The following is a 72089-nucleotide window of genomic DNA, read 5'->3' as shown; positions in this document are numbered from 1 at the left end:
GCAATAGCAAAGGCAGAGTTTGATCTTATGTTGAAGGAGAGAATTATTCGCCCATTATCCAGTCCGTGGACGTCAGCATTACACCTAGTACCTAAAACAGGTAGAGCCTGGCGTCCATGCGGGGATTATCGAGCGTTGGATGCCAGGACTATTCCCGACCGCTACCCAGTACCATTATCACGTAACTGCAATCGCGCTCTTCATAGTTCAACAATATTTAGCGTCATTGAGTGTGCGAAAGCCTACATGAAGATCCAGGTCGCTCTAGAGGACATTCCCAAGACGGCTATAATTACACAATTCGACACACTCGTGCTCTAGTTCTTTACCACTACCACCCTACTCGTTCACCAAAAACTTGATGCTCCGCTCGCCTTCGTGGTTGACACTAGCCAGTTTTACCATTGGCTCGGCTTTACAACAATGGGTAGACGGTGGATGGCAGCCGCTGGCATATTTTTCACATAAACTGACGCCTTCACAGCAGTGCTGGAGCACGTATGATAGGGAGCTGTTGGCCATCTACCAATAGATCAAGGACTTCAGACCACAGGTCAGGGCACGGGATTTCGCAGTTTATACCTATCGCAAACCGTTGGTGTACGAATTCAGTAAGAACAGTGACAAGTGCTCACCACGTCAGTACCCTCAACTCGAGTTAATAAGCCAATGCACTACGGACTTGCGACACATTTCCGGATTGACCAACGTGGTGGCCGACTGCTTATCCAGAGTATCTGGTGTCTGATAACTATTGAACATGACATAGCCAGAAGTTGCGCAGCAAGAAGACTCTGAACTATAAGAAATATTACTCGACGACAAAACATCGCTAAAATTGCAACTGGTCGACATTCCGGGTGAACCTGGCAAGGTCTACTGCGACATACTGCACGGCAGATCACGACCATAGGTACCGACCGCATTCCGCCGGACAATGTACGATAACATCCACAACCTGTGTCACCCCGCGGTCCTCGCAGGAAATAGGGGACGGTAGCGAGTTTTATTTGTTGGGGAGTAGGAAGTGGTACATCACATTTGCGCATGGTAAACCTGCAATGAAAATGTCCTGTGTATTGGAAAAAAGTCCGAAGGAGGTGTAAGTGTCAATCTTATCCTCCCCCGCCCCCTTCTTCCTAACAGGGAGCCCGATGAAAAAACATTTTTGAAACTCATTATAAATCACGATCAAACTATGATCCACAGCCCAGCCGTCGAGAATCGAACCCTGAATCTGTTGGTCCATACGTTAGGCACCTAAACGAATTCTATAATTTTTCTCTTCATGAGGATACCAAATGGAATTTGTAATTGGACTCTTATTGTAATAAACAGTTTATCTCTTCCTAACCTATTCGCTACATTTGGTTCCACAAGACCTTTTCTCCTATCTCTCGATCGCGAAAGATAATTAGGCAAAACTATATCGTTATACGTTAGAATATTATTATACAAAGCTGTAGAAAAGAATTATTTTTTGGCGAAAAAAAGGGAATGTTACTATTCAAATGGTCTGAGATCAGTGAAGGTCATGTTTAGAAATGAACTTAAGATTCTGCAAAAACATGCTATTTACTGCGTTGTTTTATTTAACTTCCCTATGATCCTCGTACGATCGCCGTCACTAGTTCGGCTGGACAAGGAAGAAAACTGTCGCTGCCTTCTTATCCAATGGTATTGTAACACGCCCGGGAAACCACGTAAACTCGAAAACGTGAGCACTAGTCGAGGATTTGCAACCCGCATACAATTTCAGCGTCTTATCTTCAGTCCTAAGGGCACAGATGTGATGACTACTAGTTAGATATATCCACATATATATTTTGGAGTCCACCACGAAGTGCATGGCAGAGAGAGCTTCCTAACGTACCATGTACTAGTTTCTTCCCGTTCCATCTGCATATGAAGCGCGGAAAGAATCATTGCTTACATGCTTCTATGTACGCAGTAATTTGTCTGATCTCGTCTTCACAATCCCTACACGAGGGATATTTAGAGAGTTGTAGTATATTAGTAGATTAGCTTTGCGCCTACTGCTTCGCTCGCGTAGACTGTATGGTCTACACAGATCTTTTTTTTCTTCAATCGCGCTTGCATGTTGTTACGCCCATTACTCATGAGTAAATCTACTGTCCAAACAGTGTACCTATTCTACGCTAACTAAGCTGCAGACAGGGTATTAAAATTTAATAGTTATTAACACCAATCCTACACCCGGTACACAATTCTCTCATTTCAAACAGATATTCCTCTACATGGAATCGCAGTTAAACGTGGTATACAATTTGTCGTTAGTAATGATTAGTTTGCATATTAATTACAACAACAAAAATTTATAAACATATATTATGCCTGCTACAAAATTAATATATTAAAGATCATCGCTATGTCGTGGTGAATGTTAAATAGATTTATTTGATTTAGTACACAAATTGCAACACCTATACTTTTCACGCTAACTAAGTCCACAGAAGCATTGTCTTTTTTAATATACTTCCGAGTGATTCTGGTAGCTCGAATCAGAGGTTTTGGTTAATCCTACCTTTTGAGTTCTTGTGGTGAAACTTCTGTAGAAACTTCCAACCCCTAACATATGTTTGTTTATTTCTAACCTAGAAACAAAAAAAAAAAAAGTTCAAATGTGTGTGAAATCTTATGGGACTTAATTGCTAAGGTCATCAGTCCCTAAGCTTACACACAACTTAACCTAAATTATCCTAAGGACAAACACACACACCCATGCCCGAGGGAGGACTCGAACCTCCGCCGGGACCAGCAGCACAGTCCATGACTGAAGCGCTTAAGACAGCTCGGCCAATCCCGCGCGGCAACCTAGAAACTAAATATAAATTTTCACAGATTTAGCTTTAAAATTGCTCCCATAATGAAATATTTTCATAAAACTTTTCATCCTCCACTTAGGGGCCCCCTTAGGGGCTTAATTTAAAAAAAAATCAGAACACGTATTTTTATTTCTAACCGAGAAGTCAAAAACCAATTTTCATAATGTAGTTTTAAAAATACCATAATAGCTTTTTAATAATAATTTATTTTTTAAAAAATCTTTCTTCCACAATTTCACACCATTAGAAGATGAATCCCCAAAAACTCTGAAACACTCATCTTTTTTAAATTTCTGACCGAGAAACCAAATACGATTTTATGTAGTTCTACCTTCAAAGTTGTCTTAAGGGGAGACAGTCGCGAACAGGCTCAAAAAAAAAAAAAAAAAAAGAAATTTTTTTTTAGTCTTAATCTATGCTCCAATTATTTGGCTACAAAATGCCGTTTGTTTCATACAAATCTGATTACCAGATTCGGAGTTATTAATTTGTTCGTGAAGTATGGTAACTAGCGCCACGTCCATTTTTGCTGTGTCTTGCGCAGTAGTCAGCATTGACTATAGTACAACAATCATTTATGTTCCACGGATATAAATACTCTTTATTTGGGTTGCAAGAGAGAATTGTTATTCTGATGTTTGCCAGCCTGTCTGCATTGTCGACTATCGTTTGTCAGTTTCTTCATCCTAGTTGTTTACGTTTTGGTGATACAAATGTAATGGTTTTGTGAAACTTTATAACACAATGGGTAGAATAAGGAAGTCTGGATATAGGCCTAAGTTTCGTGGAAATAAATATGTAAAAATAAACCGCGAAACTGCTAGTTTTGAACAGAGGGCAGAAAATAATATTGAAAGTGAAATCAGTACGAGTGTCAGTTCTTCAAGTAAGAAGCTTCTAGGTGCTGCCGGTTTTCCAAGTGCCTCTCAAATGCGTGACAATGCAATACGTGGTGTGAACAGTGTTTCTGTTGTTACTGACACAACCATTCTGATCTCCATGAGGTTATTACGTGTACTTATCGAAAAACACACAAATTGTAAAAACTGTGGTGGAAACGTTACTTTGCACGAAAATGTGGTTAAAACCAAGGGAACTGTTTGTAATTTAGTTTTGACATGTTTGGAATGTAGCTATACTGCCAATACAATGTCTTCCCATGTAACAAGAAGCAGATTGTATGAAAACAATATAAGATTAGTGTATGCACTTATATCTATTGGAAAAGGGCGAAGTGCAGGTGTTGTTCTTTGTGCAGTGATGAACATTCCTCCACCTCCAAGAAAGTTTGATGTTTACAACAAGACTATTGGTGCAGTTGTAGCTGAGGTAAGTGAATCTACAATGTTGAAAGCAGCCAAAGAAGCAGTTCAGTTGAATGATACGAAATCTGACCCGAGGCAAATTTCTGCTGGTTTTGATGGCAGTTGGCAGAAACGTGGGCATACAAACCTAAATGGCATTGTGCCGGAACTGCTTTTGATACTGGGAAGGTTCTGGATATTGAAATTATTACTAAGTTCTGTGACATCTGTAGCAAAAATCCCACTATACAACATGTGTGCAAAAAGGACAATGATGGTTCTAGTGGAGGCATGGAATGGCTGGTGTTGCTAACGTTTTCAAAAGGTCTGTGCAGTCAAGACGTATCCTCTATACAGACTATCTTGGGGACGGAGACAGTAAGGCTTATCAGAAAGTGGTAGAAGATAAACCTTATGGGCCTAGAGTCAAAATTAATAAACTGGAATGTATAGGACATGTACTGAAAAGAATGGGATCACTTCTAAAGATATGTAAGGAAATAAAGGTACGTGGTAAAGGGGGCCTGACAAAGGCTGAAATAGACAGGATCCAGACTTATTATGGTATGGCCATTATAAATACCTGCAACAATGTAGAAGCAATGAGGAGAGCCATCTGGGCTCTATTCTTTCATAAAATTTCAACAGATGAGGAACCACAACATAACCTTTGCCCACAGGGACCTGACGGCTGGTGCAAATTCAACAACCCAACTACATCTTCCAGCTATAAGCACAAACATTCAATTCCAGAAAAAATCCTGCTAGCTGTGAAACCCATTTTCAGAGACTTTAGCCAACAAGAGCTTTTGAAAAAGTGTCTCCATGGAAAAACTCAAAACCCAAATGAAAGTTTGAATTCTGTCATTTGGACAAGGCTACCAAAAACTGTTTTCGTTAGAAAAGAAACACTAAAATTTGGTGTTCATGATGCAGTGATGTGCTTCAATGCTGGTGTGTCAAAGAAGACGTATTAAGACTCTTGGGAACAAAGGATGGTATCAATACTGAAAGGGGACTGAAAAAGATTGACATGGACCGTATTCGTTATGCTGATATTTCTGCAGGAAATGCTACCAAGGAGGCCAGGATAGCCAGAAGATCAAAGAAAAGAAGATAAAGATCAAGAAGCTGAGCCACAGTATAGCCCTGGAATGTTTTAAAAGTGTGTCTGTATGACATTGTACATTACTTTCTTGGATGTAAAACTTTAATACCATTTTTCTCAAAACCACATTTTTTGACCTTCTGGTACACTTTTATCAAAACCTATGACTGCTACAGACATCAGACTTACAGTATCTCTTGTTAATACAACGATGATTAATTAGATAAAAAATAGACCAGTAGTGATAAAAAGAACAGATTAACAAGCTCCAAAGTGTTTAGAGAAGTTTTAATTTTTTGTCTTATAGAACAAAAAAATGATTACTCATGAAATATATAAAATACATTAACCATTTTTATGTGATTTGAGAATGATGTTTCAGTTGTACACTGTAAAAGTTTCAGGTCTTTATCTCCATTAGTTACTTCAGAAAGTGTACCTGCCGTTTGCTCGTTTTAGCATTGATTCCTTATGGGAGTTCCCTCGCGACTGTGTCCCCTTAATAGAGGCATACTTTCAAAAAATGTTTCGTCTCCTATTTCATTGCCTTTGGGGTGGAATTTTGAAAAATTCCTTCTTAGACGATGCCAACAGTGTAAGATAAACACATTCTTCAAATTTCCAGATTCTATCCTTAGCGGTTTCGACTGGGCGATGATGAGTCACTCAGTCAATCAGGACATTGTCTTTCTTATATACAGGGGATATGCAAAATAATGTGAACAGCTGCACTTACTTAGGAATGGTTTATTAATAAGGGGTTGGATCCCCATTTGCCCGTAATACAGCTACGATTCTTCTTGGAATACTTGCATATAATTATTGTAGAGCCTCCAGTGGAATGTTATGCCACTCTTCGATCAGAACCTCATCCAACTCCTGTAGTGACGAGGGAGGCGGAAATCTACTTTGGAGTCTGCTCTCCAATACCGCCCACAAGGGTTCGATAACGTTCAAGTCCGGGTACTGTGCTGGCTCCTCATACCACGATTGTACTATCCTGGCTATTTTTATGGGTGCATTACCGTCCTGCATTATGGCATCATTTTTAGGAAACAACATTTGAATCATGAGGTGCACCTGATCACCTAAAATGTTCACAAAGTCGTTGGCTGTAACACGGCCTTTGAGAGTAAAGATGGGACAAGCAGAACACCATGATATGGCTGCCCACACCATCCACCTTCATGCTTAACCGTTGGAATCAGGCAATCAGGATTGTAGGCTTCTTTTGGCGTTCTCTAGACGTAAACCAAGCCCGATGTTGGAAATAAGGAAAACATAGACTCGTCGGAACATGTGACGTGCTTCCACTGATCAGCCGTTCAGGATTTGTACTCCTGACACCATATTTTACGCGTTTTTGAGTTGGTTATCTTCGCCAATGGTGTCGGTATAGCAGCTCGTCCATGAATATTCGGTTTATCGAGTTGTCGGCGGATAGTGTCGATACGTACGTGGTTTTGAAGATGGTTACTGAGCTCTGCAGTCACTGTAGCCGTCGCAGTTTTGTGTTGTTTTTGACACAATTCGTGTTAGCGTACGACGATCTCTGTCATTTTGTTTTGATTTGCTCCCACTATTACGTTTACACGATGATTTCTTTCCGTGTTTTGTGTAGGCTGTCATGACTGAAACAGTTGCTCTTGAAACATTCAATAAGCTGGCTGTCCTAATTTCTGATGCTCCAGCTATTCGGTTCCCTACAATCTGCTATCTTTGGAACTCTGTTAGGTCTTTCATTGCACGTCGTCCTCTGCCTCCGAATGCAAATACTGCACTACTCTTAACAACCTGCACTGATGCCTAGTCCGTATTGAACATGCACAGTCCAGCGCGACACGTGTTTTAACTGCGTTGTTGACCGTCAAACATAACCATCCCGTTACTGCCACTGTTCACATTATTTTACCTATCCCCTGCAGAGATTACTCACTTCATACTGTCTCTTGAAACTCTGTAACCAGTTTATCGCGGAATAGCTGGCGTCTATCTTCAAGCCAGTTTAGGGTTTTCAGCGTCGTATGTTTCTCTTCCATGAATGAAACAAACCTGCGACCATTTCTGCTGGCATTCTTGTAGACTTTCAATATCGCCTGTTAGTCCTGTTTAGAACGGTTATCATGTACTTCAGCAATATTGTAGGACATTTGGCATAAGTGTTTTACAAGCAGTAGACTACAGAGTGCACCAAAAAGAATCAACAGATTTTAAAAATCATAACTATTATGTTATTTGAGATAAGTGCGTGAACAACGTACTGTTGTAAAGAGCAAACCCTCGAGTTTTACATGGTTCCCGCTAGGTAGCAGCAGTGTGCGCCAACTTCAGTTCTAGTGAAAATGGTTTCGGCACAACAGAAAGCATTTTGTGTTCTACGTCTTGTGCAGTGCAGGTCAGTAATAACCGTTCAGCGTGATTTTCGTACTAGTTATGGTGTGGATCCTTCTACAGCACAGAGCATTAGACGATGGTGTGGTGTCACCGCCAGACACCACACTTGCTAGGTGGTAGCCTTTAAATCGGCCGCGGTCCGTTAGTATACGGCGGACCCACGTGTCGCCACTGTCAGTGATAGCAGACCGAGCGCCACCACACGGCAGGTCTAGAGAGACGTCCTGGCACTCGCCCCAGTTGTACAGCCGACTTTGCTAGCGAAGCTACACTGACCGATACGCTCTCATTTGCCGAGACGATAGTTAGCATAGCCTTCAGCTACGTCATTTGCTACGACCTAGCAAGGCGCCATAGCAGTTGATAATTAATATTATGAAGCATGTACCGTAACGAGAGATGTTCTACAATTGTGGATTAAAGTTAAGTATTACATCATCTACGTACTTTATTTGCAATTCTCAAGATATTGTCCTGTTCCAGACCTCACGCCAGTCATCGTGTAATTAAACGCGTGCATTTCGGCCTCCTCTGGAAAAACAGTGTTGGCTCTTCTGCCAACACTACAGATGGCATGAACAATTCCGAGAAACAGTTTGTTTGTCGTGCAGCTCGACAGCTCAACATGCCCCCTATGTCCGTCTGGCGTGTGTTGCGTCGGCGTTTACACATGAAACCATACAAAATTTAGCTACTGCAAGCTCGTCGTGAAAACAACAACGTCTGGAGTTCTGTAATTTTGTTCTTGGCAAGATGGAGGATGCTTAGTGTTCAGTGTTTAGTGACGAGGCAACATTCCTTTTAAATGGAAAGATGAACTGTCATAATGTCAGAATATGGGGTACGGAACAACCACATGAAGTAGTACAACATGAGAGGGACTCTCCAAAGTTTAATGTGTTTTGCGCAGTTTCACAGGAAAAGGTGTATGATCCATTGTTCTTTGCCGAGAACTCTGTTACAGGAAGCACATATCTCGATATGCTTGAGAACTTTCTTTTCCCACAGTTGGAGACTAATTCGAACGACTTCATTTACCAACAGGAGGGGGCACCGCCACACTGTCATCTGGGAGTGCAGGAATATTTAAATCAAAGCACTACTGAACGATGGACGGTGGCACTCGATCCAATGATTCAACCTTACATTACTGGCCTCCAAGATCACCGGATTTGACTGTATATGATTATTTCTTGTGGGGGTTTATGAAAGACTCTGTTTATGTGCCTCCGTTACCAACAACAATGAAGGAACTGAGCAGCTATGGAAACTGTAACTCAAGACATGCTCGCGGCAGTATGGGAACAGTTTCAATACCTCACTGACATATTCCATGTATCTCAAGGGGGGCATATTGAAAACCAATGAAAAGGTATAAAAAAAACTTTTTGAGCTTTCCGTTCACCAAAAAACAAAATTCATTGTATATGTTTATTACTTTCAGAAATATAGACGTGCCAAATCGGATGACTCTTTTTTAATACCCACTATAAATCTTGCAGACTGATTGCATTTTCGTCCGCAGCTCGTGGTCGTGCGGTAGCGTTCTCGCTTCCTGCGCCCGGGTTCCCAGGTTCGATTTCCGGCAGGGTCAGGGATTTTCTCTGCCTCGTGATGACTGGATGTTGTGTGCTGTCCTTAGGTTAGCTAGGTTTAAGTACTTCTAAGTTCTAGGGGACTGATGACCATAGATGTTAAGTCCCATAGTCCTCAGAGCCATTTGAACCATTTTTTTAATTGCATTTTCCCACTATCATACCAACGAACCAAAGTTTACCAGCTACTTTACCTACGACGGAGCCTATGTGATAATTCAATTTCATATCGGTACAAATTATTACGATCAGGTATTTGCATGAGTTGCTTGATACCAGTTGTTACTCATTGATATTGTAGTCACAGGATCGTACTTCTTTGCCTTTCAGAAAGTCTACAATTTTGTATTTCTAAATGTTTAAGCAAGTTGCCAGTCTTCTAAATGAATATTTATGCAGACATTTTGAGACAGCACTTCGTTACATGATCTCCAAAATGTCGAGGCTACGTTCTGTTTAGTTATGTGCACATAAAAAGCAATGAAACATGAGTTACGGATTCAAGTGAGATGTACACAGTCTCTCTATTCTTTTTTTTTCGTTCATTGCACGACCCGTCAAATAAAGTACTAATGAAGAAATCTTGGAGTAATGTTTTGGCTGTTGTGTTCAGTTTCTTTTTATTCTAAACTGTCTGCGTCTATTTATACAATACAAGTAATTAGCTTACCCACGCATCATACAGGAAAAACATGTCAAAAATGCTTTGATAAGAAACAGTATGAGGCTATCACATCGAGAGGCCACCTTGAACTGAGGTCCTTGATCACGAGGGTCGCTGCTGACAATGTGTGGTTGTAGTAAACAGAAGATCTGCTACGTGGCCTCCATGAGCGCCTTATAAATAGTCGTATTAGCAAATTGTATTATGCCGTTTGTTTGTGGTGAAATTACTGAGCAGCCATTTTAGGTTTTGCAGTCATAGACAATTAATAAATGAAGTTGTAAGCGATAGTCGAAAAGAGAGGTTGCCTTAATCAAATAGCCAAGCTGACGATAGAATTGAAAAGAAAAGAGCTACTAGTCATAATTTAGCCCCTCACCTGTTTATACTGCCATTTCCAGTTCACCGCCCCAAATCACGCTACAATTCGGAGCCCTCTTGCGGCAGATGGTTGCATCAGCGAAGCGGGAAAATCGACCGAGTATTACGCATGACATGTAATACCTCAACCAATACTGAGAACAGATTTAAAAAAATCGGAAGCATTGCTTTTCAGCACACCCTCGTAAGTTGTGTAATTGCTCCCAGCGTCTTTTGAAATATGATTTTGGGCTCAAGTCGGCCAAGAAACCTTATGTTAGGCCCTATAGGGAGTATTTGATAATATATGTTATGAAATACCAAATGTACGTGTGTAGAGTATGGAAGAAGGTAAAACAACTTAATCAGATATATTTTGGAAACAAACACCGTACTCACCAAGTGTCGGAATACGTGATCCTACCATTTACTTATTTCTGGCCACTGTATTGTTCTGGTCACTGTTATTAGTCTCGTAGTGCAAGACTCTGATACTGCCTCTGTCCTTGAGGGCTAACGTACCAGCAAGACTTGGCAAGGAGTCTCGCGAGATGTCAGGGCGCGTATGAAAGGTTCGTGTTCTCTGTTGTGCAAGTGGCGGCACTCGTCCAAGACTTCAGCAGTTGGCGTAAATTAATCACGTTGACCGGCGCCAATGGAGCCGACTGCGTTCTGAAATTAGCGCTCGTTGGCCGTTATCAGATCTCTCACGTATTTGCTTTCGTTTCTCTGCCAATGTCATCAGTGTCATCTTTGCTGACAGCTCAAATACTGAGGCATTTCTCGTCGTCTTTAAGGTCTCTGTTACATAAGACTGCTACGCATTATTTTCCCATTTCTTTTAGCATCTTCGGGAAAACTCTTGGAGCTAGCGACCTGCCGCTAAGCAGCTAGATAACAAATAGCAAAAACATATTTTACGTTAGTAGTTGAATTCCATTTTAAAGGACATTCGTCACTTTCTCCGTTTCCTTCCCCTCCAATAATCACCCACATGCTCAAACACACACTTATTTACGCGTATCCAAAATCAGCTCATGGACAAATCGCAAAAATTCCACCTAAATGTCCAAAATTTAAGCTAATTAAGGAATATTTCTTCAATAGGGTCTCGCAAAGATTACGCAGCAAAGTAAATTTTGAAAGTTGCTCGTCACAAACGTTAGCTCCCAGCATTTATTATTTTCCTCATTCGATAACTCGAGAGCACACTGTTAACATATTCCGTGCCCAGTAATAGATGTCTGACGTGAGGAAAGTCTTTGGGCAGTTGTAAAGGGTAGTCTGGGGCTGACCATTGTGGCCGAGCGGTTCTAGGTGCTTCAGTCTCGAACCGCGCGACGGCTACGGTCGCAGGTTCGAATCCTGGCTCGGGCATGGATGTGTGTGATGTCCTTAGGTTAGTTAGGTTTAAGTAGTTCTAAGTTATAGGGGACTGATGAATTCAGATGTTAAGTCCCATAGTGCTCAGAGCCATTTGAACCGTTAGGCAGTCTGGGAGACGTTCTTTGAAGAACAGTGTCTCGGTTAGCCAGATCTAAGTGCGACCACGTGCCGATGACGCTTTGACAACGTTCGAATGGGACAATGGAAGACATAGATGAGAGGAGATAGTTGTTGCGGGTATGCTTACTGTTCGGAGCTGGATGCATATGTCTTTGTGTACAGCCCTGCACTGACGTTCTTAGTGGAGAAGATAGATGTGCAAACTTGCCGTGAAATCGCTTTCTGTATATTCCTGTTGCGAGCTACGATTCACGGTGAGGTAAAGCCTAGCGCTACGCAGCTTAATTGGAAAGTACACGAACCCGTAGCAAGCTACGTAGAATTTTTATGTTTCGACTATCAATTTAATAGTCGCAAGAAAATATAAATAAATTCGAAGAGATTAGCATACTAATTCAGTGCAAGGATTTCAGGTCTGTGACGAGTCATTATGAATGTTAGAATTTAATATGATTTGTAAATCTGAGATACTCATTATCGGTTCAGGTAGGACTAAAATCGGTTTCTCAATAGTACATCCGAATCGTAGGTGAACTAAATAAACCTCATTCTCATTCATCTAACGACCAGCGGAAGAAAAGCGAATATGTTTCTCTTTAAGAGAACCTGACAGTAAATTGGGGAATCACCTGCCTCAGTCACTCCGCATTCCTCACCAAAACTTTTGGCGACCATATTCGCGCTCTTTTAGTATGGAAACTGGAAAAGAAGTCCCATGCTTCATGAGAGAACGTAGGGGAACGATGTGGGAGAACCGCACCGCCGTACTAAGTGAAGTCCTAAAGGAAGTTGGATGCTGTTACCTTCCTCCTACCATAATGGGGATGAATGATAATGATGAAGACGACACAACAACACAAAGTCATCTTGGGTCAGGTGAAAATCCGTGACCCCGCCGGGAACCGAACCCAGGACTCCCTGCTCGGAAAGCAGGAATATTACCGCGAGACCACGAGCGGCGGACTCTTTTAGTATAGAACATTTTAAATCGTTTTACCCAGTCTCTCTCTGTAGCTAAACCTTCGTTCTCAACATCTCCTGTTCATTGCTACAGTCTATACAGGGTGGTTAGAACCAGTTTAAAAAACTTGTAAGGATGTTGCACGGTAGCAAAGAAATAAGTGTTAAGAAAAAATTGGATATGTTGCACCGTTTCCGAGTTAATCAGGCCGTTGAGCGCACAGATTTAAGCAGCTCGACATATACAATTAGTGTCAGTTGTTCTCATAGCGTAGATGATAGCGAGCGGCTGGAACTTTACTACCGTCCCACGACCATTTTCTGTATCCTTCTCTTGTTCGGTTTTAGGAAACCAAACGAAGAACACTTTTGGTGAGATCGTCTCTAGAGAGCCGCTTGAATTTGAGCGCGCAACGGCCTCACTGACTAACTTCAATGCTAATTAACAGGGAATCGGAGTAATGTATCTACTTTTTTCTTAACAGTTAATTCTCAGCACAGCCTTCCCTGGAACACCCTTACAAGTTATCGGATTGTTTCTGACCGCACTGTATATGTCATTCTGCAACGGTCTCCTTTTTCTCCCCTTGATTTACAATACATAGCACTGCTACTGTCTCCTCTCTCACTCCATCTCCATTTTTTTTCTTTATTTCCCACTACCACTGGCTTCACCATAACCTGACAGCTCAGAAATTCCGGGGTGCCAATTTATATTTTCCCCTGTACCTATGAGTTTCAAATTTCGTTCCAAATTACGTCCTCTCATACATATACATATTAAAGTTCGCTGCTCTGTGAATGTCTGGACCCCCCCAAGCGTACGTAAGGTATCTACTCATCTCTATTTTTCATTTCCACTGTTTCTTCTCTTTCGCTCCCACTGGTTCTATCTCTACCCATCTCTGTTTCTCTTCTACTGACACTTTCTCTCACTGACCATCGATATATCCTCTTTCTTTGGCTCCCAATGCTATCGTCTCCATCCATCTCGTTTTCTCTTTGACTACCTTTCTCTCTCTCTCCCCCTCTCTCTCTCCCTATCCGTCCCCTCTCTCTCTTTCACCATCACGGTCTCCTCTTTCTTTCTCTCCCACTGGCACTTTGTCCTCTCTATTCCACCGTCACCGTCTCCCTGCTACTCTCTAAGCACAAAAAGCACGAATATGTTCGCATGTCAACATTTTTGGTGAGAAAGGTGGTATGAAGATTGAGGCAGCTGATTTTTCCGTTTTTCTGTCAATTGCTTTTAAAGAGGAATATGTTTGCCTTTTTTGTGCTCTGACAAGAGCATTTTTTCGTTAGTTCCCTTCTTTTCCTTGTTGCAACAGGCTTTGCTGCTTATACGAAACGAATTCTATACGTCAGTAAAGTTTTGTCAATTTATTTATATACTTCGACACATATAAACAACAAATAATCACGCAGAATATGAGATCAACACAAAATCGTTTGCTTTAGTTTTTTTATGGGTACTTTGCTCATCAATCGCAATTGATCAGAAGGATCCGGCTTATGATTTGTTTCTTGAAACAGTAAAAATCTTATTAGAATTTTTTTACTGAATTTTCAGTTTTTCCATTTTAACATAATTTTGACAGTAATTTTAAATTCTTTTCAGTCATGTTAAGACCCTTGTTAGCTCATTTTTTATCACTACAATGCCACTCTGGGCATACTGAACAGCCGTGCAGTGTCTTTTATACAGACAGTCCGTCATAGAGAAATAATGCTGACTAAAAACATAGTTTGGCAACCTCAGAGCTCTTACGATGACCCTAAAACCCTTGCGATGACCCTATAACCCTTGCCATGCGTTAACTACGTCAGTTAAAACTACATTCACGCCTCAGACTGAATATTACGTGCATACTTTCAGTTCATAAGTATAGTAACGTGGAATTGCTGGATCTCTGTGACGGATAATAATATCGAAAAACAATGTTTCAAGCTTCTCCAAGAACAACGTCTTAAACACACGTTGTAAAAATTTCGATGATTTACTATGAATAGAGATTACAAAAGTGGCCGTCCCCTCCAACAGGTACTTTTGATAGTGAAAAGTATGATTTTCCGGGTGTACCTTGATAACAGATACAGATTTTCGAGAAAGGGAAAAGGCGCTTCTACAAGACTGTCTAAATAATGTTCATATAAAACTGCTAAAAACCAGTTTTGCGGTTTTCTGCATAAATACTGTAACTTTGAACCTGTGGATCTCGGTAACGGATAATGATTTCGCAAAAATTTTCGAAGTTCTTAAGAACATATGGTAAATATTTCGACGACATGTTTTGAGTAGGAATTATAGAAGTGGCCATCAACATATTTGACATTTTTCGTACCTAAAAATCGTGGTTTTTCGAAGTTTTCTCAGGAATCGCCCATGAACAAAAGGCACTTTTATAAATCGCCTAACGTCCACCCTTGACCACCCTTACTGCAAAAGAGCCAACCGATTTGCTCAAGCTGTCTGGGCTGAAGGCAATACGTAATGTTGATATTTTGAGGCTGTAGTGTAAGATAGCTACAGTACGCCTTCTTCTAATATGTACATAAATGGTCGTTAGACCAAGAGCTATACAAAACACTTGACCCCTTATCTCCGTGATCTACAGAACCCGAGATATGACCGCGTGAAAATAACATTTTCGCCGCGCTACTCTTTTGGAACGTGTTGCTACTAAATACTGACGTGCAAGGACCAACTACCGATATTTTGATAGGATCCTTGAACTATTTGTGGGTTGATTTTTTTATCATGCGATGCCGTAATAGTCCAAACGGTACATGTACGAATAATTGTATTCTTTCTTGTTAGTCTAACTCAAAACACAAATTTCAATAAGATCTGCTCGAATTTTATTTTTTTTTATTATTATTTACAGCTCCTTGTCACGGTTAAACTGATAATTGAAACATAACAGTTCTATGTAACTTGTCACGGGGTCTTGTACTTTGCAACTAACTGTTACAGAAGTCCTGCTATGATCGTTTCCCTTGAGCAAACGTGTTTACTGATACGAATTGTTTTCACAGTTAGCATTTATTTTTCAGCAGCATGATTGATTATAGCTTCTCTGCATGATCTCTCAGGAATTTGAAGGTAAGATATATCAAGAACTTCGTAGCAGCCACAGACATGTCTTGCTCCATTCAGTGTTTATTCTAGTAAGCTCTAGCGAGTTCAGGCTTTCTATGAAAAAATGTTAAGAAAGGAACCCGAGCCATGTATCCTCATTCCACATAATCTTTAGTATGAGACGAGGCATTTACACATTTCGAAAGTGTGCTGACAGCACAATTGATCATTAAAGCTCATTCACATGTTCCCAGAGTAAATTTATTTTTCGTATATAGTCATATAGCCTTTAATAAAATTTTATGTGTGAAAACTTTCACGTTCTGTTAGAGAAATTCAAGCAAGGCAATATTCTGTAGACATCGTACATGCTCTCAGAATTTAACATACAAGATGTAGCTTACAAGGTATGTATCATAGAAAAATGATTCAAATATTTAATAAGTAAACCAATATCCACTTAAAACAAAGCTGCTTCATTCTTGACTATCTTAGTCCAGTATTTCATAACGTTTAGCTAGTTACGTATTAGATGTCACTTACAACATGCTTATAGCAATGAATGTTATGTAAAATGTGTAGTAATTGGTAAGGTGTAAGAGAGTTTCTTACGGCCTTAATCTTGCCAGGTTAAATAAATCTATAAATAAAAACCACGAATAGGTTTCACCACACGAATATTTTCAAAACATCCAACATAAACATAGCATAAAACACATTCTTAAAGCAAAAAAACGACCCACCGCGACGTTATTGTCCGAATGGGACGGAAATAGGTAGATGTGGTGCTCATGTGAAAACAAACGAATGATTACAATTTCAGAATAAATGGGTGATTTATTCAAGAGGAAGAGCCTAACAGATTGGACAACTAAATAACGAGTCGCGCTACCTCTGACCCTGATGCGAGCAGTACGTCGGTTTGGCATTGACTGATCAAGTTGTTGGATGTCCTCCTGGGAGATATCGTGCTAGTTTCTGTCCAACTGGCACGTTAGATCGTCAGAATTCCGATCTTCATGGCATGCCATTCTGAGCTTACATTTCAACAAAACAATGCCCTACCGCACACGGCGAAAATTTCTGCTGCTTGTCTTCTTGCTTGCAAAACCCTACCTTGGCCAGATAGTTCGTCGATACCTCCCCAGCTGAGAACGTTTCGAGCATTATGGTTAGGGCTCTCCAACCAGTTCGGAGTTTGACGATCTAACGTGCCAATTGGACCGAATTTGGACGATAGGCCTCAGGAGGGCATCCTACAACTCTATCTATCAATCTCAAGCCGAAGAACTACTTGCATAAACGTCAGAGGGGAACCAACGCGTTGCTGACTTGCTCAGTTTACGAGGGTCTTTCTTTTGAATGCGTCATAAAATTTATCAGAAAATTTAATAATTTGTTCATTTGTAAATGTACATCACATCTGCTATTTTCATCCAACGCGGAGAATTTCTTCATTTACACCTACATCTACATATATACTCCGCTAGCCACCAAGCGGTGTGTGGTGGAGGGCACAATTCGGGCCCAAGTCATATTTCCCCCCTCTGTTGCACTCGCGGATCGCGCGAGGGAAAAACGACTGTGTGAACGCCTCAGTACGAGCTATAAATCTTTGAATGGTGATTGGAAGTTGGTGGTAATAATATATGCTCTACATCCTCGGCGAAGATGGGATTTCGGGATTTAGTGTGCAGCCCCTTCCGTTTAGCACGTCGTCTATCTGCAAGTGTGTCCCACTTTCTATCAGATTTGTAACGCTCTCGCGATAGCTAAATGTACCAGTCACGAATCTTGCCGCTCTTCTTTGGACCTTTTCAATCTCCTGAATCAGACCCAACCAGTAAGGGTCCCATACAGGCGAACAATACTCTGACTGGACGAACAAACGTATTGTAAGCAATTTCCTTTGTTGAAGGACTGCATCGCTTTAGGATTCTACCAATAAACCGCAATCTAGAGTTCGCCTTGCCTGTTATTTGTGTAATCTGATTATTGTATTTGAGATAATTTCGAACAGTCACGCCCAGATATTTGACGGATGTTACCGCTTCCAAAGACTGGGCATTTATTTGATACTCGTACATTAATGAGGATTTTCGCATTGTTATACGCAGTAGGTTACACTTACTAATATTGAGAGATAACTGCCAAACATTACACCACGCATTTATTTTCTGCAAATCCTCGTTGATTTGTTCACAACTGTCGTGTGATGATACTTTCCTGTAGACTACAGCATCATCGGCTAACAGTCTCATGCCGCTGTCAATACCATGAACCAGATCGTTTATGTAAATCATAAAAGGCAGCGGACTTACTACGCTGGCCTGGGCCACACCTGAAGTTACGCTTGTTTCTGTTGAAGTCACCCCATTCAGGACGGCATACTGCACTCTGTCTGTTAGAAAACTTTCTATCCAACGGCATATGCCATCAGATAGACCTTAAGCGCGCACTTTTTGGAGCAAGCGACAGTGCGGAAGTGAGTCGAACGCCTTTCGAAAGTATAGAAATATGGCATCAACCTGGGAGCCAGTATCTAGAGGCTTCCCAGTGCGTTGTTTATGTTTTTTTGGCATAGAGTGTAGGAACAGGTTCAGCTCAGTATTGAATCATCATTGAAATAAGTAAAACATCGAATGTCTCGATAGACTTATGTTTTGCGTATCGAGATACTTGTAGAACCTAGCACACAATGTCTCCGAATGGAGAAGTGTGAGGCCCATATACATGGTGAACAGGAGATGATAGAACAGACCAGTTCCAATAAAGCATTCCTTATAACACTTGTCCAATTTTTATTGGTTACAAAAATACAACTGTTATAATGTAAACTAAACACATACTTATAGACGGTGTTAAACAATGGCTAATGATTCTTTTCAAAACTTGTTTTCTTAAATTCCGCCAGTGACTTCAATGTACTTTCGAATTCTCTGACAGCACAAGGTGTAATTCTTCCTAGGTCGACTTGGTGTTCGTTTATAAGGGCAGCGTTATTCATAATCCGAATGGTCAGTTCATATCCCGTGTTTCCTTTTTCTTTGTAAACTTCATCTTTTAAACATTTCCAACTAGCATAAATCTCAAGAGATGAGGTACGGAAACGCTGGCGGCCAATAAATGTGACTGTGCGTGACAGTCCATCCTCCGCAACATTTAGGTGTAGAACATGTGTCACCTGACAAGCAGTGCCCGATGAACCCCTCGTGCTACAAGATCATATCCATCCTTTTAGCCGAAAAAACCTTTCCCAGTAAGGCTGGAAGCTCCTTTCTAGAAATTTAGATAATCTTTGTAAGGCGATGCGGTAACGCAATGGGTGCAATCTACTGATCGTCTGTCACACAATGGCCACTCACATTAATATGACCACCTGTCAAAAGCCTGATTAATCACCTTTTTCTGCGCGGACAGGAAAAGTCAATCATGTTCTGGAAGGTACCGACAGGGATGTGAAGCCATGCCGACTACAGTGTCGTGGCCAGTTGCGCTAGGTTGAGGAGTTGGGGTGGGTTGTTTGGGGGAGGAAACCAAACAGCGAGGTCATCGGTCTCATCAGATTAGGGAAGGAAGTCCTCCATACCCTTTTCAAAGGAACCATCCCGGCATTTGCCTGAAGAGATTTAGGGAAATTACGGAAAACCTAAATCAGGATGGCGCTGGATTGAACCGTCGTCCTCCCGAATGCGAGTCCAGTGTACTAACCACTGTGCCACTTCGCTCGTCGGTTGAGGACCAATGTCGTGTGCAGCCCGATAGTTGTTGTCTCATAGAGTCTTGGTTGAGTTCAAATTCGGGGATTATGGTGGGCAGGGGAGTGCGGTAAATCCATCCTGGTGCTCTTCAAGTGCCGGCCGCTGTGGCCGAGTGGTTCTAGGCGCTTCAGTCAGGAACCGCGTATTGCTACGATCGCAGGTTCGAATCCTGCCTCGGGCATTGATGTGTGTGATGTCCTTAGGTTAGTTAGGTTTAAGTAGTTCTAAATCTAGGAGACTGATGACCTCAGATGTTGAGTACCATAGCGCTTAGAGCCATTTGAACTCCTCAAACCACGCGCGTACACTGAGAGCTGTGTGACACATTCATTGCCTGCTGATAGATGCGATCCTGCCAAGGAAAAACCAAACTGCATGTAGGGACGGACATGGTCTCTAAGGACAGATGTATCATTTGATCCATTGTGCCTTCCAGAATAATGAGATCACCCAGGGAATGCCACGAAAATATTTCCCAGATTATAACGCTCCCTCTTCCGAACTGGATCCTTCCGGCGACTGTAGCTGGGAGTTTGCTTTTATGTTGGAGTTATTCATCTGAAAAGCTAAGTCCGTGGGCGTCTAGATGCACTAATGGCGTGCAAATTCCTGTCTTCGTCGGCGATCACGGGTGCATGAACCAGGCACCCACTGCGGAGGACCATACGCAAAAACTTTCGCCGAACATTCGCGAGGAGACACTGTTGATAGCTGCTTGGTTCATCTGGGCGGCCAGTTGCTCAACAATTGTACATCTATTCGTGCGTACACAACTCCTCAGCCGTCGTTCACCCACCTTATCGATTGTTCCGTGGTGCACCGCAGTTGCTTCGGCACTGGGTTTGGAATGCGCCATTTTGCCACACACAGTATATTTTAATCACGGAGGCACTCGAACAGTTTATAATCTTAGCCATTTCGTAAATGCTTCGACCCTTAGCCCTAAAGTCAGTAGCCATGCGCGTTTGGACGTCAGATAAATTAACCGTTTCCGCATTATGACAATTACTGCACTAATTTATTTTATTTACACGGCAAGTTCCGTAGCCCCAAATTGAGGAGCAAATCTCCAAGATCATGGAACGTGTTAATACACGAAATTACAACGTAAACGTAATAACAGATAAAAATAAAATGTTTATGAACCCGGAAAAAGTCAAGCCATAAGTTAAAAGTAAACGCAGTCAACAATACAACAAGAATCAGCTTAATTTTCTAAGAGACTTCTCGACAGAATAGGAGTGACACGTGACGAAACACTTCAGTTTCGATTTGAAAGTGCGTGGATTACTGCTAAGATTTTTGAATTCTAGTGGTAGCTTATTGAAAATGGATGCAGCAGTGTACTGCACACCTTTCTCCACAAGAGTTAGTGAAGTCCGATCCAAATGCAGGTTTGATTTCTGCCGAGTCTTAACTGAGTCAAAGCTACTTTTCTTGGGAATAATCTAACATTGGGTCAAGAAATGACAGTAAGGAATGTATATATTGAGAGGCCAGTGTAAAAATACCCAGACTCCTACACAGGGGTCGACAGGAGATTCGTGAACTTACACCACTTATTGCTTGAACCGCCCGTTTCTGAGCCAAAAATATCGTTTTAGAAATGCGTTAGTTTATTTTCTATAAGCCATGTACTTATGTCACGAACTGCACTGTTTGAAACCGAGTCAGTGTTGCACACAACATCCTTTACTACCAGGCTAGCGTCATCAGCAAACAGAAATATTTTAGAGTTACCCGTAATACTAGAGGACATATCACTTATATAAATAAGAAACAGTAGTGGCCCCAACACTGATCCCTGGGGCACCCCCCCCCCCCCCCCCGCCCCACTTTGTCTGTACCCCACTCAGACCCCACATCACAGCCATTCTCAACGCTATGAATAATGACATTTTGCCGTCTCTTGCTAATATAAGAGGTGAACCAATGGTGAGCTACTCCCCATATTCCATAATGGTCCTACTTCTGGAGCAATATTTTGTGATCAACACAATCAGACGCCTTAGTTAAATCAAAAAATACGCCTAGCGTTCGAAACCTTTTATTTAACCCCAGTACCTCACACAGAAAAGAGACTATAGCATTTTCAGTTGTTAAACGACTTCTAAATCCGAATGGTACATTTGATAGGAAATCGTGTGATATAAAATGATGAATTATCCTTACACTCACAGCCTTTTCAATAACGTCAGTGAACACTGATGGCATAGAAATAGGTCGAAAATTGTCTACATTATCCCTTTCTCCCTTTTTATAAAGTGGCTTTACTACTGAGTACTTAAGCCGTTCAGGAAACTGACCATTCCGAAAGGAAAAATTCCATGAGAGTCCTTAGTCTTCAGTGATTTACTTATTGACTCAATCTCCCCCTTGCCTATATCACAGAGGAGTATTTCAGACATCAAGAGAGTTATATGACCGCTACGGTCGCAAGTTCGAATCCTGCCTCGGACATGGATGTGTGTGATGTCCTTAGGTTTAAGTAGTTCTAAGTTCTAGGGAACTGATGACCTCAGAAGTTAAGTCCCATGGTGCTCAGAGCCATTTGAATTATATGATTCCCCGTGGAAAATAAAATTTTATTTAATTCACCAGCAATGCTAAGTAAATGATTGTTAAACACTGTACATGTATCCGACTACTGCCGATTTAGCGCTTTGTCTTAGCCGCATGTGCCGTTCGTGTTCTTTAATGCGTTCCTTAACAGTTCTTCCCATTTCGCCTGTACACACTTTGCCGCAGCCGCATGTGACTTGATAGACGCCTGCGTTGTAGAGGCAATCAAGTGCATCCGTTTTCCGTCGTCAATCCAATGACGATGGGCCACCAATGGTATCCACGGGAGATTAGCCAACAACGCCCCTTCTTCTGCATCAGAGCGTGAATATTACCCTATGACTATGGCCCACCAATGGTAGCTACATGAGTTTTAGCCAATACTATCATTTCTCCAGCTTGATCGAGAGAAAACTCCCCTTTATAAGAGGACGCGACGCTCGTCTCTGACAGCGTTCTAGCAGTAGTGGACACCAGAAGATCCTGAGGAAGATCCCAGCAGAAGGGTCGAAATGTCGATTATTTTAGTAGAAATATGACGCGGCCTAATAACCCAGAAGATTTTAACTACAGATATTATAGATGTTTCAAACACTGTAGATGTGTACAAATTGGAATATCAGTGTAGAGAAGCATGCATCGGGAGACCGGCAGGCCGATAGCAACGCGCACACGGGAACATCAACGCTACATTCCTTTGGTGCAGCACAGCAAATCTGCAGTGGCCGAACCCGGTAAGACTGCTGCAGCAATTACTGTCGGGTTTGTACACGATTTTGATTCACAAGCAGTGAAAAGTGTCTCCGACCCCTCTCAGTCAGAATCTTCTTCTGACCACAATTCTGACGCCGAGTTTCGTGGCTACACCATTGCTTGCACACGCGTTGAACATTTCACCGCGAAACTCCAAAAAATCAAAGTTTTGCCACTCTGTCACGGCCTTACATTTACCCATGTTTACCCTCAAGGTCCGCTTGGAATGTACATGTCTGATTGATCATTACTTACTTACGCTCACGTAGAGGCAGTGCGCACTCGGTTGAGCACATGACTCGATCGCTGCGCGGTCTGTAAAGGCTTACAGATTCGTCTGAGTGTGTCTGCACAGGCGTGATCAGTTGTCTGTCCAGTGAGTTTATCTCCTGAATTATGCTCAAATTTTACTACATGGACGGCGAAAATACAGTAAACGACTAAGTTTTTCATTATTATAGATATACAGGGTGGTCCATTGATCGTGACCGGGCCAAATATCTCACGAAATAAGCGTCAAACGAAACAACTACAAAGAACGAAATTTGTCTAGCTTGAAGGGGGAAACCAAATGGCGCTATGGTTGGCCCGCTAGATGGCGCTGTCATGGGTCAAACGGATATCAACTGGGTTTTTTAAAATAGGAACCCCCATTTTTATTACATGTTCGTGTAGTACATAAAAAATGTGAATGTTTTAGTTGGACCACTTTTCTCGCTTTGCGATAGATGGCGCTGCAATAGTCACAAACATATGGCTCACAATTTTAGACGAACAGCTGGTAACAGATAGGTTTTTTAAATTAAAGTACAGGACGTAGGTACGTTTGAACATTTTATTTCGGTTGTTCCAATGTGATACATGTACCTTTGTGAACTTACCATTTCTGAGAACGCATGCTGTTACAGCATGATTACCTGTAAATGCCACATTAATGCAATAAATGCTCAAAATGATGTCCGTCAACCTCAGTGCATTTGGCAATACGTGTAACGACATTCCTCTCAACAGCGAGAAGTTCGCCTTCCGTAATGTTCGCACATGCATTGACTATGCGCTGACGCATGTTGTCAGGCGTTGTCAGTGGATCACGATAGCAAATATCCTAAAAATTTCCCCACGGAAAGAAAACCGGGGGCGTCAGATCCGGTGAACGTGCGGGCCATGGTATGGTGCTTCGACGACCAATCCACCTTTCATGAATATGCTATTCAATATCGCTTCAACCGCACATGAGCTATGTGCCGGACATCCACCATGTTGGAAGTACATCGCCATTCTGTCATGCAGTGAAACATCTTGTAGTAACATCGGTAGAACATTACGTAGGAAATCAGCATACATTGTACCATTTAGAGTGCCATCGATAAAATGGGGGCCAATTATCCTTCCTCCCATAATGCCGCACCATACATTAACCCGCCAAGGTCGCTGATGTTCCACTTGTCGCAGCCATCGTGGATTATCCGTTGCCCAATAGTGCATATTATGCCGGTTTACGTTACCGCTGTTGGTGAATGACGCTTCGTCAGTAAATAGAACGCGTGCAAAAAATCTGTCATCGTCCCGTAATTTCTCTTGTGCCCAATGGCAGAACTGTGCACGACGTTCAAAGTAGTCGCCATGCAATTCCTGGTGCATAGAAATATGGTACGGGTGCAATCGATGTTGATGTAGCACTGTCAACACCGACGTTTTGAGATTCCCGAATCTAGCGTAATTTGTCTGCTACTGATGTGCGGATTAGCTGCGTCAGCAGCTAAAGAATCTACTTGGGCATCATCATTTGTTGCAGGTCGTGGTTGACGTTTGACATGTGGCTGAACACTTCCTGTTTCCTTAAGTAACGTAACTATCCGGCGAACGGTCCGGACACTTGAATGATGTCGTCCAGGATACTGAGCAGCATACGTAGCACACGCCCGTTGGGCATATTGATCACAGTAGCCATACAACAACACGATATCGACCTTTATCGGAATTGGTAAACGGTCCATTTTAACACGGGTAATGTATCACGAAGCAAATACCATCCGCACTGGCGGAATGTTACGTGATACCATGTACTTGTACGTTTGTGACTATTACAGCGCCATCTGTCACAAAGCGAAAAACGTGGTTCAACTAAAACATTCACATTTCTTTACGTACTACACGAATATGTAATAAAAAATGGGGGTTCCTATTTTAAAACACGCAGTTGACACCCGTTTGACCTATGGCAGCGCCATCTAGCAGGCCAACTATAGCGCCATCTGGTTTCCAGCTTCTTGCTAGACGAGTTTTGTTCTTTGTAGTTTTTTCGTTTGATGCTTATTTCGTGAGATATTTGGCCCGGTTACTATCAGTGGACCACCCTGTATACATGTGTGTGTGTGTGTGTGTGTGTGTGTGTGTGTGTGTGTGTGTGTGTGTGTGTATGTGTGCGTGGGTGAGTGAGAGTGGTGAAATCACCGAGAGAAAATATCGAAATGTTTGAAATTATGTGTAAATGTTGTTGGGTGCTCTAATTTTCAAATACTGGATGAGTATATTCTGGGTAGTTTGCACGCCGTGAGTTTCACTGCCTCAAGACAACTGATATACACAGTTTCTACACTGGGCAGCGTAATTAAGGAACACTTTTTCAAAGCCTCGTAGTTATTTTCCACTGCGATGTACGAGGGTTATTCCAAAAGTAAGGTCCGATTGATTGCCAAATTGAAACCACAGTGAACATCAGAAATGTTTTACTTGTAACAATTAGCTACACCTTTCAGCTACTTCTCTACGTAGTCGCCGTTCTGACTTAGACTTTTGTCATAGCGTTGTACCAACTTTTCAATAGCCTCATCATAGAAGGCAGCCGCCAGTGCTTTCCGCCAATTCTCCACGCTGGCCTACACCTCGTTGTCTGTGTCAAAATGTTGTCTTCAAAGACAGCGGTTCATGTGACCTGAGATGAAACTCAGGGGGAGACAGTTGCGGACTGTATTGTGGGTAATCTAACATTTCCATTTGAAAACGATGCAGGAGCATCTTCATTGCCCCTGCAGAATGCGGCTGAGAATTGTCGTGAAGACGAAACAGCACGACAGTTATGTAATGTGGGCTGCATAGCTTCAGGCGAAATTTCCCACCAGGCCCTCGTACTTGGCGGCAGACACTATTTTCTAGACATCTTTACGCACTCACTGCGAGCTCAGAAACGAGAAGAGCGACGTGATGCTAACTGGGGTTATACTAGAGACACTACCCAACACATCTGTGCAAAGCTTTATCGGATTTTCATAGTCGTTTCCATTTCGCGACCGATCGGACCTTACTTTTGGAATAACCCTCGTATAACTTCTAAATTTGGGCTCAAAGGTGTCACCAACCTTCCTCTGTAATGGTTTAAAAGCGTGGCGCCCTTCGACGTCACACTCGGGCTCGGCGACGCTCCAAACAGCAGTGTCAACACGGGCGAAGAAATGGCCAGAGCTCAGAATTTCATGTGGAGTGAAAGCTGGGTTAATGATGTCACATTGCCAATTATTTTCACCACTCTTTTCTCTACGCCATCCCGTACATGTCACACGGTAGGAAGGTCATTGCACATCCTCTTACTCACATTTTAACCCTTCTTATGATGCCTCCACGACGCCCAGAGTTGAAATCACGCAGTTTTCTTGTATGTGGCTGAAGAAAACATTTCAGACACGTCGACGCTCGGAATCGACACGGAAAAGCCTCAGCGAGTGGCTTAAAGGGCGTCAATGAAACCACCTCTCATCTTGAGGTATTGATACCCACAAATTTTGCGGTACAAAATGAGTTCCCAATGCGATGAGTAACAGGACATTCTCGACCGTCTGTGACACTGCTGACACGCCATAGATGCTTCAACCCTTCTCTAAGCACATCGTAGGCCTGCAGCCCTACTGAAGGTGATCGTGCCCCTTTGGAATGCTGTGTGACTGCAATTTTTGCTATGTTGTACGTTATGGGACCACTAGGGGCCATTAAAAACCTTTCTACGAAATTCGAATGCGATTGGAAGCAGCAAACGGTACTTATGCTTTTTCAGCCCTTCTGTTTTTCGCTCTCTTTAGGCATGATCACAGATGGGTGCGATATTGACATATGCGCGGATAAAAAGGTGAAGGGTCCTACAGAGACCCACATTTCGGCTACACTGTCAGTGGCAACTGATCACGTCTGTTGAGCACTTTAAAACTGTACCTTTACAGAGAAAACACTTGACAAGTGTCGTTGCAGCCTGCAGTAGGTATGCAAGACAGATAAAGTGTCAAGTGGTTGCCTAACTGCAGGTGCCAAGGACCCACGGCACAGGTTTTTTCTGAACAGGTACATCTTGAAAGTGCTCAAAAAATGTGGGCAGGTGGCACTAACAGTGTTGCGGAACTGAGGGATATTAGAGGGACCGTTTGCTGTTTAATTCCTGCATGTTTGAATGTCACATCCCCGTATCATCACGCCGCAGTACAGTGAAAAACAGGTGGCCCGAAGAAGCATAAGCACCCTTTGCTGCTTTCGATGACGCTCAATTTGCGTCGAATAGTTCTGAATGGTCCTTAGTGGTTCCACATTGTACACCAGATCAAAAACTGCAGTCAAACTGCATTCCAAAGCGAAACAATCATGTTCATCAGGGTTACTGGTCCACAGTGTCCTTAGGGAAGGGTTAAAGCGTCTGTGGGGTGGCAGCAGTGCCGAAGATGATTGAGAACGTGTTGCCAACTGTCGTTTTCGACCGCAAAACGTGTGGGTATCAATACCCCAGTGGAAGAGGTGGACGCCCTTTAAACCACTCGCAGAGGCGCCAAAAGAAGAGGTGAAATGTTGGTGAGAGAGTGTGTGACACGCCCACGGTGGCTTACAGAAGAACAGTGGTGAAGTTTGTTGAGAACGTGACATCATTAACATAGCTTTCACCTCATATGAAATTCTGAGCTCTGGCCTTTTTTTCGCCTTGTCGACACCTTGATGTTTGAAGTGTCGCCGAGTGGTGATGTTGCATGGTGCCGCACTATTGCACCATTACAGAGGAATATTGTAGCCACCATTGAGCCAAATTGCAAATTTATACGTCGTAATGGGAAATAATTACGGAATTTCGAAAAACTACCCTTTAATTGTGTTGCAAAGTGTAACTGTTGAACTAATTGTGTTAAACCGTACCGGCCAGAGTGGCCGTGCGGTTCTAGGCGCTACAGTCTGGAACCGAGCGACGCTACGGTCGCAGGTTCGAATCCTGCCTCGGGCATGGATGTGTGTGATGTCCTTAGGTTAGTTAGGTTTAATTAGTTCTAAGTTCTAGGCGACAGATGACCTCAGAAGGTAAGTCGCATAGGCTCAGAGCCATTTGAACCATTTTTTGTTAAACCGTTATCGTAAGTGAGCCGTGCGTGGCTCATGTTTGTGCCATTTCTTATTTAACATCCTGTTTTTGCTGTACTGCCACTTCGTTATGTTAGTTTCAATTACTTATGTCACTGAGTTATTGCTTTGCTTGCCTATGAGGGTCAGTAGCAGCGCTTATCGATGTAAGCCCTGCCGTATTATCTTTGCTGGACTGCTATTACTTCCCGGTCGTCGTGTGTCGACCAGTCTGTTGGAACATGCCAGCAGTTAGTTCGGACCTGGCAGTGTTTGAGTTGGCATGCGGCACAAGTTCAATCGGGGCATGGCAGCAGTGTGGTACGAACCGCCATGACTCGCCTGACGGTTTCCGACACACATGATTGGAGTGGCAACGACTTTGATTGGTCGTCGGTCGGTCATCTTGCCGGACGACGTATATTTGGCCGGCGATCGCGTATGGGTTGGCTGTGTGTGCCGGTCGTCTTGCCGGACGACGTATATTTGGCCGGCGATCGCTTATGGGTTGGCTGTGTGTGCCAACTCGTGATTCGTCCCTGTTATTTTACCGTTACTGCAGTTAGCATTGTCTCGCTCTTCGTGCACGTGTTCGTGAAATTGTGTAGTTTGTGTGATTTTGATTGACAAGTTATTTTAAATGTTGTCGGCGTACTGGCTCAGAGGAGTCGGTCGATTGGCGTGGAGCAGCAAGGAATTCTTGGCGGGGCGTAATTTGGCCGGGCCCACTGGCGGTCTCTACGTGTTGTCGGAGTGTGTGGCGCTGTTCATATTGCTACAAGGTCCGTGGCTCACCGACCCTGGACACAAAAGGATGAGTTTTGATTTAACCTACCAGCAAGTCAAGACTGTTCACATTGTGTTGTTTGGAGTTCGTTGTTAGGTGTTTGGATATTCCCACTAGCAACAATGTGGTTTTCAAGTTGGAAAATTCTACCCACCTTCCGTTGGAGTTTTACTGTATTTGGTTATTTGAACTGAAGTGCACCAGCGGAATCTTCTTCCTTGTGGCAGTTAACGTTCCGGTTACCTGCCCTGGGCGTTGACGTCAATTTTAGGCAGTTTAGTTTCCTCATGGTGTTGTTGCTGTACAGCACGGTGTGTAGTTGACAGTTCTATATATGAATCGTTGTGAACACCAATATTTTCTACATTGTTCTGTTGAACTCCCTGTTGTGCCCTGGTCGAGTGAAGTGGAAGTTATCTTGTCGGTGGGTCCGTTGACTGTCGGTCGGTTGGGTTGTCGTGGGATCGTGAATGGTTGACCTGACTGCCAGTCTCACCTAAGCGAGTATTAGTGATTGAATTACAGGCACACCCTCGAACATCTGAGCACCCTTGGGTGTACTGCCCTACTTTTTTTTGTTCTTGTTGTTTGTAGTTGTATGACTTCTAGCCGAATTTTTTAATTAGCGTTGTTTTCCTCTTAAGGCCTTCAGCCTAGTTTAATGTACTGTTTCACGTAAGCTTTTTGGCATTATAAACATTTTAGTGTTGTTGAATTTTTTAAGTCTTGGGCCTTCAGCCGATTTTGAGTTTGAGTTGTTGTGGCTCTGAGCACTATGGGACTTATCATTTATGGTCATCAGTCCCCTAGAACTTAGAACTACTCTAACCTACCTAACCTAAGGACATCACACAACACCCAGTCATCACGAGGCAGAGAAAATCCCTGACCCCGCCGGGAATCGAACCCGGGAACCCAGGCGCGGGAAGTTGAGTTGTTGTGTTTTTAAGGGTTTCAGCCTTGTTTAAAGTACTGTTTCATGTAAGCCCTTAAGCAGTTTAAAAATTTTAATGTTGTTGAGTTTTAAGTCTTGGCCTACAGCCGATTTTGAGTTTGAGTTCTTGTGCTGTTAAGGCCTTCAGCCTAAATTAAAGAACTGTTTCACATAAGGCCTTTGGTATTTCAAAATAAAATTAATGTTATAGAGTTTTAAGTGTTCGGCCTTCAGCCGATTTGAATTTAACTTATTTACTTCAGAGTAACTAAAGAACTGTTTTAAGATAGGATAAGGCTTGCCTGTTCAATTTCTGATTATACTTGCGTTTTATGTTATTGGCCTCCAGCCGTTTTTAAATTGAAGTGGCTTCCAGCTGGTAATTAAGTACCAAGGATTAAAGCTGTGTTTTTGTTCTTAAAAAAATGTTTTTGCCATCTTGTAACGTCTCGTCAAATAATAAAGTTGTATGTTCGAGTGTAACTGACAGCCCTTATTTTGGCCCCTTTCCACGATTTATACTATCTGTCCTGTCCTGCGGGATTAGCAGGGCGCCTCAGTAAGGTCATACATCGTAAGAGTAGATTATAGCAATATTTAAAATTTTTAAATTTAGCCCATAATTATGTGACATGTTGAGAAACTAATTTTTTGTCCTGGGAAGCTATTACATAGAAACCAATAAACGATACCTGGTGAGAGTTTTAGCCATTTACTAATGTAGATATATGATGAAATACTTTTTTTTCCTGTGTGGGAGTGGATGTGAGCTAGTTCGCTTTTTTTTTTTTTTCTTCGAGAATGAAAGGGGGCTACGGATGGTCGTAACGGGGGTGACTGGAGATAGAGCACAAGTTAGTTTATGCATGAAGTGCAAGGAAAACGTCCCTGGACTTGAGTAATGGTTTGGGAGAACGGAGGAAAACCTACAACTGGATGGCTGGTTCTCCTGCGAAATACGAATACATTGCCTTAATCGCTTCACCACCTCTCTCGGCAACATTCGTAGCGAATCGAAGCAGAAACATGCACTTTAGGACACCGAGGTATTGTGTTACGAGATAAATTCTCTCAACAGCCGGTGGGAATCCGCCTGGAGCCGCGCTTCTTGCCGTCGCAATTTGGTCTGTGCGGAATTCTGGAAAGAAGGCGCAGCAGATTTGCACACAGTGGGAACGGCGGCCCACAATCGGTGCCCGCTTCGGGAAGGCAGACAGCGACTCATCCGCTATGCAGACGGCATGCTAATGCTTAACCTCCGACACCTCGCATTTGTCTTCCATTGGGCTCGCGGACTGGCACGTGATCCGGGACCGCTGCGCCGCGCCGAGGCAAGTCGGGCCGAGCCGGCGTTTGAGATCGTGGCAACCTTGGCCGGCCGACTTGTTGACTCTTCCACGATATTCTGTCGGAAGTCATCTCGGCAACCAGGTCTGCAATGGCTTTCAAGGACTGCACTGTGGAAGGACGACTATTAACGCCGACAGAACTTTTGTCCTTCCTCGTGGCAAACACAACAGAATCTTTAGCTTAGTTGGAGGATTACATCATGGCGGGACAGTGACTTCAGTAACGATGAAGAACAGCTGAAATTTTAATCATTCTACTATGTTTGAAATCTACATCTGGGTCAATACTCCGCAATCCAGCTGACTGTGTGTGTTGGAGGGTACATCTGGTATCACTATCTGATCCCCCCTTCCCTGTACCATTCGCGATTTGCGCGTGGGAAAAAATGAATGTCGATAAACTTCTGTATCAGCTGTAATTTATCGTTGTGGTCATTTCGCGAGACACATGTGGGAAGAAGTAATAAGTTTAAAACTTTTTTCCAACTCATAATGGGGATGGTGGAGCAACCAGTAATATAAGATTAAGACACAAACAGTACTGGTTCTAGGGTTGCAATTATTATTTATTTACCAGGACGTGTCTCGACTGATTCAGGCGTCTTCAGATTGGCGTACCAAAAAAATTTTGTTAGAAATGGAATGACTCCATTTTGAAAATTTGGAGTTACTAGTAAGAAACTGTAACAAAACTTAGGGATATTACATGGTGTTAAGCACATGGGATACCGATCATACAAAACGCCCCAGCAATAATTGCCCTCCTCAAATATTCGGAAACGTCGCCCTGTGTCCTGTAAATAAAAAGAACGGAACGTAGCCGAAACGGTTAACACCCGATGACCAACTTTATCATTAAAATATGTATTTCACACTGCGAAAAAAGAAAACAGAAATAAAACAACGCATTAACTTGTTGAGGTATGCAACGTGCACCAATCAATACAAAACAGTGTCAGGTCTACATGGATCTGTCATCTTTTAAACATGGTGGGGGTGTAATTTCCACACAGAAGCGTGCCCCCCGTGTCTGTAACTCACAGCAGATAGCGTCAGTGAGCCTTGAGCTACGAAGTATTATTTAACTGCCAAATATAGGCTAGGGTTAAATAACAAACCGTGGGAGCTATTACAGGACGTATATAAAACTGATATGAAACTAATCTTTTGAAAATTGTGGGAAACCTATTTACAGATAGTGCGCCAAAGTAGCAAGACAAAAAGTAATTAATAAAATTGCGCGTTGCAGAGTTGAGTCGTGAAAACGCATAATAGACCCTTAACTGGTAAAGTCAAGAATGGCTGTGAAAGGTAATTGGTAGTACAAATACTAGGAAACGTAAAATTTAAAAAGCTTAAAACTGAAATAAAATTGGAGTGTTAGTTATAAGAGCCCTAAAAAACTGATGATATGAGATGCACAAGGATCATAAGATACTCCTTGGGGAAAGAAATATAGAAACATTTCTTAAGCAACAAAATTTTTTCTGTGAAAGAATACGTGGGGCCAAGTGCTATCAGTAATGGGCGACCTGTAATCTCGAAACTACAAAGCAACTCTATGGATAATAAACAATATGTAAACGTGAGTGCGCTTCAAGTTCCATTGGTAAATAAATAATAATTACAACTCTGTACGCTGATAACCTCGGCGTTGAGCGTCCTACAACCAAGACAGTCCGTTTCTTCAAAGTAACACGTTATCCCACTCTTCCCGGCAAGTATTCTCTCGGAATTTTAACAGTAAAGCACTCCTTGACGCACAACGCCTCTCTTGTAGCGTCTGCAACTGAATTTCATTGAGCATATCTGTAACGCTCTCAAACCGGCTAAACTACTCTGTCATAAAATGCAGTGGTCTTCGTTGGATCTTCTCTACTTCTATTAGTCCTACGTGGTAAGGATCCCAGAATGACGAACAATACTCAGGAATTGGTCGAACAAGTGTATTATAATCCACTTATTTCGTGGAGAGCTACGTTTCCTTAAGATACTTTCTATGAATCTGTCTGGCATCTGGTTTTGCTACAAATTGTTGAATGTGGTCATTCCAATAAAGATCGTGGTGGTTACTCTCAGATATTTTACATCATATACTCTTCCGGCAATTTGTCAGCAATAGCGTAGTTGTATATTAGTGTCGCCGCCGCGGTGGTCTAGCGGTTCAGGCGCTCAGTCCGGAACCGCGGGACTGCTACGGTCGCAGGTTCGAATCCTGCCTCGGGCATGGGAGTGTGTGATGTCCTTAGGTTAGTTAGGTTTAAGTAGTTCTAAGTTCTAGGGGACTGATGACCACAGATGTTAAGTCCCATAGTGCTCAGAGCCATTTGTATATTAGTGGATTTATTTTCCCATGTATGCGCGTTCTGTTACATTTATTCACGTTCAGAGCAACTGCTAATCCCTGGACCATTCGGCAATCCTCTGCAGACGCATTTTGCAGTTTTCTGACTTTGTTGTCTTCTTTCAGACAACCACATCATCTGAAAACAGACATTTTGTACTAGATGTTTTACATACACTGATCAGCCAGAATCTTTATGACTATCGACCTCCTATCAATATAAACCCGTCCGAGCGATAGCAATGTCACTTGGCAAGGGATGGCTGCTAGTTAGACACACGCACGGTGCATGTAATATCAGTGAGAGTGCTTTCCATATGCAGAATGAAGAAGTCGCGCGATCTGTCTGATTTTGACCGAGGGCAGATTATGATGGCCCTGAGGATGGGATTTCGGAAATGGCCGACTTGTCGGATGTTCGATAATTGCTACGGTGTCTTCAACCAAACCGAAGTGAAACCAAGCCCAGACGCCGTGGGGTTGGGCAGCCACTTCTCATTACTGAACTGGATATCGTAGGCTGGGTATACTGCTAAAACAGGGCAGGGGCGATCTGTGACGGAACTGACATAAAAGTTGGACAGAGTACAAGTGCGTCTCAACACAAGGTCTACCGAATACTCCTAACGATGGGCCTCCGCAGTCGACGACTAACGCACGTGGCAATGTTAACACCACGACAGCGTCAACTACGACTGAAAAGGGCACGTGGCTATTGACAATGGACGTTGGTGCAGTGCCAGAGCGTTGCGCGGTCTGATGAATCCCGATACCTTCTTCATCATGCCGATGGCGGTGCGCGAATCCGTGATCTTGAAGGGAAACAGCTCCTTGACATCTGTGCTGTGTGACGGAGACAATCAGGTGACGGTTCCATTGTGCTCCGGGGAACAGTCACATGGACATCCATGGCTTCAGTGGAACTCGTGCTAGGCACCATGACGGACAAGGAGTATCGTACACTTGTTGAAGACCACGTACAGACCTTGATGACGACATATTTCCTGACAGTAGTGACATTTTTCAACAAGATAATGCGCCATGTCACAAGGCGGGGGGTGTGATGGAGAGGTTCGAGGAACACAGAGGCGTGTTCCAATTAATACGCTGGCCCCCCAGCTCGCCAGATCTGAATCCGATGGAACATATCAGGGATGTGATTGAACGTGGTGTCAGAGGTCATCGGCCCTCTCTCCGAAATGTACGGAAATTACGTGACTTGTGTGTACAGATGTGTTGCCAATTCCCTCCAGCGAACTACCAAGGCCTCACTGCTTCCATGCAACGCCGCATCGTCGCTGTTATCCGTGCCAGATCTGGACATACCGGCTATTAGGTAGTTTGTCACAATGTTCTGGCAGATCAGTATATATTGTAAACAGTAACGGTTCTACTACACTTCCATGGGGTACTTCTGAATTTACCTTTACATGTGGCGATTTTTCTATCTTTTTGTTAAGAGCGACGTGTTGGGTTCTATCTGCGAGGAAGCGGTAAGTTCGCATCTTTTCCATTAAGTAGCGCGATGCCAAATGCCTTCATGAAGTCTAGGAACACGGTATCAACCTAAGCGCTGATGTCTACAGCACTTTCGATCCCTGAAGGAACAGATCGAACTGGTTGCGGAATCCATGTTGATTTTTACGAAGGAGATTTTCGTCCTCCACAACGTCATCGTACCTCAGAATAAAACACGTTCTATAATTCTAAAACAGGCTGACGTCATCGATATAGGCCAAAAATTATATACGTCTGTCCTACGACCCTTCTTGAAAACAGTAATGTCCTGCGCTTTTTTCCAGTCGCTAGGTACCCTTCGTTGCTGTATAGCGACCTACAATAAAGTGCTGCCAATAGCGGAAGAAGATTTTTCGCGTAATCTCTGTAGAATCTTAGAGGTATTGTAATGCTATTGTAAATTTAATACTGCCATTAATCTGTATATTGTAAAATTTTTTGTTCCGTAATGATTTTGAAAAATTAAGCAAATACTATAACGAGAGTAAGCTTTTGTTAAGTGTAGTTTATCTGTTTAAAATAATCTCTTTGACGTAGGTGGAATAAATGTATCAAAACATATTTTGTAAATAATTATGTAATATTTCAAGTACAACCGTAATTAATTATGTCAATTTTGTATGTATATGCTGTCATGCAATTGTAGATGGTTCATACTTAGGGTATTTGTAAGCAGAAGTGTAAATTGAAAAGGTGTAGGAATCATAGATAGAACGGAACTCCGTTCTGTGATGGAATGGAGAAGGTGGTGGGGCGCGCGAGTGAGATTTGGCGGGCAAGTGGCTCACACAGTCGGTAGCCGCCCTGCAAGTGGTGAACACGCATTACGTTGGTCAAGCACTAGCGGCCCCGAATATGCCTGCAAGACTGGGTTTTTGGCCTCGGACATGTTCTACATGATTGGCGCATTACGGTACTAAATTAATAGCTCAGAAATTTGTAATTTTATCGTCGCCACCAAGAGGAAGACAGAGGTATGTACATCAAGAGCCGTACCTGCGCAGTGTTACTACGCAGCACCGCCTCACGCCACCTTCGACGTCAGTAATAGCAAAGTACTTTATTTAGAAGTGTATCGAGTGTGAACCATCCATCTTCAATCAGTGGAATATAAGTGTTAAATGTACCTTTGTGTTTAACCGTGATTTTCCTATGTCACGTACCTCAGTAGGGTCCTTACCTAAACGAATTTATTCCGAGTATCCTGATGTTTATTGAAGCTTGAATAATAGTAAATTACTGGCAAGAGTACTGTTATAGTAGTAAATTCTGAAAATCATTATTAAATACTAAAGTTTGCACGTATCAGTTTAAGGGCCACCGCTTTGCGTGACCATGAGGATAAGTTTTCAATAGTATTTCTGGAAGTAAAGTAACATAATTGTTTAACTGCAACAGTCTTAACAGTAATTGTTCGTGTTGCTTCTCCATGTCAAAGAAAGCCAGACAAATATAGGCGTTAGTAAAACGTTAACATATAACAGTCCTAAAGAAATGAAATTTAGTCGTTTTAAATAATAGTTTTGGTCATATGAATGATAGCTGTAAGTTTAATATCTTTTTGTATCCTTGTGGAAACACATGTGTGTCTTCTTTAAATAATTACTGAAGTATAGTGATAAATTCCATAAGTAACAGAAAGTGGGATTAATAGTAATTATTGCCAAGCGACCATAGGAAATGGCAGTAGTTATTTATTCAGTGTCGAAAATTGACTTCATCTTTTTGGGTAGACACTGTGCCCGATTTGGGCTGGCGGCCGTTTTACTAAGTGTAACAGTTTATCGTTGTAACAGGCTTGTCTGATAAAACGTTTCCAAAAGTAATTATTCTCACTGTTTGGGGAAAAAGCAGCAGTGGGCACCACAGTGACACAACGAACTGTTACAAATCGGTTACCTCGAGGACAACTCCGAGCCAGATGCCCTGTAGCGTACATCTCACTGACCCCAAACCACCTCCATCTGCAACTTCCCTGAGGTCAAGGGAGAGCTCATTGGAGGGCAGGGTGTAGGTCCGTTGTGTTTTTTGATGAAAGTAGGTTCTGCCTCAGTGCCAATGACGGCTGTGTGCTAATTACGAGAAGGCCAGTTGAGAGCCTGCAACCAAACTGTCTGCGTGTTAGACACACTGGACCTACGCCTGGGGTTATAGTCTGGGGTGCAATTTCGTATGACAGCAGGAACAATGTCGTTATTATCCCATTTACCGTGACTACAAAACCGTACGTCAGTCTGCTGATTCGACCTCTTGTCAGCTTTTCAGGGGGTGTTTTCCAACAGGAACCGCTCGAGAATGGCCATAAAAATTCCACTCTGGAATTGCACGTAGAAAAAACGAACACTTAAATCCTTATGTGTGAGCTCTGATTTCACTTATTTTCTTAGGAATGTCATATCTCCCTATGTAGATGGGAGTCAACATTATTCTTTTTCCTTGCGGAGCAGAAAGTTGGTGATTAATGTTTCGTTTCAAGACCTCGCTCCAACAAGAAATGCATTTTTATTATTGACTATCACCCCAATTCGCGTATCATATCCATGCCACGATCTCCCTTTTTCGCGACAATACAAAACGTTCCTCCCTTTTTTGAACTTTACCGATGTCCATCAGCCCTCTCTGGAAAGGATCCCACACCGCGCAGCAGTAAGGAAGAGGGTGAACAAGCCTAATGTAGACCATACCTTTAACATTTAACCGCCCTGAAGAGGACCGCAGGGAGTTGGCCGAAACGTCGGCAGTTTAGTTGCTTTAGTTTTTTATAATGATGCGGCCTAATACCCAAAATTAGTTTGTTCAAAATGACACTGACTGTGGATGCCTACGAAATTATATCAGTCTCCTTAGTACATTTGTTGCATCTTTTAAGTGTCATGACAGTAGAAGGCAGTCCTTGGATCATCTTTTCCATAACAGTTTCTGTATGATCAGTCTCACTTAAAGTGTTCGTGATTGTAACCCCCACATGTTAATTTGAAGTGACAGCCTTTAAATTTGTGTTATTTATCGTGCAACTGCAGTTTTACGGTTTCCTTTTAGTACTCATTTGGAAGATTTCACACTGTTTATTGCTTAGAGTCAACTACCACTGTTCCCACCATATGGATATCTTTTCTAAATTATTTTTCAATTTCTTTTGACCTACTCATGAGTTAACTAGACGGCAAAGGACCACATAATCTACAAACAATGGCTACTCAGATTGTCTGCTAAATCGTTTGTATAGATTAGGACAGCAGAAGGTCTATAACTGAGGAAAGCCACATATTATTTCTATTTTACTCGATCACATTTCGTCAGTTACTATGAACTGCTACTCTTCTGACGGGAAATCACGATTCCTGATGCATAACTGCGACGATACTCAACAGGCACGCAATCTGATTAGAGACCACTTACGAGGAACAGTGTCAAAAGCCTTCTGCAAGTCTAGAAATATGGGAACAGTCTGAGATCCCCTGTCGATATCACTATTTACTTAATGTGAATAAAAGGCCTCTTGTGTTTAAGAAGAACAATATTTTCTGTATTCGTGCTGACTGTCTGTCAATAGACCGTTTTCTTCGAGATAATTCGTAATGTTCGAACATGTTCCAAAATCCTACTGCACAACGACGTCAGTTACATGGCTCTGTATACAGCGGATTACTCCTGTTTCATTTCTTGAGCATCAGTGTGTGCTGTGCAACTTTCCTGTCGTTAGGAACTGACCTTTTACCGAGACAGCGGTTGTATATGATTGCTAAATGTGGGATTGCTACATCAGCATACTCCGAAAGGAGTCCAATTGGTATACAATCGGGAATGACTCTCCTTTGCGAAGTAAAGGTGATGAACGGACCAATGAGAATATGAGAAGCAGATTATCATGGGCAGAGAGAGCATTCCTTGCTAAAAGAAGTCTTCTAGATCAAACGTACGCCTTAGCTTAAAGAAGAAATTTTTGAGAATATTCGTGTGAAACACAGCGGAAATGAATCATCGACTGTGGGTAACCCGAAAAAAAGAGAATCGAAGCATTTTAGCGTGTGATACTATAGAAGGATAATTAACTTTAAGTGGACTGATAAGGCAAGGAATGAGGACGTTATCTGCAGAATCGACAAGGAAATGAAACGTGGAAAACACTGACAAGAGGAAAAGATAGCATGATAGGAGATGTAAAACATCAGGAATTAAATTCCTTGTACTTGATGGACCTGTAGGGGGAGAAAACTGTAGGGAAAGACAGAGTTTGGAATACAATCTAAGACAAAATAGAAGCGACGCACCACGAAGAAATTATGCGAATGGGACAGAAATCGGTAGTTGCAATTTAAATGTTCAGACAAATAAGTGATTACAATTTCAGAAAAATCGTATGACTTATTCAAGTGAAAGAGCTCCACAAATTGCGTAAGTCAGTGACGCCTTGGTCCACCTATGCTCCAAGTGCAAGCAGTTATTCGGCTTCGCATTGATTGACAGAGTTGTTGAATGCCGTCGTGCGGAATATCGTGCCAAATTCTGTCCAGTTGACACGTCCGATCGTCAAAATCCCGATCTGACTGGAAGACCCTTTCCACAATGCTCCAACCTCTCTCAGCTGAGGAGAGATCCGGTGACCTTGCCTTTCTGGCGAAGGTAGGGTTTAGCGAGCACAAAGACAAGCAGTAGAAACTCTCCTCCTGTGCGGGTGGGCATTATCTTGGTGATATGTAAGTCTAGAATGGCTTAGCATGGAGGTCAACAACATGGAGGGTAGAATATCGTCGACGTACCGCTATTCTATAAGGGCACCGCGGATGCCAACCGAAGGCGTCCTCCCATGAGAAGAAATGGCACCCCAGACCATAACTCCTGGTTGTTGAGACGTATGACAGGCGATAGATTCGTATCCCTTCGCTGTCCAGTACGTCGCCAGACACGTCTTCGCTGATCGTTGCAGCTCATTTCGAAGCGGGACTCATCAGGGAAGACAATTCTGATCCTGTCGATGAGATTCCAGGCCGAAGACTTTTCTGGAGACACCACAGACAGGGTACCACTTGACGGTCGCCCACCATACATCCTGACAACCAGGAGTGCTGGTATGGGGTAGCATTTCTTTTCATAGCAGGACTCCTTTGGTTGTCATCCGCGGCTTCCTTACAGCAGAGCGTCGCGTCGACGATATTCTATGCTGCGTTTTGCTGCCCTTCTCCTTGGTCTTACATTTTAGCAAGGAATGCTCGCCGGTATATGACGAGATTTTCTACTGCTTGTCTTCGTGCTTCCCAAACACTACCTTGGCCAGTAAGGTCGCCGGATCTCTCACCAGTTGAGAACGTTTGGAGGATTATGGGTAGCGTCCTCAAATCAGCTCGGGATTTAGGCAATCTAAAGCGCCAATTGGACGGAAGTCGGCACGATATCCCTCAGGAGGACATCCAACAACTCTGCCAATCAATGCCAAGCCGAATAACTGCTTACATAAGGGCCAGAGGTGGACAAATGAGTTATTGACTTGCTCAGATTTTGAAACTCTTTCTCTTGAATAAATCATCCAATTTTCTGAAATTGTAATAATTTCTTTATCTGTATATGTACCGGGTGATCAAAAACTCAGTATAAATTTGAAAACTTAATAAACCACGGAATAATGTAAATAGAGAGGTAAAAATTGACACACATGCTTGGAATGACATGGGGTTTTATTAGAACAAAAAAAAGTTCACAAACTGTCCGACAGATGACGCTGGACAGCAAAACAACAGTGACTGCGCATGACAATCGTGTATAAAAGGAGCTGTAATGAGAGTGAGAATCAGACGCGCCAGTAGTCGCAGCATATTGACGTTACCTGAAAGAGCGCTTTTAGTGAAGCTGTATTATCAGAATGGGGAATGTGCTAGTTCAGCGTTACGATCCTATCGCCATAGGAAGAGGATTCGAACGGGTAAAGGTCCATTAACAAATGCAGCTGTGGCGAGAATGATTTCGAAGTTCGAAGCCACGTGTTGTTTAGACGGTAGACCGCGTAGTTACCGACCGAGCACAAGGCGTAATGCTGCTGAGACAGTTCAGGAAGAAATGGAGACTGTAGCGGGTTCGTCTATGCACGGGGAAGTCAGCGCTCATGCAGTTGCACGTCGCACCGGCATTCCATACATTACTGTTTGGTTGGCTCTGAGGCATACCCTCCGATGCTATGCGTACAAAATCCATCAGCATCATGAAATGTTACCTGGCGATTTAGTGAAGCGAAGGGCATTTGGCGTGCGGGCGTTTCAAAATATGGCGGAAGATGACGATTGGTTGAGTAACGTGTTGTGGACCGACGAAGCTCATTCCACGCTCCGAGGGTCTGTCAACGCTCACAACTGCAGAATTTGGGCTACCGAAAATCCTAGAACTGTCGTGGAAACTCCACTGCACGACGAGAAAGTCACGGTATGGGTTGGATTTACCACATCTTCCGTTATCGGGCACTTTTTTTTCGAGGAAATGCGTGATTCTGGTTTTATAACTGCTACCTTTACGGGTGAGAGGTACGCCGATATGTTACAGAATCGCATCATCCCCAGCCTGGCTGATAAACACCTGCTGGAGCGTTCGATGTTTATGCAGGATGGCGCTCCAACCCATATTGCTAGACGCGTGAAAGATGTCTTGCGCGCGTCGTTTGGTGATGATAGTGTGCTCAGCCGCCACTTTCGTCATGCTTGGCCTCCCAGGTCCCCAGACCTCAGTCCGTACGATTATTGGCTTTGGGGTTACCTGAAGTCGCAAGTGTATCGTGATCGACCGACATCTCTAGGGATTGTGAAAGACAACATCCAACGCCAATGCCTCACGATGGCTCCGGACATGCTTTACAGTGCTGTTCACAACATTATTCCTCGATTACAGCTATTGTTGAGGAATGATGGTGGACATATTGAGCATTCTCCCCATGAACCATGGACCTTGCCGTTGGTGGGGAGGCTTGCGTGCCTCAGCGATACAGATGGCCGTACCGTAGGTGCAACCACAACGGAGGGGTATCTGTTGAGAGGCCAGACAAACATGTGGTTCCTGAAGAGGGGCAGCAGCCTTTTCAGTAGTTGCAGGGGCAACAGTCTGGATGATTGACTGATCTGGCCTTGTAACATTAACCAAAACGGCCTTGCTGTGCTGGTACTGCGAACGGCTGAAAGCAAGGGGAAACTACAGCCGTAATTTTTCCCGAGGACATGCAGCTTTACTGTATGATTAAATGATGATGGCGTCCTCTTGGGTAAAATATTCCGGAGGTAAAATAGTCCCCCATTCGGATCTCCGGGTGGGGACTACTCAAGAGGACGTCGTTATCAGGAGAAAGAAAACTGGCATTCTACGGATCGGAGCGTGGAATGTCAGATCCCTTAATCGGGCAGGTAGGTTAGAAAATTTAAAAAGGGAAATGGATAGGTTAAAGTTAGATATAGTGGGAATTAGTGAAGTTCGGTGGCAGGAGGAACAAGACTTTTGGTCAGGTGATTACAGGGTTATAAATACAAAATCAAATAAGGGTAATGCAGGAGTAGGTTTAATAATGAATAAAAAAATAGGAGTGCGGGTTAGCTACTACAAACAGCATAGTGAACGCATTATTGTGGCCAAGATAGACACAAAGCCCATGCCTACTACAGTAGTACAAGTTTATATGCCAAATAGCTCTGCAGATGATGAAGAAATTGATGAAATGTATGACGAGATAAAAGAAATTATTCAGGTAGTGAAGGGAGACGAAAATTTAATAGTCATGGGTGACTGGAATTCGTCAGTAGGAAAAGGGAGAGAAGGAAACATAGTAGGTGAATATGGATTGGGGGGGAAGAAATGAAAGAGGAAGCCGCCTTGTAAAATTTTGCACAGAGCATAACTTAATCATAGCTAACAATTGGTTCAAGAACCATGAAAGAAGGTTGTATACCTGGAAGAATCCTGGAGATACTAAAAGGTATCAGATAGATTACATAATGGTAAGACAGAGATTTAGGAACCAGGTTTTAAATTGTAAGACATTTCCAGGGGCAGATGTGGACTCTGACCACAATCTATTGGTTATCAACTGCAGATTGAAACTGAAGAAACTGCAAAAAGGCGGGAATTTAAAGAGATGGGACTTGGATAAACTGAAAGAACCAGAGGTTGTAGAGAGTTTCAGGGAGAGCATAATGGACCAATTGACAGGAATGGGGGAAAGAAATACAGTAGAAGAAGAATGGGTAGCTCTGAGGGATGAAGTAGTGAAGGCAGCAGAGTATCAAGTAGGTAAAAAGACGAGGGCTAATAGAAATCCTTGGGTAACAGAAGAAATATTGAATTTAATTGATGAAAGGAGAAAATATAAAAATGCAGTAAATGAAGCAGGCAAAAAGGAATACAAACGTCTCAAAAATGAGATTGACAGGAACGGCAAAATGGCTAAGCAGGGATAGCTAGAGTACAAATGTAAGGATGTAGAGGCATGTCTCACTAGGGGTAAGATAGATACTGCCTACAGGAAAATTAGAGAGACCTTTGGAGAGAAGAGAACCACTTGTATGAATATCAAGAGCTCAGATGGCAACCCAGTTCTAAGCAAAGAAAGGAAGGCAGAAAGGTGGAAGGAGTATATAGAGGGTTTATACAAGGGCGATGTACTTGAGGACAATATTATGGAAATGGAAGAGGATGTAGATGAAGATTAAATGGGAGATAAGATACTGCATGAAGAGTTCGACAGAGCACTGAAAGACCTGAGTCGAAACAAGGCCCCGGGAGTAGACAACATTCCATTAGAACTACTGACGGCCTTGGGAGAGCCAGTCATGACAAAACTCTACCATCTGGTGAGCAAGATGTATGAAACAGGCGAAATACCCACAGACTTCAAGAAGAATATAATAATTCCAATCCCAAAGAAAGCAGGTGTTGACAGATGTGAAAATTACCGAACTATCAGTTTAATAAGTCACAGCTGGAAAATACTAACGCGAATTCTTTACAGACGAATGGAAAAACTGGTAGAAGCGGACCTCGGGGAGGATCAGTTTGGATTCCGTAGAAATGTTTGAACACGTGAGGCAATACTAACCTTACGACTTATCTTAGAAGAAAGATTAAGAAAAGGCAAACCTACGTTTCTAGCATTTGTAAACTAAGAGAAAGCTTTTGACAACGTTAACTGGAATACTCTCTTTCATATTCTGAAGGTGGCAGGGGTAAAATACAGGGAGCGAAAGGCTATTTACAATTTGTACAGAAACCAGATGGCAGTTATAAGAGTCGAGGGGCATGAAAGGGAAGCAGTGGTTGGGAAAGGAGTGAGACAGGGTTGTAGCCTCTCCCCGATGTTATTCAATCTGTATATTGAGCAAGCAGTAAAGGAAACAAAAGAAAAATTCGGAGTAGGTATTAAAATTCATGGAGAAGAAGTAAAAACTTTGAGGTTTGCCGATGACATTGTAATTCTGTCAGAGACAGCAAAGGACTTGGAAGAGCAGTTGAACGGAATGGACAGTGTCTTGAAAGGAGGATATAAGATGAACATCAACAAAAGCAAAACGAGGATAATGGAATGTAGTCAAATTAAATCGGGTGATGCTGAGGGGATTAGATTAGGAAACGAGACACTTAAAGTAGTAAAGGAGTTTTGCTATTTAGGGAGTAAAATAACTGATGATGGTCGAAGTAGAGAGGATATAAAATGTAGACTGGCAATGGCAAGGAAATCGTTTCTGAAGAAGAGAAATTTGTTAACATCGAGTATAGATTTAAGTGTCAGGAAGTCATTTCTGAAAGTATTTGTATGGAGTGTAGCCATGTATGGAAGTGAAACATGGACGATAACCAGTTTGGACAAGAAGAGAATAGAAGCTTTCGAAATGTGGTGCTACAGAAGAATGCTGAAGATAAGGTGGGTAGATCACGTAACTAATGAGGAGGTATTGAAAAGGATTGGGGAGAAGAGAAGTTTGTGGCACAACTTGACTAGAAGAAGGGATCGGTTGGTAGGACATGTTTTGAGGCATCAAGGGATCACAAATTTAGCATTGAAGGGCAGCGTGGAGGGTAAAAATCGTAGAGGGAGACCAAGAGATCAATACACTAAGCAGATTCAGAAGGATGTAGGTTGCAGTAGGTACTGGGAGATGAAGGAGCTTGCACAGGATAGAGTAGCATGGAGAGCTGCATCAAACCAGTCTCAGCACTGAAGACCACAACAACAACAACATATTGAGCATTTCCTGTAAAGAACATCATTTTTGCTTTGTCTTACTTTGTTATGCTAATTATTGCTATTCTGATCAGATGAAGCGCCATCTGTCGGACATTTTTTGAACTTATGTATTTTTTTGGTTCTAATAAAACCCCATGTCATTCCAAGCATGTGTGTCAATTTGTACCTCTCTATCTACATTATTCCGTGATTTATTCAGTTTTCAAATTTATACCGACTTTTTGATCACCCGGTATATCACATCTACCGGTTCGGATGATTCCTTCACGGCGCATCGTTTTTCTGTCTTAGAGTGTATATACAAGAAATAACTGAGGACGCTAGGTAAGTGTTACTCTGAGATGAAGAGATTGGCAAAAGAGGGTAACTCGGGGCGAACGGAGTAGCTAGTCGCAAACTTGTTCATAGAAGATTTTGAGTACAGAACTCTGAAGATAGCTGCTATTAACCAACCTCCTTTTTATGTAGATGATCTGCCCATTTGGTTCGAATGTTTTAATCTTCTCTTGGAACAATGCTGACCTCTTCAAGTTTACTATAAAACTTCAAAGCAATGGAAGGCTTCCTTAATATACATAGTTGATTTACCAGTTCATACATTATATCAGGTGTATGCTCGTTTAAAAATAAATACTTGGGACATAGCCCTTATCGCAAAAGCACGCTTATTGTTCTCAATCTGGACGAACTGTCATCTGCCGTTCCGACGCACTGTTGTCATTGAAATATGTGTAGGAAGCTCGTTTGTCTTCTCTGACGCTGATAGTCTAACACAAAAGATTTAAGAAGTGAAATCTATGTTGGAACAGAATAGATGTTTTGTATAGCACACCCACCAAGTATCGACGTTTGATCCACCAGCGGAAGCACCAGACGATTAATTTAGATATTTAGTGTTCCTTCCTTACGTTAGGAACGTGTACTCGAAAATCAGTACACCCTGTAGAAATTTCGTGTTAAATATGTGACTCGTCCAGCCCGAAGATAAGTGCTCACTTCGGCTCTCTTGGAGCTTGAGGCTTACGAAGTAAGGCTTGTACAATTTTAGCAACTTTATCCGCATTAAAATAAAAGTTTTTACATAAAAATAGTCTAGGACCGCATTTAAGTTGTTAAAGTTTAAAATTTAACGGTTTCGACCGTGGTGCGGTCGTCATCAGACCATTAAAACTCTATAATGGTGGGTGAAGAGAACGGCGAGGAGCAGCCCGCTATGTAGCTACAAGAAGCAGTTTTTGTCATCGTTACACAGCGGGCTGCTCCTCGCCACTATCTTCAGCCGTCATCATGCAGTTTCAGTCGTCTGATGATGATCGCACAACGGTCGAAACCGATTACCTGTTTAATAAATTTTAAATTTTAATAACGTACGGGTACATACGACCCTAGACTTTATTTACGTAAAACTTTTATTCTAGTTTTTTGATAGCTGTTACTCAGGAACGACGTTCCAAAATATGCTTATTATACGCATTTTCTAGGGTGATATCTGCAGCACAGTCGTCACGCAAGGTTACAACAACTCGAGAACTCCGACGGAGCGCGGGATTTGGAACAGGATAAAGATGGTCGTTGCTGATTCTCTTTATTTGACCTTTGTCCTTAAGAAATACTTTGAAATTAAGTTTTCAGAATATCTTATTAACGGAGACAAAAGGTTTCCCATTAAATAGCACGTGAATATCTTCTTTTGCGTCGTTCGGCTGGGGGCTTTTGAACGCAATTCTTGATAGCTCTTGCAGGCAGCTGCCGCGCGTATACTGTTCACGAAGAGCATTAGGAGGCAACAACGACGCCAGTTTTAACACATGCAGCGTATCGTTTCTACGTTCTATAGGCGGGAGGTGCGCTCTCTGGTGTCCTCTGAAGTCAATTAGATACAGTTCTGCATCTCATCTCAGCGTGGCGGCTAGGTGGAAGCTGACATATCGTGTTTACTTGATTCCATCATCAAATGCAAACCTGACAAGGACACAGCCTGTCATTACCTCGGGAGAAACAAGTGAGAAACTCGTTGTTATTGTTAGAAGTGTGAATAGTCCACGTCTACAGAGAAACTTCAAAAGTCTACAGAAGCCCGTTGATATTAATGATTCCTATAGTGGCGCGAACGTTTGGATGACTTATCTAGCCATGTGTATAGGAGCCTGAAGATGGTGCCAATGACACACCGAAACTGGTAGTCAAATAAAATAACTAATAAAATTACGGCTGTCGGTATTTATTTTCTTCAACTGCAATCGTGATTTTATTTCAATGCACGAAATATTTCGAACCCTGGGGGCTCATCTTCAGGTGCTTTGAAGTCTACATCGATTTTTTTGCTCCAAATTTAGGTTAATTCTGATCGTGGTATGAAGGGAGAAACATAGATGATAGAAACTAGTACACTACTGGCCATTAAAATTGCTACACCACGAAGATGACGTGCTACAGACGCGAAATTTAACCGACAGGAAGAAGATGCTGTGATATGCAAATGATTAGCTTTTCAGACATTCACACAAGGTTGGCGCCGGTGGCGACACCTATAATGTGCTGACAGAGGAAAGTTTCCAACCGATTTCTCATACACAAACAGAAGTTGACCGGCGTTGCCTGGTGAAACGTTGTTGTGATGCCTCGTGTAAGGAGGAGAAATGAGTACCATCACGTTTCCGACTTTGATAAAGGTCGGATTGTAGCATATCGCGATTGCGGTTTCTCGTATCGCGACATTACTGTTCTCGTTGGTCGAGATCTAATGACTGTTATCAGAATATGGAATCGGTGGGTTCAGGAGGGTAATACGGAACGCCGCGCTGGATGCCAACGGCCTCGTATCACTAGCAGTCGAGATGACAGGCACCTTGTCCGCATGGCTGTAACGGATCGTGCAGCTACGTCTCGATCCCTGAGTCAACAGATGGGGACGTTTGCAAGACAACAACCATCTGCACGAACAGTTCGACGACGTTTGCAGCAGCTTGGACTATCAGCTCGGAGACCATGGCTGCGGTTACCCTTGACGCTGCATCGCAGAGAAGAGCGCCTGCGATGGTGTACTCAACGACGAACTTAGGTGCACGAATGGCAAAACGTCGTTTTTTCGGATGATTCCAGGTTCTGTTTACAGCATCATGATGGTCGCATCCGTGTTTCGCGACATCGCGGTGAACGCACATTGGAAGCGTGTATTCGTCATCGCCATACATCACCCGGTGTGATGGTACGGGGTGCCATTGGTTACACGTCTCCGTCACCTCTTGTTCGCACTGACGGCACTTTGAACAGTGGACGTTACATTTCAGAGGTGTTACGAGCCGTGGCTATACCCTTCATTCGATCCCTGCGAAACCCTACATTTCAGCAGGATAATGCATGACCGCATTTGAAGGTCCTGTACGGGCCTTCCTGGATACAGAAAATGTTCGACTACTGCCTTGTCCAGCTTATCCTCCAGATCTCTCTCCAACTGAAAACGTCTGGTCAATGGTGGCCGAGCAACTGGCTCGTCACAATACGCCAGTCACTACTCTTGATGAACTGTGGTATAGTGTTGAAGCTGCATGGGCAGCTTTGCCTGTACACGCCATCCAAACTCTGATTGACTCAATGCCCAGGCATATCAAGGCCGTTATTACGGCCAGAGGTGGTTGTTCTGGGTACTGATTTCTCACGATCTATGCACCCAAATTGCGTGAAAATGTAATCACATGTCAGTTTTAGTATAATATATTTGTCCAATGAATACCCGTTTATCATCTGCATTTCTTGTTTGTAGCAATTTTAATGGCCAGTAGTGTAATTATACGTGGACATCATTTGTTGTTGTTGTTGTGGTCTTCAGTCCTGAGACTGGTTTGATGCAGCTCTCCATGCTACTCTATCCTGTGCAAGTTTTTTCATCTCCCAGTACCTACTGGGTACCTTCTGAATCTGCTTAGTGTATTCATCTCTTGGTCTCCCTCTACGATTTTTACCCTCCACGCTGCCCTCCAATACTAAATTGGTGATCCCTTGATGCCTCAGAACATGTCCTACCAACCGATCCCTTCTTCTGGTCAAGTTGTGCCACAAACTTCTCTTCTCCCCAATCCTATTCAATATGTCCTCATTAGTTATGTGATCTACCCATCTAATCTTCAGCATTCTTCTGTAGCACCACATTTCGAAAGCTTCTATTCTCTTCTTGTCCAAACTATTTATCGTCCATGTTTCACTTCCATACATGGCTACACTCCATACGAATACTTTCAGAAATGACTTCCTGACACTTAAATCAATACTGGATGTTAACAAATTTCTCTTCTTCAGAAACGCTTTCCTTGCCATTGCCAGCCTACATTTTATATCCTCTCTACTTCGACCATCATCAGTTATTTTGCTCCCCAAATAGCAAAACTCCTTTACTACTTTAAGTGCCTCATTTCCTAATCTAATTCCCTCAGCATCACCCGACTTAATTAGACTACATTCCATTATCCTTGTTTTGCTTTTGTTGATGTTCATCTTATATCCTCCTTTCAAGACACTGTCCATTCCATTCAACTGCTCTTCCAAGTCCTTTGCTGTCTCTGACAGAATTACAATGTCATCGGCGAACCTCAAAGTTTTTATTTCTTCTCCATGAATTTTAATACCTAATCCGAATTTTTCTTTTGTTTCCTTTACTGCTTGCTCAATATACAGATTGAACAACATCGGGGAGAGGCTACAACCCTGTCTTACTCCCTTCCCAACCACTGCTTCCCTTTCATGTCCCTCGACTCTTATAACTGCCATCTGGTTTCTGTACAAATTGTAAATAGCCTTTCGCTCCCTGTATTTTACCCCTGCCACCTTTAGAATTTTAAAGAGAGTATTCCAGTCAACATTGTCAAAAGCTTTCTCTAAGTCTACAAATGCTAGAAACGTAGGTTTGCCTTTCCTTAATCTTTCTTCTAAGATAAGTCGTAAGGTCAGTATTATAAAATAAATATTTGTGAATATGTCAAATTTGGTTGTACGTTATCAGATTATTACACGATTAAATTTTTGTATATTTACATTGTGCCACTTTGACGGAACTAATCTTTCCAGGACCAGAATTAACATAAATTTGGAGAAAAAATGATGAAGACCGTCAAAGCATCTGACGATGAGCCTCAATGGCTCGAAATTCTTCATGCATTGAAATAAAATCATGCTTGTGACCGAAGGAGGTTGTTCTTCATTTTACAATCTTAAAATATCAGACTCAAATTAGTGTTTCGTCAGTTATAATTATACCTGAACATCCTGAACGTGGATTGCGATTGCTTATATGTCTATATGAAAGTATGAAATGTGCCTCGCAGTAACTGTAATAAAATTCTAACTGGCATTTTTCTACACTCATCTTCATCAGTTTAGTGATCTTAGAAATTCACGAGTTCGTGTCTCGGTCAGTCACACAGTTTTCATCAGCCAGGTAGTTTTATATCAGCGCACACTCCTCTGCAGAGTGAAAATTTCATTCTGAATCCGCGAAAAAATGCTGTGACAGCATCTGCGTTGGGTAAATTGCGGCAGGACAACTCGTAAACACGTAACGTAAATGATACGTCAGTAGCGTAACTTTCCGTGTGTCTGCCACATACTGTAAGTGGAAAGGTAGTGACTGCATGTTGTGTAAATTTAAGAGCCAGTATTTGAGTTATAGGGAAGCAGTAAGACACAATGATTACGCTGAGATGACACTGTACACGGTCATATCACTGGCAGATTAATGGCCAAGCACAGTCAACGCAAAATAGACCAGTTGATGTGTGTGAAAAAGATTTCAGCAGTGACGACACATTTCAACATGGGTATGGGCACGGTTGATCATATGCTACAACCCAGCGCAAGGATGGTTTTCAGTTATCGTGTATTAAGTCTCCGAAGACACCCAACCAAATCAGCCCTTGTTCTTACTAGTAACCTAGCTGCATCCTCCTCGTCTATCATCGTTTTCCAAGGGTTGCTCCACTCGCTTGGTAACCAGATAGACGCATAGCGTTCACACAAAGACACGATGCACCTAGGTATTCAGCTCTTCTGCAGTGGACCCAGGAGTAGAGCATTAGTGTATTGATGTCTTACTTTCTAACCTCCACCGTTGCTGTCTGTTAAAAATGCATGCATTGCCAAAATTTTCGAAAGGGCTGATACGATGGAGGTAGTGCGCGGGAAACGTAGTGTCATAAGAACTTTTTGTCACCCTCACCCCTCCAATCTTCTACAGTTTTTACATTCTACAGCTCTCTCCGGTACCATGGCAGTCATTCCTTGATGTATAACGCACATCCTGTTTCTTCTTCCTGTCAGCATTTTACACATGCTCCTCTTGTTGCCAGTTCTGTAGAGAGCCTCCTCATTTCTTATCAGCCCATATAATTTCCAAGGTACTTATACTGCACTCTTGCATCAACTCGGCAAGCCACCTAGCAGTGTGTGGCGGAGGGCACTTCTGGTACCATTAACTGATCCCAACATTCCCTTTTCTACTAGCGAATGCCGCCTGATGAAAATGATTGTTAGTAAGCCTCTGTATTAACTCCAATTCTTCAAATTTTCTCGTCGTGGGCTTTTCGCGAGATGTATGTGGGAAGAAATAATACGTTGTCCGATTCTTCCCGGAAAGTGCTCTGTCGAAATTCCAGTAGCAAACCTCTCCGCAATTTTTTTTTCCAGTTTACCACAGACCACACAATTCTATCATCCAGACGTACATTGTCAGAGATTTATTCCTCAAATTAGGGCTGAAGTTTGATACCAGTCGGCTGGTTTTGGTCAGGAATTCTCTCTTTGCCTGTGTAGACTGATTTCTATGTCGGTAAGAGCTTCTCTGATTCACACTATGAACAAAATGATTTTCAAGCGGCACGTTATGTAGTCATTCGATACAGCGGTATCAAATTAGAGTAGTTCGATATTTGTTTAATCAGTACATATGAACAGTGACATTAACAACGCGAATAATACTCATAACTCCCACATGGCAAAGTGCAACACACCTCTAGTATATCAAAGTCAACTTCCCATTTCGTTCCCATATCTAGTACTTACAATAAAATACCACAGCTTCCGCTATAAATTCTAATCATTTCCACTGTATAATGCTTTTTCCAAGCGTATCTATAGAGCAACATATGGAAGCATGTGCCACTGAACTTAAACTAAATGATGGCACTTTCATCATTGTAACAGTGTATAGGTCCCCCTCAGGGAATTTCCAGATATTTCTAGAAAACTTGGATGCTTTGTTGTGCTATCTGTCAGACAGGGGGAAGCAAATTATCATTTGTGGGAATTTCAATGTTGATTCCCTGAAAGAGTGTAATAGGAAGAATGACCTTGCAGTATTACTCAGTTCTTTCAATCTGAGCTCTGTCATTGATTTTCCTACTCGGATAACAAAGAACAGCAGTACATTGATAGATAACTTTTTTATAGACCAAGATTAGTTTAAGGACATAAATGCTTATCCTGTTGAGAATGGTCTTTCAGATCATGGTGCACAGCTAGGTACAGTACATGACATAGCTCCATGCAGTATATCAAATCAGACTTTCAAAGCAGTGCGTTCAATTAACAATATAAATATTGCAAACCTTAGGGAAAGCCTACAGCAGCTAGACTGGGATGAAGTATATAAGGAACCCGATGCAAACTTGAAATGTAACTTCTTTCATACATTTTTAAGGGTATTTGAAAATTGTTTTCCCAAGAAAATAGTTAAACATAATTCCGAGAAAACATATAAGAACCATGGCTAACTAAAGAAATAAGAATATCTTGCAACCGTAAAAGAGAACTGTATCTAACAGCAAGAGGGAGTACTGACCCCGAAATTGTTCAATATTATAAAAACTATTGTGCGGTACTAAGAAAAGTTATTAAAAAGTCCAGAAGCATGTGTATCATGTCTGAGATCAGTAACTCTGATAATAAAATTAAAACAATTTGGAATATTATTGAAAGGGAAACAGGGCAACCAAGAGCACAGGAAAACTTTAGTGCCATAGAACTGAATGACAAGTGTACTAACAAACAATCAGAAATTGAAAATATTTTCAATAATCATTTATATGTTGTGGAGAAAATAGGATCTAGATCTTCACTAGAAGAGGCAAGGCTACTAATAGAAGAGGCCATACCTGTGCAGTTTGAAACAACTGTAATTACACCAACCTCTCCCTCTAAAATAAATAAAATAATAAACTCACTGAAAAGTAAAAGCTCTTACGGAATTGATGGCATTTCCAGCAAGGTACTTAAAGCTTGTTCCCCACAGATAAGTAGGATTCTCAGCCACGTATGTAATAGCTCTTTGGAGTAGGGTGTTTTCCCTGATAGACTGAAATATGCTATTGTAAAACCATTGCATAAAAAGGGGGATACGTCGGATGTCAACAACTACCGCCCAATCTGTCTCCTGACAGCTCTATCAAAAATCTTTGAGAAAGTAATGTATTCAAGAGTAGCCTCCCATATTTGTAAAAATAAAGTACTAACAAAATGTCAGTTTGGTTTTCAGAAAGGCTTTTCAACAGAAAATGCTATATACACTTTCACTGATCAAATATAAAATGCTCTGAATAACCGGACATCACCCATTGGTATTTTTTGTGATCTCTCAAAGGCCTTTGATTGTGTAAATCATGGAATTCTTTTAGATAAGCTAACTCATTATGGTTTGAGGGTGGCAGTGCACAAATGGTTTAATTCATACTTAACTGGAAGAATGCAGAAAGTTTAAATAAGTGCTTCATGTAATGTTAAAACAACAGCTGATTTCTCAAACTGGGGAGCTGTTAAGTACGGGGTCCCACAGGGTTCGGTCTTAGGTCCTTTACTGTTCTTGATATACATTAATGACTTACCATTCCACATTGATGAAGATCAAAGTTAGTTCTTTTTGCTGATGATGCAAGTATAGTAATAACATCCAAAAACCAAGAACTAAGTGATGTAATTGTAAATGATGTTTTTCACAAAATTATTAAGTGGTTCTCAGCAAACGGACTCTCTTTAAATTTTGATAAAACGCAGTATATACAGTTCCGTACAGTAAATGGCACAACTCCAGTAATAAATATAGACTTTGAACAGAAGTCTGTAGCTAAGGTAGAATTTTCAAAATTTTTAGGTGTGTCCATTGATGAGAGGCTAAACTGGAAGCAACACATTGATGGTCTGATGAAACGTCTGAGTTCAGCTACGTATGCTATTAGGGTTATTGCAAATTTTGGTGATAAGAATCTCAGTAAATTAGCTTACTATGCCAACTTTCATTCACTGCTTTCGTATGGCATTATATTCAGGGGTAATTCATCGTTGAGTAGAAAAGTATTCATTGCTAAAAAACGTGTAATCAGAATAATTGCTGGAGCCCACCCACGGTCATCCTGCAGACATCTATTTAAAGATCTAGGGATCCTGACAGTAACCTCACAGTATATATATTCACTTATGAAATTTGTCGTTAATAATCCAACCCAGTTCAAAATTAATAGCAGTGTTCATAGCTATAACACCAGGAGAACGAATGATCTTCACTATGCAGGGTTAAATCTGACTTTGGCACAGAAAGGGGTAAATTATGCTGCCACAAAAGTCTTTGGTCACCTACCAAACAGCACCAAAAGCCTGACAGATAGCCAACTAACATTTAAAAATAAATTAAAAGAATTCCTAGATGACAACTCCTTCTACTCATTGGCTGAATTTTTAGATATAAATTAAGGGGAAAAATAACTTAAACATTAGAGTCATGCAATATTTTGTGTAATGTAATATCTTGTACAGACATCTTTTATTAACCTGACACGTTCCACATCATTACGAAGTGTCGTATTCATGATCTATGGAACAAGTATTAATCTAATGTAATCTAATGAGGGTTGCCCAGAAAGTAATGCACTACTTTTTTTTTCATCAACAATTCTCTACTGAATGTAATCAGAATTACACACACGAAAGAAAGGTGTTTTATCTCCACACCCCATTTTTCCAAGTAATCTCCACCTCATTCTATGGACTTTCTCCAGTGCAAAACAAAGGTGTGTATGCCCTGTCGGTACCAAACAGTGCTTCACTTTATGAATCACCTCCTCGTCGTCCTCAAAATGTCTTCCACGAATGGCATCCTTTAATGGCGAATGACAACATCAGCTCGCTGCAACATGTCGGTTGTGAAAGCGATGATTGGTGTACCCGACCATTGCAAATCGTGGAGCTCCACCGAACCGTCTTCTGATGACCTCACCCTCTGTGCTAGGCAACTAACTGTACTTCTGTCGGCAGCAGTTGTTCCATAGACTTTGCACAAGAGTATGTGAATGTTCCCCAAAGTTTCTTTTTCTGCAGTGGCATTTCCAGCAAGGTACTTAAAGCTTGTTCCCCACAGATAAGTAGGATTCTCAGCCACGTATGTAATAGCTCTTTGGAGTAGGGTGTTTTCCCTGATAGACTGAAATATAACATGCATCACCAACAGACGCCATTTTGAAACTGTCCTGCTGCTATGGTATCTGTCGGCTTTGACGGAAACTTGGCGCACTCACTCAGGAGTTTTCAAGTAATGCATATGCAAAGTTTCGCATTCGTAGCATTGTTTTCGACTCAGAAAAAAAATGCTGTGCATTACTTTCTGGGGAACCCTCGTGTTTTATGATCTTTTCGCGTTTTCTGGAATAATATGCAAGGAAAAGTGAGGCCTTTAATGGTAACCGTGAAAGATACACGTATTTAATTAGTTATCGGTATTAAACTAAGTTTTATTTCCGTCTAAATCACTTGTCTGTGCGAAAGCGCAGAACTCGCGCTTCTCTCCTGACGCAGGGCTATCAACATACGAGGGTTACCCAGAAAGGAAGAAATTGGCAGAACCAGAAATGAAGAGGGGCACATACCATTAAGAGTAAATGATACACAGATAACAGATGTGTCCAGTGTTGCTGAACTTTTCAATAAGCACTTCACAACTGTTAATGAAAATATGGGGTTGTCAGGTTCAGTAGATGCTGCCATGGAATATCTCACACCAATCACTACAAATGACTACAATAATGAGAGTATTACCCTCACAGCACTCGTAAAGTAATCTTTAAAATCAAAAAATCTAGAGACTACGATAGTATATCAACACCATTGACAGTATGCCTCTGAGTTTAGTGACATATTAAGCTATTTGTGTAACCAGTCTTTTATCAGTGGAACATTTCTTGAATCAAATATGCTGAAATTAAATCTTTGTGTAAGAAAGGAGATAAAGAAGTACCATCAAATTTTTACCCAATTTCACTTTTGCCAGCATACTCAAAATTTTAGAAAAGATAATGTATAGTCATCTTCTTAACCATTTGATCACAAGTATTATCCAAGTCACAACTCTGATTTCTAAAGGGTTCCGATGCTGAGAAGGCTGTCTACACATATAGTGAGAATGAACTTAATTCATTGGACAATAAATTGCAGACTACTGGTATTTTATGTGATCTATCGAAGGCATTTGACATTGTAAATCACAATATCCTTTTCAGAAAATTAGAATATTACGGAGTAACAGGGAATACTGTTAAATGATTCAAATCCCATATCTCTGAGAGAAAACAAAGGTTGTGCATAGGAAACAGATGTGCATTGAGCAGTCTGGCATCATTCAACTGGACATCAATAATATGTAATGTTCGCCAAGGTTCCATCTGAGGGCCCTTATTTTTTCTTGAGTATATCAATGACCTTGCATTTGTAACATTACCAGATGCAAAGTTTTTTTTGTTTGCATATGGTACAAACATTTCAGTAAATAGTAAGTCAAGTATAGCTTTAGGAAGGTCGGCCAATGAAACGTTCATGGATATTTGCAAGTGGTCTCTAGCCAATTCTCTGTCACTAAACCTTGAAAAAACATACTATATGCAGTTCGGAATTTGTAAAAGGTCCAGTATATATGACGGAAAGTAGACAGAAGGAGTTGACAGTGTTAAATCCTTGGTATTACAGCTTGATAATAAATTTAACTGGGAGGAGCATATCACAGTACTGCTGAAGCACCTAAACAAACCCCTGTTTGCTATGTGAATGTTGTCAGATATAGGTGACATAAAAATAATGAAGCTAGCGTACCGTGCTTACTTTCATACAATAATACCATACTGGATTATTTTCTGGGGAAACTCATCAAGCCAAGCTAAAGTCTTGCGAGCCCAAAAACGCGCAATACGAATTATTTATGGTGTTAACTTAAAGAAAATCCTGCAGAGGGCTGTTTCAGGAACTGGGGATACCAACTACTGCTTCCCAATATATTTATTTCTTAATGAAATTGGCCATTAAAAAAACATCTTTTTTTCAAAACAGCAACTCAGTTCGTGGAATCAGTACTAGGCATAAGAATACCTTTAACAAAATGTTAAAGTCACTTACTTTGGGTCAGAAAAGTGTCCACTATTCAGCAATATACATTTTCAATAACAGTCCTGCAGCAATAAAAAGTTTAACTAATAGTGAAGTTCAGTTTGAGAAGAGTCTAAAGGATTTATTGGTGGCCAATGTCTTCTACTCCATTGGTGAATTTCTTATCAGAATCGACTGACATGTGTGTGTTATTAATAATACCGCATAATGTGAATACTGTGTACAATATCACTTTCGTACAAATTCTGTGCAGTAATGAGATCATTGTAAATAAGTTATATAAGATTTATCTTATTTTTATTTTTTTATTTGATGATACATGGCTATAATATCCTAAGAATTATCATATGCACCTAAGTGTACCGAACATTTAATGTTTGATGGTTAGCTGTACGTCCTTTTAAATGTAAAAAAGCTTAAGACTTTACATTGAGCGAGTCCAGATCCATAACAGAAACTTCATTTGGGATCTTTGTAAGGTACATTGGCATATCCATTCTTATTTTGTAAATATTTGTCGTGTATTCTTGTTTTCTGACATGTTTCGCCTTCCAAAGGATCTCATGCACATGGATCAATTGGCACGAAAATCGCATCTTATTTAATCGAATCTATAATTGATGCATTATGGATGGTTTGTGTCGTGACAGATTCAGACGTTTTTCCATGCAGTATATCCCGATAAAGATTAAGTTGTCGGTAGTTTAGTGGAGGATACGTGTTCCCCTTCGCCTTCCATCCCCACATCACATAGTACCTGTTACTTCGTGAATTTTTTGAGTTAAATTCTGACTGGTTTGATGCTGCTCACCACAAATTCCTCTCGTGTGACAAACCTTTCATTCCAGAGTAGCAACTGCCACCTATGTCCTCAATTATTTGATAGTTGTATTCCAGTCTCTATCTTCCACAATAGTTTTTACCCTCTACAGATCCCTCTAATAATATGGAACTTATTCTGTGATGTCTTAACAGATTTCCTTTCAGCCTGCCCCTTCTTCTTGTCAGTGTTTTCCATATATTGCTTTCCTCGCCAATCCTGTGGAGACCCACCTCATTCCTAATGATCGTATGGCATTGTTGGCCGGGATGTCCCAGTCGGTTTCGGCCACCAAGTGCAAGTCTTATCTCAGTCGTCGCCACGTTGGGCGACTTGCGGCCGGTGATGAGGATCTCATTCCTTACCTTGTGAGTCATCCTAATTTTCAACATCTCTTGTAGCACCACGTTTCAAAGTCTTTGATTCACTTGTGTTCTGGTTTACCCACAGTCCATACAACCCTGTGCTCCAGAAATACGTTATTAGAAATTTCTTCCTCAGATCGAGACCTCTGTTTAATATTAGCAGCCTTCTCTTGGCCAGAAATGCCCTTTTTGCCCGTGCTAGTTCGGTTTTTATGTCCTCATTGCTCCCTCCGTCATGGGTTTTTTCTGCCTAGGCAGCATAATTCCTTAGCTTCATCTACTTCATGATCGCCAGTCCTGATGTTAAGGCTCTCATTGTTCTCATTTCTACTATTTCTCATTACTTTCGTCTTTGTTTGATTCACTCTCAGTTCCCATTCTCTACTCATTAGACTCTTTATTCCATTCAACAGATCCTATAAATCTTCAACACATTCACTCAGGATAGCAGTGCTATCAGCGAATCTTATAACTGGTATTCTTCCACCCTGAATACAAATTCCACTTTTGCACCTTCCCTTATATTTCCGCCATTACTTCTTCGATGACTGGATTGAACAATAGGGGCGAAAGACTACATCCCTGTCTTACACCCGTTTTTATCCGAGCACTTCGTTCTTGGCCTTTCACTCTTAATGTTTCCTTTTGGTTGTTGTAGATATTATTTGTTTGTGATACCCGCCTACCCCTATAACTTACCCCTGTTCACTCAAAATTTCGAACATCTTTCACTATTTTACATTGTCGAATGCATTGTCGGGTTACAGTCATGGCAGAATATTCTAAGTACGGCATTCGGCAGTGGTACATGCTCCTTTTTCGTTGGGCAAATGGACTGAATTCAGGAAATGGATAATTTCCAACCAAACTGCGTTGATCTGGTGAAGAATTACCTGCAACATGAGTTCATGCATCTAAATGGGTAAACTATGGGAAATGTTACCACAAGCCATGCTCGTGATTCTGATATTGATTCACGTTGTGGTCAGTTGTGTATCCCGTACTGCCACGCGAAAACATCTGCAGCTAGCCGACAGAGGGTCTCTGCTTACGTTGTGGGCCATCCAAGGCCTGTTATACGTTCTGCCAAGCTTCCCTGTCACCCTGTCAAGGGTGACGGTGTTGTCAGGATACTTTTCAGTACGTTTATTATCGTCGAGTCTCGCTTATTGTGGTTCTCGAAGCTTCTTCCTCACAATAAAATAACAAATGGAATACCATAGAACTACAGGCAACACCATTTTAGAGTTGATCCTGGTTTTAATGGTGGGACCTAGTGTGACGTGCCACCCTTTACTGCGTTATCTAAATAAAGTTAACCGCTTTTGGTAGCCTTTAATACTAATCCTCCCAACACCGTCAACTGTGAATAATTGGGACATCAGGCTCACTGTAAAATGTTGACACAGTAAGTCAATGGTAATTCATTAACAGCGACGCAGGCACTTCTGTCTGCTCAATTTCCGAGGACCCAGCAGTCGTTCCAGCGATCATCGAGCTATAGGGATATCAACGCCGGAACATCCAGAATACTAAATTGAATTAAATGGACGACCCTTTCGCTCGCTTTCATCTCCCACACGAATACACTGTCCAGTCACTTTAATGTGACCAGCCGTCAAAAACCTGAGTAACCGCGTTCTGCAGCTCAGGCCACTGCGAGACGTGCAAGAAGAGTCAGTGAGCTACTGGAAGGCTCCGACAAGGACGTGGAGCCAGCTGACTCCAGTTAAGTGGCCAGCTGTGCTACGTTTCTCGGTCGAAGATCCATGGCACTAACAGCCCGATGGAGGTCGTGTTACAGATCCTTGATTGGGTTTTAATGCCAGGGCTTTGATGCCCACGGGAGCAGGGTAAATTCGTCGTGCTGCTCTTCGAAATACGCACTTACATTCTCAACCGTGGGCAAGTTGCATTGTCCTGCTGATAGATGCCATCGTGCCGAGGAACAACAAACTGCATTTTGGGATGCTCGTGATCCCTAAGGTTAGATCCATACTCGCCTCGAGCCACTGTGCCTTCCAGCATGAGGAGATCACCCATGGAATGACACGAAAACATTGCCCTGACCATAACTCTCCATCCTCCCGCCTCGACCCTTCCGACGATTGTTGCAGGCTGTTTGCTTTCAGTTGTTTCACGCCGTAGATACCAAAGTCTATCTGTCCGATGGAGCATAAAATGTGATCCATCTGAAAAGACCACCTATTGCCACTCAGCGGACGTCGGGTTTCGATGTTGGCGTGCAGATTCCTCATTTTATCGCTGATGAACAGCAGTCACCATGGGTACGTGAACCGGACGCCTGTTCCAGTGGCCCATCCACAGCAACGAGCGCTGAACGGTCGGTGAGGAGACACTGTTGGTCAAACTGTACGGTCAGTTGCTCAACGGTCCCTCGTCTGTTCGCACGTATACATCTCCGCAATCGTCGTGCACCCCTGTCATCTACGTCCTGTGGTGCACCACAGTTACCCGGTGCCAGTTCTGGGTAGCGCCATTGTGCCATGCACGGTATACTTTAACCACGGCGGCAAAAACTTAGTCGTTTCGGGAATTCTCCCACCCTTGGCCCGAAAGCCAGTGATTATGCCCTTTTGGACGTCAGATAAATCCTTCCCTTTCAACATTACGTCAACGACATTACGTCCGACCGCTTTATATGCCCTCCACTCCTGCGACCTGCCTTCTGTGAGTCGTTATTGAAAGTTGCTGTTGAAAAAAGGACCTTGTACAAATAAATATACTGGACACAAAATACGTGAAAACACTTTAAAGAAAGGAAAGACTGTTTACCAATAAGGAGATGTCAGTGTTAATTTGGAGGGAAATTCTTTTATTAAATTCGAATCCGTAGTTCCACTGATAGAGTAGTTCCCAGCAATTCCGGTCTTTGTATCCCAACGCAAGCGGTTAGTACAACTTTGCAAAATCTGAGTAACACCATTAGTAATGCATGGATTCTCCTGGGAACTAGCCACCTTAACAGGAAACTGGAGATTCTCCATCCCTTGACTATAACGAGTTCGTTCCTCCCGCCTGTGAACTATCTACAAGTTCCGTTCAGAACAGTACTACGAGATACGCAGATGTTGTCTCTCCGCCTTTCGCCACTCCACTTCCTTCGTGCTTGGTGCACTCTCCTGCCTTAACATCTCACATCGCGCGCCACGCTTTCCAATCCACTCTTAGGAGACCAACACCACTCTAACATCGACCGACCACGCTTCCTTCCGGCTCCCGTATCCCGATACACGTTCTCGGCCTCTTCCCTCCGTGTGGTGTCTGATAAAAGAAGATATCTATGTCGATGATGAGCATCTGACTAAATCCAAGCACGTTTCGGCAGATATCAATACATATATTGCACAACGGTACAATCTACCATTGTTTTAGAGATGTCCTGTTGTGACTCGCTTTATGAGCAAGGCCTGTAGGCTATTAACAACCAGTTCCTATCCTATTAAAATTAAATCACACATCCAATTTCACATACATGGACTGACAACCTCACACCACCCGAAAAGTATTAGACAAGAATTCAGCAGTCGCATCTTCGTAGTTCGACAGCGTGACTTACATTACTTTTATAAAATTGATCCTAACATACAACTGTGACTCCTCATAGAAATCGTACTGAAGCAGTAAAAGTTAATAAATTTCTGGAACCGCGCTTCTGCTACGGTCGCAGTTTCGAATCCTGACTCGGGCATGTATGTGTGTGATGTCCTTAGGTTAGTTAGGTTTAAGTAGTTTCTAAGTCTCGGGGACTGATGACCACAGATGTTAAGTCCCGTTGTGCTTGGAGCCAATGAACGAACGACACTAAAATTACTCATAAAACATTCGGTTGGTCATAAGTTTGTAGAGATTTTCCAGAAGTTTAATAACCACAACAGATACACATGACACTGACTTTGGTCGTCAATAATAGCATATTCTCTTTTACTATTTAAAACAGTCTGACAACGCTGGGGCAACTCTTCGGTTCCACAGCTGTAGAAATCACGTGGTTTTGAGGCGAAGAACTCATCGAGCCATGTTTGGAGTGCATTTTCACCCGGACAGGAAGTTCCTTGAAGGATGTTCTATAGAGAGCGGAAAAGGTGAAAATCTGAGGGCGCAAGATGAGGTGAATAAAGTGGGAGCGGAACAACTTGCCAACCCAATTCCTGTGTAGTGTTTGTTGTTAGTCACCAGAATACGGGCGGGCGTTACCTTGGAGCAGCATCACTTCACGCAGCCTTGCTGGTCGTTGTTATTGGATTGTTTCAGAAAGACGCCTCAGGTGTTGATAATAAATATCAGCGGTAATGGTTACACCTCGGAGATGCAATCGATAGTACACAACGGCGTCGATGTTCCACCAGATGTATAACATTATCTTTTGTGGAGGCACGCAGGTCTTTGTACGGAGAATTGCTGCTTTGTGTAGGCTTAACCATTTCTTTCTTTTCCTTATGTTGGCACAAAGGCACCATTTATCATACGGAAGAGAAATTTTCGGTGCTGTTCACAAGCCAATCAATGACGAGCAAGCAGTGATGCACTTGGGGCCACCAAATGATTTTTTGAGGTTTTGACTTAGAACACGTGGTACCCGTGCATCCAATTTTTGAACCCTTCTCATTGCACGAAAATGTCACAGGATGATGGAACGATCACAGTTCGTGACATCTGCCAGTTCTCGAGTGTACTGACGTGGGGTATTGTGGATTATGTGTTAAAAAGTTTTCATCAATACCGAAAAGTCTTGCTAAGTGTGTGAAGAGTCACTAAGGTCAAAACACTCCTCCTTAAAACGAGAAAACCATTTTCTTGCCGTGCTGTCCAGTAGCATTATCCCCATAAATATTGCAAATGTTTTTGGCTGCCTCAGCTGCTGTCACCCTCTACTGAACTTAACATAGTAGAATATGACGGAAATGTTCCGATTTCTCCAGTTGGCACTCCGTTTTCCAGCGTCCACAGCCCCACCCACTTTCTCCAAGTGACAAAAAGACAATATGTGAACTCAAATTGCTACAGTGACCGACAAATAAAAATGACAATCGATTAATGAGCCCATAGTAACCGCAATAACAACATGCAAATCAATAACGCTACGAACTTATGCACCAACCTAACATTCCTTGATTATTACGTCAGAAAAAGCATTAGATGGAAGTATTTGTCTGAGCAAGGTAAAAGAAATTGCAAAATTCAAATAAACTTCTGGTTTATTAGGATAATTACTGCAACAAACTCCGCATAAACTAATACAAAACGTAGCATCTGCTAAACTTAACTAACTACTATGTAACTACCTTTGACTCGATACCTTAATTCGGAATATTAATAAAATACAGAATTACTTCCCATCTGTTTCGGGAATTATTACAATGATTTACGAAGTCGCGATCGCAGGTTAAACCAATGATGACTGCTGAGCTCAGCCTAATCGTTACTTTGCCACGTTGTTCAGCGTAAAATCTTACCATTGGCACTGTCACTAGATACACGCCAAGCAGTAAGAAAAAGTAAATCCCTATCTCGGATCACTGAGCAGATTGACAGAGAGGAGCAACCTGTACTTGTTCAGAATCATAGCTTACTGTATCAAGACTAATATGACAGCGTCTCTTAATACCAATAGCAACATCATGCACCCCTTCTCTTATACTGAGTGGCAACAGAATTGTCAGACCACAGCTTGTCTGATACAAACAACTTCCAAACCGATCTTTTCTGGCTCAGCACCGCCTGCTCGTACCACCTCACAGCAGTGGACTACATGCAAGCCTACTTAGAACTGTCCACGTCTGACAGCAACAGGCTGACTGCCTTAGTACAACTGCTTCCACGCAACTGACTCTTTTCAACAGCCTCATTACAACTGACTCGTTTCCTTCCTGCAAATACGAGGTGCGTTCACGTTCTAAGGTCTCCGATTTTTTTTTCTCCGGACTGGAAAGAGATAGAAACATGCGCATTGTTTTAAAATGAGGCCGCGTTCATTGTCAATACGTCCCAGACATGGCAGCACCGTACGGCAGATGGAATTTTACCGCCAGCGGCGAGAATAAGAACTGTTTTAAATACTTAAAAGGCGACGTTTTCCTTACTTGAACAGCGTGCAATCATTCGTTATTTGAATTTGCGTGGTGTGAAACCAAATGAAATTCATCGACAGTTGAAGGAGACATTTGGTGATGGAGTTATGGATGTGTCGAAAGTGCGTTCGTGGGTGCGACAGTTTAATGAAGGCAGAACATCGTGTGACAACAAACCGAAACAACCTCGGGCTCGCACAAGCCGGTCTGACGACATGGTCGAGAAAGTGGAGAGAATTGTTTTGGGGAATCGCCGAATTACTGTTGAACAGATCGCCTCCAGAGTTGGCATTTCTGTGGGTTCTGTGCACACAATCCTTCATGACGACCTGAAAATGCGAAAAGTGTCATCCAGGTGGGTGCCACGAATGCTGACGGACGACCACATGGCTGCCCGTGTGGCATGTTGCCAAGCAATGTTGACGCGCAACGACAGCATGAATGGGACTTTCTTTTCGTCGGTTGTGACAATGGATGAGACGTGGATGCCATTTTTCAATCCAGAAACAAAGCGCCAGTCAGCTCAATGGAAGCACACAGATTCACCGCCACCAAAAAAATTTCGGGTAACCGCCAGTGCTGAAAAAATGATGGCGTCCATGTTCTGGGACAGCGAGGGCGTAATCCTTACCCATTGCGTTCCAAAGGGCACTACGGTAACAGGTGCATCCTACGAAAATGTTTCGAAGAACAAATTCCTTCCTGCACTGCAACAAAAACGTCCGGGAAGGGCTGCGCGTGTGCTGTTTCACCAAGACAACGCACCCGCACATCGAGCTAACGTTACGCAACAGTTTCTTCATGCTCCCTACTCATCTGACCTGGCTCCTAGTGACTTTTGGCTTTTCTAACAATGAAAGACACTCTCCGTGGCCGCACATTCACCAGCCGTGCTGCTATTGCCTCAGCGATTTTCCAGTGGTCAAAACAGACTCCTAAAGAAGCCTTCACCGCTGCCATGGAATCATGGCGTCAGCGTTGTGAAAAATATGTACGTCTGCAGGGCGATTACGTCGAGAAGTAACGCCAGTTTCATCGATTTCGGGTGAGTAGTTAATTAGGAAAAAAATCGGAGGCCTTAGAACTTGAATGCACCTCGTACAACGCGCTCGCGTGGCGCCAACACACCCTCGGCGCTCATTGGCTCACGTACTCACTTCAAAGATCGCTAGTGAAACGTGAATACTTCCCTTACAGCAGAGGCATAACGAAATCGACCAGCGAGCGGGTGGAAGATATACAAAAAACTCTCCCGTTATCGATACGCAAAAACAAGTAATCGGAAAGAAGAGTGCCTGAATCAACAGACATCTTTCACCTCTTGTGATTAGTTGTTTAATAAACAACTGCAGAGACGTGCTCACGTAGGTAACTCGGCTCCATACTACCCTGCCACCTTTTTTCTCCTTCCAGATGAATTTCCTGGTGCAACTGTCACATGAAAACCACAAATACGAGGGTCATTCAATAAGTAACACAAAACTTTTTCTCTGCAAACTTCGGTTAAAAAAATGCGGAGTTTGTTGTGTGACATCGTGCAAAATTCCCACGTCAGCTCCCATAGTTTCACGAAGTTCCGATAGGTGCAGGCGCTATACGTAACCTTGAAAATCCCTCTGTGCCATTCGTAACCTTCTTTCCAACCAAATGTCGACATTGTTTAGGTTTTTCTCCTGAAAAATTTACCTACCGAAGAGACTTCTGTGACCGCTCATTTAATGAGGCTTTAGTCTGAAGGTGTAGGAAAGCTACACACTAGTCACCAGTCAGGCTTTGGTTGAAGGGGAAATGTGGGAAATCCGATACCTTGGGCGCAAGGAGAATACCTCCCTCGATAAAAGTCTGTGGCTAAACACTGGGAACCGTGTACACAGTGCAGCGGACATGGGAAACTGGAAGGCCAACATGTGGAACGCCTGAGACAGGTACCCTAGCAACGCCAGACACAGCAAAATTGACCCGTTCTTGGCAATGTTTGCCTGGAGCTTTTATGGAACAGTAGCAACTGCGGGAACTTCGAAGTTATTTGCGGCCACTGAACGGAAGTGGGTCGGCAGCTGCCAGCTGTTACTTTCTTGTCGAAGGTAATACGAGGGACGTTCGATAAGTAACGCAACACTTCTTTTCTGAAAGCAGGTTAGTTTTATTCAGGATTCTAATACAGAACATTATTCCCCACTCTTTTTGCTACAAAACCCTTTTTTTCAACGTAATCTCCGTTCAACGCGACCGCTTTACGCGGACGTCAGTCGACGTCAGAGCCAACTTCTTGCTTCATCAACCTCCACCCCGTCATCCACGTACTGCTTCCCGCAGAGAGGATCCTTCATTGGGCCAGACAGAAGGAGGTCGGAAGCTAAGAGATCCAGGCTGTAGAGTGGATGAGGAAGAACAGTCCACTGAAGTTTTGTGAGGTCCTCTCGGCTGTGCAGGCTTGTGTGGGGCCTTGAGTTCTCACTGAGTTGGAAAAGCTCGTTTGCTGTTTTGGTGGCGGCGAGCACGCTCAAGCCGTTTCTTCAATTTCCTGACAGTAGCACTCTACACGTCCGAGTTGATATTTACACCATGAGGGAGGACATCGAACAGAATAACCCCTTAAGAGTCCCAGAATACAGTAGCCAAGACTTTACCAACTGGGAGTTCGGCTTTGAACTTTTTCTTCGGAAGAGAGATGATCTGGCGCTACTCCATAGGTTGCCGTTTTGTTTCCGGTTCGAAGTTTCATCGCCTGTGACGATGTTCGACAAAAGATTGTCACGATCAGCCTAGTAAAGTTCGAGCAATTCTGCACAGATGGTCCTCGTTGCTCCTTATAGCCTTCTGTTAGGCAGCGAGGAGCCCTTTAAGTACCCTAACTGGTGGACGAATGTGTCAGCACTACCAACAGACGACCAGTTGAGCAGCGAGGTGTTTTATTGTGAATCGTCGATCAACTCGGCTGAGTGTGTCCATATTCGCCAACATCGCAGGAGTCACAGCTGTGTGCGACCTGCCGGCACGCGGAAGATCGGATAGGTTTTCGCGACCTTGTTACGATGATGACGGAGGCCTCCCCAAACAACTCATCATGCTTTTATTCACTGTCATGTCTCCATAGAGATTCTATAAGCGCCTATGAATATCTGCAGTGCTCTGATTTTCCCCCAAAAAGAAACTCAATGACAGCTCTCTGCGTGGATCGCACCTCCGTCACAGACAGGATTTCGAAGGCTACGTACAGCGACTGCACCTGTGGGAACTTCAATGAAACTATGGGAGCTGACGCGGGAATTTTGCACGAAGTCACACAACAAACTCCTCATTTTTTTCAACCGAAATTAGCCGAGAATAAAATGTTGTGTTACTTATTGAATGACGCTCGTATTTGTGGTTTTCATGTGACAGTTATATCAGGAAATACATCTGGAAGGAGAAAAAAGGTTGCAGGGTAGTATGAAGCCGGGTTGCCTACACAAGCACGTCTCTACGTCTCTACTCACCAGAGGTGAAAGATGTCTGTTGATTCAGGCACTCTTCATTTCGATTAATTGTTATTGTGTATCTATTACGGGAGAGTTTTTTGTATATCTTTCAACCGCTCGCTGGTCGATTTCCTTATGCGTCTGCTGTATGAGAAGTATTTACGCTTCACTAGCGATCTTTGGAGTGAGTACGTGAGCCAATGAACGCCGAGGGTGTGTTGGTGCCACACGAGCGCGTTGTATTTGGAGGAAGGAAGCGACTTAGTTGTAATGAGGCTGTTGAAAAGAGTCAGTTGCGTGGAAGCTGTTGTACTAAGGCAGTCAGCCTGTTGCTGTCAGACGTGGACAGTTCTAAGTAGGCTTGCATGTAGTCCACTGCTGTGAGGTGGTACGAGCAGGCGGTGCTGAGCCAGAAGAGATCGGTTTGGAAGTTGTTTGTATCAGACAAGCTGTGGTCTGACAATTCTGTTGCCACTCAGTATAAGAGAAGGGGTGCATGATGTTGCTATTGGTATTAAGAGACGCTGTCATATTAGTCTTGATACAGTAAGCTATGATTCTGAACAAGTACAGGTTGCTCCTCTCTGTCAATCTGCTCAGCGATCCGAGATAGGGATTTACTTTTTCTTACTGCTTGGCGTGTATCTAGTGACAGTGCCAATGGTAAGATTTTACGCTGAACAACGTGGCAAAGTAACGATTAGGCTGAGCTCAGCAGTCATCGTTGGTTTAACCTGCGATCGCGACTTCGTAAATCATTGTTATAATTCTCGAAACGGATGGGAAGTAATTCTGTATTTTATTAATATTCCGAATTAAGGTATCGAGTCAAAGGTAGTTACATAGTAGTTAGTTAAGTTTAGCAGATGCTACGTTTTGTATTAGTTTATGCGGAGTTTGTTGCAGTAATTATCCTAATAAACCAGAAGTTTATTTGAATTTTGCAATTTCTTTTACCTTGCTCAGACAAATACTTCCATCTAATGCTTTTTCTAAGGTAATAATCAAGGAATGTTAGGTTGGTGCATAAGTTCGTAGCGTTTTTGATTTTCATGTTGTTATTGCGGTTACTATGGGCTCATTAATCGATTGTCATTTTTATTTGTCGGTCACTGTAGCAATTTGAGTTCACATATTGTCTTTTTGTCATTTGGAGAAAGTGGGTGGAGCTGTGGACGCTGGAAAACGGAGTGCCAACTGGAGAAATCGGAACATTTCCGTCATATTCTACTGTGTTAAGTTCAGTAGAGGGTGACAGCAGCTGAGGCAGCCAAAAACATTTGCAATATTTATGGGGATAATGCTACTGGACAGCACGGCAAGAAAATGGTTTTCTCGTTTTCAGGAGGAGTGTTTTGACCTTAGTGACTCTTCACACACTTGCAAGACTTTTCGGTATTGATGAAAATCTTTTTAACACATAATCCACAATACCCCACGTCAGTACACTCGAGAACTGGCAGATGTCACGAACTGTGATCGTTCCATCATCCTGTGACATTTTCGTGCAATGAGAAGGGTTCAAAAATTGGATGCACGGGTACCACGTGTTCTAAGTCAAAACCTCAAAAAATCATTTGGTGGCCCCAAGTGCATCACTGCTTGCTCGTCATTGATTGGCTTGTGAACAGCACCGAAAATTTCTCTTCCGTATGATAAATGGTGCCTTTGTGCTAACATAAGGAAAAGAAAGAAATGGTGAAGCCTACACAAAGCAGCAATTCCCCGTACAAAGACCTGCGTGCCCCCACAAAAGATAATGTTATACATCTGGTGGAACATCGACGCCGTTGTGTACTATCGATTGCATCTCCGAGGTGTAACCATTACCGCTGATATTTATTATCAACACCTGAGGCGTCTTTCAGAAACAATCCAAGAACAACGACCAGCAAGGCTGCGTGAAGTGATGCTGCTCCAAGGTAACGCCCGCCCGTATTCTGGTGACTAACAACAAACACTACACAGGAACTGGGTTGGCAAGTTGTTCCGCTCCCACTTTATTCACCTCATCTTGCGCCCTCAGATTTTCACCTTTTCCGCTCTCTATAGAACATCCTTCAAGGAACTTCCTGTCCGGGTGAAAATGCACTCCAAACATGGCTCGATGAGTTCTTCGCCCCAAAACCACGTGATTTCTACAGCTGTGGAACCGAAGAGTTGCCCCAGCGTTGTCAGACTGTTTTAAATAGTAAAAGAGAATATGCTATTATTGACGACCAAAGTCAGTGTCATGTGTATCTGTTGTGGTTATTAAACACTACAAACTTATTCACCAACCCAATGGATTGTAAATAATTTTAGTGTGGATTATTAATTTTTAGTGCCTTAGAAAGATGCCTATGAGGAGTCACAGTTGTATATAAGGGTCAATTCTGTAAAAGTAAGGTAAGTCACGCTGTCGAACTACGAAACTGCGCCTGCCGAATTCTTGTCTTATTCTTTTCGATTGGTGTGAGCTTGTCAGTCCATGTATGTGAAATCGTGCGTGTGATTTAATTTCTTATAGGATAGGAACTGGCTATTAATAGCCTACAGGCCTTGTTCATAAATGTAGTCACAACAGAACATATCTAAAATACTGATAGATTGTACCGTTGTGCAATATTTGTATCTATATTGATGTCTGTCGAAACGTGCTTGGAATTAGTCAGATGCTCATCGTCGATATAGATATCACCTTTTGTCAGACGCCACACAGAGGTACGAGGCCAAGAACGTGTATGGACGACAACTGAAGAAAGAGCTTGTAATAAGGTCAAGGATGTAGACATTTTGATTCCTTGCGATCCTACATTGCAGTATAGGCAAGTAAGATATTCAGGGGTACTCTTTGTGTCACATTGACTCAGGGATAACCATGGGTGTCCAATAGCCTTTACCAACCTCACATTGATGGTTATTGAACACATGAGTCCTATGATTGACAAGAGACACAGGTAAGTGTATAGGCTATACAAAAATTCTTCTGTAATGTACATGCATTTCATTTTATACTGAATGTTGACCACATGCCTCTTGTAGAAATTCCACATCCAGAAATTTTTTTACCTCGATTATGCATCATTCACAGGAGAAGCATGATGGTTAATTAACTTTCTCATTTCTACTCTATTTAGGTACAAGTGTGCTCAGGTACAAGCACTTAGAGGAGGCACTGCATTACAGACACATACACACACACACACACACACACACACACACACACACACACACACACACAGAGAGAGAGAGAGAGAGAGAGAGAGAGAGAGAGAGACACTTGTCTCTGGCTGTTGTGGACTGACTGCACACTGCAGTTGCATCTGGGGTGGGTGGTGTGGGAAAGGGGGCAGCATGGGGGCAGGGAGAGGGAGGGATAGCCATGACGGGCTGTGTGAATGTGGGGAGAGGGTAGGGCTGTCTGGGAGTGGGGGGGGCGGGGGAAGCAGAGAAAAGAGACAGAAGAGAAGGAGAAAAACTAGTGGGAGCATTGGTGGAACAGAAATCGTGTGATGTGCTGAAGTGGGAGCAGGAAAGGGATTAGGTAGTATCGGGGTACAGGAGCTGGA

Source organism: Schistocerca serialis, chromosome 7 (genome assembly GCF_023864345.2).
Source record: "Schistocerca serialis cubense isolate TAMUIC-IGC-003099 chromosome 7, iqSchSeri2.2, whole genome shotgun sequence".
NCBI lineage: Eukaryota > Metazoa > Arthropoda > Insecta > Orthoptera > Acrididae > Schistocerca > Schistocerca serialis.
The sequence above is the reverse complement of the archived record's forward strand: the minus strand, read 5'-3'. Positions refer to the sequence as shown.